The sequence below is a fragment of the Pleurodeles waltl genome, chromosome 4_1, assembly GCF_031143425.1.
Source record: "Pleurodeles waltl isolate 20211129_DDA chromosome 4_1, aPleWal1.hap1.20221129, whole genome shotgun sequence".
Lineage (NCBI taxonomy): Eukaryota > Metazoa > Chordata > Amphibia > Caudata > Salamandridae > Pleurodeles > Pleurodeles waltl.
The window spans coordinates 606,119,310-606,191,398 of NC_090442.1; the positions used below are offsets into that span (position 1 = coordinate 606,119,310).

At 44.3% G+C, this 72,089-nt stretch overlaps 1 protein-coding gene across 1 annotated transcript; it reads right to left on the bottom strand.

Annotated features, from left to right (window-relative positions):
* Positions 1-7,485: 7,485 nt before the first annotated feature.
* SPIC (Spi-C transcription factor) lies at positions 7,486-45,953 on the bottom strand. The gene is made up of 3 exons (XM_069227536.1): positions 45,852-45,953; positions 9,106-9,163; positions 7,486-7,892 (listed from the first exon to the last, which is right to left on the bottom strand). Exons 1-3 carry the CDS (start codon positions 45,951-45,953, stop codon positions 7,486-7,488), a joined length of 567 nt encoding a protein of 188 aa, XP_069083637.1.
* Between the last annotated feature and the right edge of the window lie 26,136 nt (positions 45,954-72,089).

The window sequence follows — 72,089 nt, forward strand, 5'->3', positions numbered from 1 at the left end:
CATGCCATGTACACAGTGGTAATGAAACCCGAACACATGCAACGCAAGATACTCCTCACATGGTTTTATCACCACTGTTAATAATCAATCCTGATGCTTCTCTGTATAGGGTAAGTATCTGAAACAGTTGTGGAACCACGAGGGAGGGTCAGGAAATGAAGATAAGGACATCGTCTGCATATAGAGCAAAATGGTCCTGTGTTCCTACACCTCAATTGAATCCACATATTGACATGTCGCAGCGTATCCAGGGGGCCAGAGGTTCTATGGCCATAGCCAAGAGGAGAGGGGGTAGTGGGCAGCTTTGGTGGGTGCCTCATCCTATTGCAAAGGTGGCGGAGAGAACATTGTTAACTTGGACTTGGGCCCAAGGATGAAAATATACTAATTTAACAACAATATAAATTTACAGCCCAACCCCACCTATTCCATCACTTCATTGAGAAATAACCAATTGACAAAGTCAAAGGCCTTCTCAAATCTAGGACGAGGAGTGTGGTGTGGTCACTGAGCAAGGAGAGGTGGGTGGGGGCCACATGTACCCTAAGGAGATAATGCCTGGTGCTCACATTAGGCATAAATCCACATTGATCCGAGTGGATCAACTGTGGTAGGGTTTTAATTAGTCAGTTGGCCATATATTTTTATTTTGGAGTTGATGAGAGAGATTGGGTGGTGAGACACACATTGTTATGGTGGTCAGCCCAGTTTTCGCAAGACCACTATGGTGGCAAAATCATTCCATAGGGAAGCCATCTAGGCCTGGGGATTGTCATAGTGATCTCCTTCGTTGTTATGGGAAGGATTAGCTTGGCCTTTTATTTCCCCTGACTCTCAGCGTTGGCTGAAAGTTGGGATGAAGTCTCCCTCAGGGGCCGCATTTGTGAAGCATAAAGTTACCATATTATGCCATGGATACTGTTACAATATTGGGGGCTGCCTCTGTGCCAACCTCTGTCCTAATCGAAGGAACAATCCGTGAGACAAGATCCTTTGCTGCCAGTTAGTAGAGCAGCTTGCTCAATTTATTTCCTCCATGGCAGAACCTGTGCCTCAATGCCAGCCAGCCTCGGCGGGACTCGATGAGTGCCAGTTGTCACAGTGATTCTTTCTCTAAAGCTAGACAGTGGCATTCAGATTCTGTCATTTGGGTATAGCCAATTCTTTCTAGTATTAGGATAATAAGTTCCAGGTCAGTCATTTCTTGGTGTTTGGCCTGCTCCTTCCCCATTAGATAAGATCGCATATGGTCGCCTTCCCTGCCACCCACAACCCACCTCGAGAGTCTTGGTTTAGTTTGTAGTAATTGCCTATTTCTTGAGTGAGAAAATCTCTAAACTCATGTTAATGCAGGTGCCATGCATTGAGCCACCATATTGTTGGCCAAAAACTGGGGTTACTGGGGCATGGTCAAAAATGCTGCAAGGTATTATGTGGGAGCCCATAGCACGTGTGAAATCAATTAAGGAGAGCAGTATCAACTCAATGCAGGATAGTGAGTTGTGTGCCGCGGAGAGGAGAATGTTTTCCTGTACCCTCCTGGTATCACAGAGTCCCAGGCTCTCTGTCCAGCCCCACAGACCTCCGCCCACTCTACCTTTGGTAGCCCCAAGTACCATGGAGTCCAGCATGGGGGTCATGATGCCATTAAAGCCTCCTCCAATACCTGTAATGGCGTACGGAAGACCGAGAATTCTCGGCCTGGAGGTCATCCATAGTACAGCAAATCAAGGTGGCCGGGATATATATGCTAATAAATAGGTGTACACATCTTTGTAGGGTGCCCTCGACTACAACATACCGTCCTAAAAGGTCTAGGCTCACGTGTAAGATGACCACAGTAAAGGCCTTTATGGAGGAGCACTGCAACTCCCCCAAGATCCTCATATGTATCCTGTATAGGGACGCTATCAAATCCATAGCGGCCAGGAAAGGACAGTTAGTGCGCAACAGATGTGTTTCCTGCAGTAGCAAAACAGTGGGCCCTGGCATTTAGCAAGACAAAGCAACACCCCTTGCTTTATTTGGTCATTAAGGCCGTTGACATTCATTGTCATTAAGGTAAGGGAGCCCAAATCAGGAGGGAGGAAATGTTATACAGGTCTAGCATGGCCAGTGCTGTGGGTCCTTTATATTGGTGTTGAGTTCTCTGAGCGTGTGAAGGCTGTAGGTACTGTGGCAGGTGTTGTGATATGTAGACCAAACAAAACATTGAAAACTGCAAATCAATAAAACCACAACCCAACTTTAATAACAATCATCTTTGCCCCCCAAACATTCCCCCACACTCCCCCCCCCCAGAAACATCTGCCGCCCCAAAACAACTAGTTTAAACTGAGGTGTAAGTCTAGGTGAGTGCTCCCCACTCGGGTCAGCAGTGGACAGCCATGTAAGAAGGATACAGGAGTGCTGATAAGGAACATGAACATCTTGGTCTCAAGAGACTTCAGGCAGTGTCTGTTATGCCCAGAGGTGGATCTTGGTCAAGATTTTTGATCGGTGAGTGCCTTTAGGGTTATTTCAGTGAGTGGCAGAGGTCAGGGTATGAGTGAGGGACTTCAGAATCAGAGCAGGAGATGGCTGTTTATGCGCCACAACAGCGTATTCGTGATTTGCCGAGCATGGTAGGAGGCCCAGTAAGGTCCCCACTGGGGCCCACCCCCAGGAGGGAGGGGGTTGCAGTGCAAGAGTTGTTGTTCTGTTGCCCACTTCCACACTGTCTTGGCGTGTCAAAGAAAACTGTCTTAAAGTTGTGGATGACTTTGATTCTTGCTGGAAACAGCATGTACTGCAGCTTCATTGCCAGTAGTTTCGCTTTAACCCCTTCAAATGATTTCTGGAGTCGCTGAACATAAGCATAATCTGGTTGAATCATGATATGCTGTTATTGATAGGTAACGTCTTTTGTCTTCCGAGCTTCCTGAAGGATCTTGACCTGGTCCCTGTAATTGAGGATCTTTAAAATGATCAGGTGGGGGGGGGGGGGCGCCCAGAGAAGGCCACTGCACCAGGGACCTATGTGCTTTCTCCACTATGACGCAGGTGAGTAGGTGGGATGATGGTACCCAGGAGGTGACCAATTCTCCAGGAAGGTCTCTGGGGTTCAGCCCTGGGAGCCCTCCAGGAAGCCCACAAAGCACAGGTTACAGCATCAGGCCTCATTTCCAGCATCTTCAATTCTCTTTTCTAAGAGCTTCAATGTTGCAGACAGTGCAGAGACGGTGAATTGAAGTTTGCTAACGGAGCTTCCATTATTGAGACTCGTCCTTCAATTTCGGTGACTCTGCCACACCACAATGGTCCTGGCACAGAAAGAAGACCTCCACCCCCACCTTCCAAATTTTGGATCCATACGTGATGTGCTGAAGATTGAATTGCTAGCAGGATAGCCCAGTTTCTTTTGAAGGAGAGGGGCCATTTAGGGTGGTCCTGGAGTCCACAGGTCCTCAGGCTCCGGAGGCAGGGATTGTGTCTGTCAATCCTATGCTGTCCCTGTGCTGCTGTGGGATTGTCGCAGCACTTGATGTGAGGGGGGAAGCCCAAAAGGGTAGCTGTCCATTGTGGCTGTAAAGTAAGGATCAAGTCTATGTGGGTTGCACTACTGATACTTTCCACAGGCAGCCATCCACAAGGTGTAGGTGCCATCAGCTTGCTTGCTCCACAGGGCATGGGTGATCAGCAGGAGCATCTGCCGGCAGTACCAGAGATGGATCCAGCCCCGAATGGTTGTCTCATAGAGAGAGGGAGCAGTCTGGCCTTTTCCACCAGCTCCTGCTTCAGTTCCAGCTCCAGTGTCCAGCAGTCGTCCTATGTCCAGAAGCTTTCCACCTGCACAGCACATCTTGGGCATTTGCCTATCAGGTGGGATGAGGGTGTGGTGTCACGGGTCACGAACAATAGAAGCAGCCACTTCAGTATTTGGGCCATATCATGTCGCAGTAGGCATGCATTTTCCCACTGCCTCGGTGCGAGCCTCCCAAGTGCTTCTGCAACACCCCCTCAGGAGGAGGGAGGAAGGTACTGCCCAAGGCCTGAATCTAGTCTGCGAAGAGTCCTCCCCCACCCCCAAGACCAGCAGCACTGTGCCCCACCAGCCATGCCTCCAGGCCTCAGGGTGCACAAAGAGGTCTTGGGGCTACCTGCTAATCGTCTCTGTTGTGCACACTTCCTTGTGACATTATTGGAGCTGTGCAGTCACTACACTGGTCAGTGTCACCAGTTCTGGGCTGCAGGGGGAAGACTCAGTCCGGATCCAATCAGGGGAGGCGTCCCAGGCTGAGCCACAGTCTGGCAAGTGCTCCCACTGCTGCGGTGGGTGGTGCAACCGCTCGCTTTACCTGAAGAAGAGCAGCATCCATGCTGTTTAAGTCAATGCCTGTGGCCAAGTGGGCTGTCACCAAGTCCCAGGTGCCAGAAAGAAGAGTAGGGTGAACACACGTTTCTGGGTCACTAGGCCAGCCTCTTCTCTGGTGTATATGTGGCTCCGGAAGGGGGGCCAGGGACTCCATCATGTTGTCCCAGTTATACGTGGCTCTATATTCTCAGTGGAGTAACACAGACACCATGCTAATCTGCAGGGCAGCGGCAATCTCATGATAGAAAGGGGTCTGTCAGAGTGGCAATGTCATTTTCTGTGGAGGCACTCATCACCCAGGAGAGGGAGGAAGACAGTTTGTAGTGCCCTCACCCTGTCAGCACAAAGAGTAGGGCAGCAGTGAGCCCAACCTGTTGGGAGCTCTAGCAAGGAGCGACCACCATCTTAGCCTGTTAAGCCATGCCCCTCACCAGTGAAAGTTGAAGAGCTGTATGAAAGAAGACCCAAGGACTCTTGATTTCTGCTGGCCCCAAGGGACTGGAACTGCTCTCCAAGAGTTAAGTGGCCGGCCTCATGTTACCTGCTGCAGGGGCACAAAAAGCAGAAGAAGGCTTTGCTGACCATTGTGGGCAGGACCCCTCAAGACTGACTAGAGGAGTTTTCACTGCTGTTGTGGAAATTAGGGGGTTAGTGATTTTTTTATTTTTTTCCATCTCCGAAGGACCAGGGCAAGGTGCTGAGGATTCTCTAGAACGAACGGGTCCTTAATTGGTAAGAAATGCAGGTTTGTTTCACTCAGAGCTCCTTAGTATAAAGAAAAGGTTTTTGTGGGATCACATAGCAAAGTTATTTGGCTTTGTGAAGGCCAGTCCTGCCTCACTAATGCATTTTGAGAATCAAAAAGTTACTAAATCTGACCCAGGTGATACAGCAAATCTACCCTAACAGTGAAGGACCATTGGTGGGTGATCAAAGATGAAATATCTGACCTTAACAGACCCTCAGCAGCTTCAGAAAGTTGCATTGCCCTCCTGGAAGACCGGAACACTAAATGTAGAATGTGCCAGAAAATAGAAAACTTTGACTGTCGGCCTGAAACCATGGAATTTTGCCTTAAAATGCACATCTCCAGTTTACCTTATTATATTTTGTTTGGTTGCTGCATTTTTGCTCATTAAACTGTTCTTGACTGTGCCCAAATTCTTTTGCAAATAATATTGTGTTGGTTACTTGACCTTAAAACAGGTTGTTATTGCTTGAACGTGGGCATTTCTATAAAGACATGCCTGCTGCGTGTGTCAGTGGCTGAGCAGAGATTGTCTTTGACCTGTACTGTGTCATAAATAGAGTCTACATATTGCGTTGGTAGGGGTATACCCTTCCCAAACTGATAAACCAACTTCTGGCAAGCATCCATCAAGCTAACACTACATATGAGCGGGTATGACCATATCGCACCAGTCATGAAATGTCTTCATAGTCTCCCAGGTAAACACATATTGATATCAAGCGTCAGGTTGTCTGAGCCAAGCACTAGGCTTACTGAAAAGAATATCTGGCTTGCTTCCATCTCCATTGTCCTAGCTACACACCATGCGGGATCCTAAAGTCTCGACCAACTGCTAGCACCAAAAACAAAGGAACGAAGCACTAAGGCAAGATCTGAAATAGATACGTTTATACCTGAAATTCCCATGGAGATAGCTAAAGAACCTTCCTGCATTCAGGCATGTCCTCCAGAAAATAGACATATTTAGTGTAATTATTAAACTAATCACTGGGTTCTATCCTAAGTAGTTTTTCACCAAGGAAAAGGGACAGATATAATAACATGTATCAAGTGCACTGCAGCAATATTATAACTAACACGGTGTCCTTCTGATATGCCAGAAGGAGATGTGCAAGTGATTTTAGTTTCCTTAACACATCAGTTCTTGACACATTGGTTGTCACAAACAAACTTAAGAACCAATTCACCTTTCCCAGTGCCCAAGCACTGGTGTTCTCAAATTGGTGTCTGAACATGTGTTGTAAATATTACAGCACTTTAGGGGTGATGTAGACCTGAGACCAAATTGAAGAAGTAGTGGTAAACGGTTGTCCACTAGCACCTACCTTGTAAATAACAAAACACGTAGGATCTACTTGGAGATGCCACAGTGGAAAACTCAACAGATACAAGCAGAAAGACTCTGGTGATTCAATTTTATCCTCATGCTGCTGATAATGAGTATGATGGAAGCAATGGTGTTCTAGTTTTTTCAAGCTGAAGAAAGAGATTATAACCAAAAGGGCTACTAAATGCTGAATTATTGACCGCATAAGAGCCTATCTTCTACCTCTCCTAAATGTGCCATTGCTTTTGGAAATCACGGTCCCAGTAATGGAAGATCAATGCCCCACCTCTCTTTACTTGCAAGAAATTTTGAATTACATTCTCTGACATGGATGGAGACCCTAAGGGTAGATATTTTGGCAGTGCCTTATATAAAAAGTTCTCAATGTTAATCCAGCTTTCTTTTAAATTAATCATTCACCACTTATTGTGTTGTTGTTGTCGGTTTAATATTACATATTTAGAATAGAAGCCTGGTTGCACAATGTTGATATTCAGTCACAGAAATATTTAAAAAGAACTGTTACAGTGGACGTTCAGTTCACTCCTCTATTCATCATTCCTTTTACATCAATCTCCTGAGCTGCAGATAGGTCAAACTCCTAAAAGTATACGTCACTGGCTAGACTAGTCCATGATACATAAAACGAGATCTCACACTCCCAAATTAAGAAAAATACAACTGCATAATTGTCCCCATCACCTGCCCATCTTAATCCTCAAGGTCCTGCCACCATGTTCTCCATTTCACAAACTCCTCCTGACTGCTTTCAGTGATGTGCACTTTGCCTCTGGTCTGAGGGTATGCTGGCCATGGATGGGAAGCTCTCTCTCCTCAGCCTGTAACTTTGTGGTTGGCAGCCATTATCATGGCTGAAGTTACAAATCTTCTCACTTGGACCTCAGAATTCCTAAATAAGTTCCGGGTAAGGAGTCTCAAGCAAGAGTATGAATTCATGTGCATGTTTACATGACCAGGAGCACCCCTTCAGAAGGATTAAAGAAGTAAATCGCAGTATTGTGAAAGAGCACATCAATTAATGCTCTGATTGAGTTAATATTCACTGTCACACATGTAATTGTAGTCTGCGCTCCAGCTATCTGTTGTGCAGTATTCTGAGTCCATCTTAAGGTACTGACAACATACGGCCTCCTTTCCTAAGTGGCAAGCCGGGGAGAGCCTCTGCAGAACTGTCGCACTGAATTGGTAGGTGAGCTTTTTTCTGATTTTCATGATTTCGCCGGTCCGGCTGTAATTCCTCAGAGCGCGCGCCATCTTCTGGTAAGTCATGGTCTTGCGGTTGCCTTTTCGTTTCCCCCAGAGCTCTGCCAGTGTCTCCTTGTTCTTGGATATGAACTGGAAGACTCCGTTGCGTTGATCAACCCACTGAATACAGTGGCACATGCATGGGTCATGCAGAGACTCATGGAGGTACTCAAAAAGGCGCAGCTTTTTTCGACCTAGAGAACAAGAAAAAGAGTCACATGTAAAAAGCTGCCAAGACATAATCCAAATACACACCATGTTTATCCTCTAACTTTGTGTGTGTAGAGGTAGCACATGAGATCACGGCACACACATGTGGTATCACTGCAAAACAAAAGATGATAAATTGAAGATACCTGCCATGATGTGTGCAATCAGCTCCATTTTTTTAACTATATGTGCTAATGATGTTTGAGCTATGCTCCTAAGCAAATGGGTAAATAATATTTATTTACCGAGTGATTTCTAGCATGCAATATTTATGTTCTTGCTCAATTAGCACATAAATAATTAAATGCATGTTTAAGTTTACAAGCAAGGAACCTTTTGCAGAATGGCTGACAAAAGAAGAAGCTGATTGAACGCTCCGATATATATTTTTAAAATCTTTATCAGACTGCAGGGGTTTATGCGTCATCAAAGTGAACCTCACCAAGTGGCTTCTAATAAGGGCAGCTAAAACTACATTCTTAGGGGTGATAACAAGTCAATAAAGTACCATTGCACAACACGGGCATATGTGTGATTGACGTGTAGCATTCACGGCCATACTTTACAGTTAGATCACCTGATGTAATGTGCTTGTCAGTAGTGGTGGTGGGGGAATATTAGATGGAATGGGGAAGGGGATGATTAAAGGTGTTGCTCAGCACACACAGTCTCCCACAGTGGTGGCCGCTGCAAATCTCAAGGGGGCATGGGAGGAGGAGAGGGGTCCTGGTGAAATAAATATTTTATTTAAAAACATACCCATTCCCAAACCCGTCACTGCCTCACTGCTCTTCTCTTATGGTGTCCCAGCATTCCCTGGGACACCAACACAGGCTCTCCAGCAATCCTGGTGCTGCTCTCCTGCTAAACTTAGCATGAGAGCAGCACCAGGATTGGTCCAAGCATCTTGGTCTGCCGCTCAGACAGCACATTGGAGCCTGTGCAGTTTCTCCAATGCCGGGTTGGAGAAAACTAGGGCCCATGTTTTTACTTTTTTTTTGCGCTGCATTTGTGTCATTTTTTGACGCAGAAGCGGCGCAAATGTGCAAAATAGAATTGTATTTTGTAAGTTTGCACCACCTTTGCATCACAAAACGACACAAATGCAGCGCTAAAAAAAATATAAATATGGACAGAGATGGATGGCCAAATACACATGCACACTTAGTGCACAGACTCCACTCCCCCTCCCCACACCTTTCTCCTGTTGATCAGGCCCACACCTCCAAGCACATGCTGCTGGCCGAGCCAGCAGCTGTAAAACAAAACGATAATGAAATATAATTTTATTTTACAGCTGCAGGCTCTTGGGCAGGGGAAACGCCTCCGCCATTGCAGAGGGTCCGCTCCTGGTCCCTGTTGTGATGTAACTTAGAAGTTCTAGACTGTGAGGCGTGCGGGATTCCAAGGTTGCCATTTGGACTGGAACCTCGGAGAAGACCGAGGCCAGGTTGTGTATTTCCCAAATAAACTTTGTGGCAGAAATCCCTATGGGTCCGGACGTTTATTCATAACAGTCTCCCATAATACCAGGGTCAGCTCAATGGCGGGACATCATGGTACATCAAGGAACAGGAGGGGCACTAAATGGTACACTAAAAGAGGAGGGTGCAGGAGGATGTAGGAGGGAAGGAAAGAATAGACAGCAACCTGTCATATGGGTCATTTAGGATTAGCCCGACCAGCTTTTTTCCTCCAGCTCTGGCCAGTTACCAGGTCCCCAGCCTGAGTTAATTGTGCTTGGGGTAATTTTCACCTGTGAACCGATTTGGGATGCTACTTATAGATTTAGGTATAGCAATCAATACGGAGTCCAGGAAAGTGTGTATTTCATGCCAGAATGGTGGCAGCCCTGGGCAGGATTAAAACAAGTGAGAGGTAGATTGCAGTATTGTGATCCACATCTCCAACAGAGGTTATTAAGAGAACATAGAAGTAATATAGCTCATTAAAGTATGTTTATTCAACACGTGCTCCATTCAAAGGCCTACTATTTTGTGTGTCATGTCGGAAGTTCCAGTCTGTGTGTATAGTCTAACTTCAATATGTTCTGCCATTTTATTCTGGTTTCATGTTCCACTCGAATATACATCCGTGATCAGAACAATGTTAATCCCAGAATTCTTTCCTTTGGATGTGCTTTACTTTGTAATATAGGAAAGTGTTGAGTCTTTTTGGAGGATAAGTGATATATTCCCCCTCAGAGAATGGATATTTCCAACCCTGGGCAAGGTAAGGTTCTATTCCTGACTAAGGCCTTTAATTGATTTAGGGGATTCTCCGTAAATTACGTTGCATATGCCCTGTGACTCCAAGGCCTGCCACCTAAACGTGGAGTCTCCTATCACTAACCCAGCATTGTTCCATATAGAAGGACTATCGTGGATCTGATAGAGTACTTTCAGTCATTATGTATGCCATATCCCAAAAGGCCAGCACAGCGCTCACCGACAGGGGTAGAGAAGGGCTTTTAAGGTGAATATAGATGAAATCCACACAGCTCGTGAAGATAAGATATATTCAATATACGTTACAAGAACAATGGAACCCCCAGCCAGCTGCAGCAAAGTATAACTGTCATCTGAGTTTGGCTCTAACTCAGCATTCCAACTTAGCAACATCCTTAACATTCTAAGCCTAACCAGTTTTAATGTACAGAACACCACAAGGCCTCTTTTTTTTAATGCTAGAATAGCCAGGACGAGTGTATGTCCGTTCTGTGGCTACCCAGATGGATGATGTCTGCAGCCAGGTGTGGTATTATTGGGATAATTGGTTTGTTGGGTGGTATGAAAATGTGTAAGGGAGTTTCAAGCCGCTTGATGTGGTGGCTGCATATCATTTGGATGGGCAAAGTGTCAATTTCCTACCTGCCCACACAAAATGTCTATTCCCCATGACCATAGATCTTAATACTTCAGAAGGGATCACGATGGACAGCATGTCCAGCAAATTTATGTGCTTCAGAGCTGCTATAACTTTATCACCTACACCCTCCCCCACCACTACAGTTCGATTCTGTTCTATTCATATGGATTTCTAAAGCGCATAGCTACCCAGTAAGGCCTCCAGTGATAAGACCGAATTCAGGTAAAGTAGCATTGTGCCAACATACTAGCTGAAAAGCAGTTGCAGAGATAACCAAAATAAAAATGAATTATCAACCTTCTCAATTATATGTTGGGTATTGTCCATAACAATATTAACTAACCCTCCTTGTTATTAGTATGTCAACATATTTCATATGTGACATGAACAATTTTAAATACAACCTCTGTACCACCAATGTGCCATGGTTCCTAGTAAGTGTTAGCAATTCACTTTTATCCCAGGTAATTGTATCACCGGAGAAGGTCGAGAAGGAGTTTATGAGAGCTATTATGGAATGTATTTATGTTGTTAAGCATTAGCATCTCATCGGCTAGAGCAGAAGCTCTTTTAACCCTTCCCATTGCCTCTGTCAAAGGTTCCAGTGCAAGGCTCAACAGAGGAAGGGATAGCAGGAAGCCATACCTTGTCCTCTGGCAAATAGGTGAGGTTTCTGACTAGAAATCATCACTGTCCATAAAAGTCAGGTGATCGTATAGTCAGTCGCCTTACCTTGGTTACAAAATCCAGGCTTATTCCTGCTTTTTGATGACATGAAAAAGGAAGCCCTACATGCCTTTTCAGCATTTAAAGAAACTGCCACAGCACCCTCAGGGTAGTATGCTTCTTTCCACAATATGTCAGAAACAAGGTTAGATGGTTTCTGGAGGTTCGCCCTGGCCCGAAGTCTACCTCTGAGTCAATCATCAGGTTTAGGATGACTTTTCTCCAGTGGCTTGGCAAGATGTTGGCCAGAAGTTTGTTACCCAAATTGATGAGCAAGGTAATCCTATAGATAGAACATTGCCTGGGTTTGGAGCAAGAGTGATAATGGCTCTGTTAAACTCTTTACTCACCTCCCCTGCGGATTCAGCCTATTTTGTACAACTTGTTTAATATAGGGGGAATCAATGTTTTGCTTATCTCATAGAATTCATCATGTGATCAACATTTCCACGAAGCTCGTTTGAAGGAGATCTCACCTCCTCTATTATTTCTATTGAGATCTTGCCCTCCATCTGTTGCAGATCTCTCAATCACGTCAACACAATGGTCAAAGCATCAACCTCCTGTTTTTCTTAGTCTGAAAATTCTCCCTTTTCCTCAAATTGACCACCAGGTAGAGCTAAGGAGAGCTCTAGGGATGGCTTGCGTAAACAATTATTATTATGTTTTTTACATAGACTATTATGTTATATGTTAAAACGTACTGTAAAGCATGAGGGTATAAATGCACTTCTATAGTATATCAAATAAGGCAGCCCTATTATCTAAATACAAAGGTTTGAAATTTGTGTTCTAAAAAGAATATGGAGAGAGATTGATTTAATGTTTTGTGGCAATGCGCTTCATAAATTGGAGGCTAGAGTAGAGGAAGCACAACCCCCTAATGAGGGCCTGTGAAAGAAAGGCACTGAGAAGAGACATTGTTCACCTGATCAGATCAGATATTGGTGCAGGTTACCGACAAAAATGACAATATATACATTTGGGGAACGGACATTAAGTCCTAAATTAGACTCAGGCCTGAACTGGAAGGCAAATAAGTTGTGCTGCAATAGGTGTGGCTGAGGAAAAGTGTTGGCAGATTTTGTTGTGCATTTGATTTTGAGACACTTAAGGTCAGGGAAGTAATCATTTATTTAAGCCTAAATACAAAGCATTGTAACAATCAAGCCCAATCTAGGCCACCATACTTGCCCTTCTGCCCTTTCCTGATTAAAAAGTGGAAACATTTTTTGATTTTGGACATTTGAATGGTGCACAAGCAGACAGCATTAGAAACGTGATCAATCATTTTAGCTGAGCATCTATTTTTTATTTCTAGACTTTTAACAGTGGTTGATGGAAATTGAAAAGGATTACAAGCATTAGGCCAAAATTGTGGTTATTATTTTAAGAAGTTCAACCTCTTACCTATCTTTCTACAGGGTCATTTCCACTTTTTTGCCTTCCTCCTCCCCTTTTTTGCTTTTGCTGAATTCATTTAGTTGGCCTTAGGACTCTGTGGGCTTTACCACTGCTAGCCAGTACTAAAATGTTTGTGCGCTTTTCTTAAAACATGATAAAATTGGATGTCCCCAATTGGCATTTACCTATATGCTTCTAGTGAAATGCACTATGTGCCCCCAGGGCCTGTACTTTATATGCTAGTAGTGAGCCTGCAGCACTGACTGTGCCAACCGCTTAAGTAGCCCTTTAAAATGTCTCAGGCCTGCCAGTGCAACTGCTGTGTGTGCAGGTTCAAACTGTTGTGTCAAAAAGGCAAATTAAACCATTTGACAGCCCCAAACCTTCCTTTTTAAAACATATGTCACCCTAAGTTATGCCCCAGACAGCCCCAAGTGGAGTGTGCACTGTATCTAAAAAGCTGGACATGTGCATTTTAAGATTTACACGTCCTGGTAGTGAAAAATGATTAAATTCATATATTATAACCTTTTATAAATATAACTTCCAATTGGGGAGAGAGAGATTTTCCAAGTTTGGTGTCACTGGAAGCACATTTTAAAATCACAACTTATGGTGAAGCTGGATTTTAAATTGCAATTCTGAAAAATGTCACTTTCAAAAAGTTGACATTTCTAACTTTAGCCATTTGGTGCCTGTTGTCTGTCTCTGATCACATGTTCAGGGAGGGTGACAGATGGGCTTTGTGTATTCCTCCTAGATAGCCACACACAATGGGAGCTTAGGTGTGACTTGATGGGCCTCGATGGTCCATACTGGGCAGGATGGGAGGGAGGAGCTGGGCACAGCCTCTCCTACACCAGAATAGGTTGTGTCTTGTCCAGACACAAAGGGCTGCGTAACCCCCTGTAGTGAGTCTGGAGCCAGGGCAGGAAGGGCAGGGACTCTGCACACTTCAAAGACATGATTTGAAGTCTCCCTTCACACCACCACTACAGTACACTTCTAGACATGTGGATACTCTGCCAAGAAGGACTGTGGTGCTGCTGAAGGCCTGCCACTCTGCCAGACTGCTGTTTACTTGACACTGCCTTGCTGACCTGTGCCTGCTGCCCTCGTGCTTGGGAATGAGAAGGACTGGACCTGAATCTCTGTAACCCAGAGTGACTTTAAAGGCTAGTTTGTTAGCCTCATTTATCTCAAGTCTCAGGGACAGAAGAGACTTCCAACGCCACTGCATCTGCACCTGGACTCTGCCATCTGTGCGTCTGTCCTGCCATGTGGTGCCACCCCAGTCCAGGAACCTTGGAAGTGGGCCTCAGCTGCTTGCTCCAGCAGAAATGGCACATCCTCTTGTTGTGGAAGCAGAATTGATGCACTGCAGCTGTTGCGAGGAACAGAACTGATGGATTACCTCTACTGCGTGGGTTGGAGCCAAAGCAGCCAGACTCTCATTGCCGCTTCCCTCACATTGGAACCGACATTGCAGCGCTTTTCTCGGCATAGGGTCCATGCATATCCATCGACAATGACACCGAAAATCTGCATAGCAGCCTCTATGCTCATCAGAACCAACACATCACTACAACTGCACAATGTATCCTCGACACCGGTCTTCACACCACAAGCCACGTTGCCTGGAGCCTCAATGTCGCTGCGTCAGGAACTCACACTGCAGCTTCACTACATTTCAGAACTGACACATCGCCTCTGCTTTGTGGAGCAGAACCAATGCATCGCATCTACTGCAAGGTGTGGAACTGCCGCAACACTCTACAACCAGGATCTAAGGTACTTTGGTTCAATGTGCTCAACTGGGTCCCTGAAGCCAGCATGTGCTCCATCACGGACAGCCTGAACTTTTGAATTTGTTCCAGTCTGGCACAACCACATATCCCCGGTTGGCGCTTCTTGCTTCTAAGCTCTGTTTTACAGTGTATTCTTTAAAATTTCATAACTCAAATTCTACCTATTTTTTTTGTTGTTGTCATTTTAGCCTTTAACCTGGTGTGGGATACTTTTTGGTGGTGTTTTCACTGAATTACTGTTTGAAGTTTTGCACATATACTTTACACACTGCCTTCAAGATAAGCCTGAATACTCTGCGTCAAGCTAACAGAGGTTGAGCACAGGTTAATTTTGGGTTTGTTTGTGCCTTATCCTGCCAAGAATTGTTGTTGCTGCTTGACCAGGGTTCAGACCCAAGTCAACCAACAACCCAGTTTCTCACAGATCTTAAGCCACGTTGAATTCATCTTTTCTTTCAAATCACGGAGTCAGTCTTTCAAAACAGAAGGATTGGATTGGTATTCAGACAACTTGAAAATCAATTCTGTGATCTGTGTATGTGTAAAGGATGACATTATAGTTCCTGATTATAGTCACTATAGGCTGTACATAAATCTTAAACAAAATGGAAGAAACAGTAGACCCTAGCAGCAGCCTGGTAGTCACCAAATGTTATGGTCAAGAAAATATATCCATAACTAGTCTATCCTGTTGTTTGTTTAAGAGTGACGCAAACCGTTGTTAGACTTTTCCTCATTGACCACATCTCTCCAATCTATGAAATAAGATTGTGTGGTCTACCATACTGAACGCAGCTGAGAGACTTGGTATTATCAAGGCACTCATAATCTTCGAATTACTGCCATGTGAAGGTTGTCTTCTGCATCAGTCACATCCGATTCTGTTCCTCCTTTGCTCTGAATACCATCTGGGCACCACATAGGACTGCATTGTCTTTTACGCATATTGATAACTAGTATGCCACATCCTTTTCTAACATCTTAGTTACTGTTGGTAGAAGGATGATAGGGCTATAATTCCCATTTACATTGGAATATAGGCCTGGCTTTTTCAGTTGAGGCTTTACAGTGCCCTGTTTCAGCTCAGGTGGGACAGTTCCTGAGATTAATGGAAGACTCAAAATATTGTAAAAATCTTTCGATATCCTAGGCAGCTTGCAATGTATCACCTTCATTGGACAAAGCTTTAAGTAAGACCCTGATTTGCAATTGGAAATGAGTTACTCTGTTTCCTCAATAACAATTGTGGCAAAAAATGCAAATCGGAATTTAGATGATAAAATGGGGTTGCATGCTCTGGTGTAGATAGTGAGCTGAGCTCTACAGGTTCTGCCCTACAACAGATAAGTACAATATTCTTTCTAATGGTCTCAATGTTTTCGACATATTATTTAGCCAATTCATTACCTAGCTATGTGTTACTTGAAGAATATGATTTGTTGTATTGACTCAATCCTTAGCTATTGAGAATATGTCTTTCTGTTTTTCATCTGCTGAAGGCATCCCATTGGAGTAGTAGTCTTTAGGATTGCTGGTGAGTGCTTTTGACTTATATTTATAGATATCTTTTAAGTTTGGTGAGTATCAACAGTACAATTTTTGTTCGGTCTCAGTCTGCCTTGTCTCATATCAGGGATCAGAGAGCAGGTGTGACCCGTGGTGATCATTTGGCTTTTTCTTAACTCTGCCCGCTGGCTACCGATGCAACAGAATCCTTAAACCTGGGTGCCCAGTTACTGAATTAAGTCACCTATGTCTCAACAAGTCAGTTCTCGAGTTTTAGCAATAGTACGCTGGGGTTCCTGATCACTAAGCCTACTCCAGTATTAACGCATTATCATAGATTTGTTTAGTGATTTATCTCTATAAGAAATTGTCAGGGTGTATGTTATAAGTGAATGGTCAGTGTATACTAAGGGATGTTTATGCTTGTTTCAAGCCAGTGGTGCTGAAAGGGGTCTGAAGTGTGGCCAGCAGTGCCAGGAGGGCCATTCATCACCTGCAAGAGGCCACAGTCTGCTGCATTGAATTTATCATCAAAATGTAGATAAATAATACCCAGTGTTATTGGCTAATTATTATCAGTAGTTAAAGCAGAGATGTGGTCAATAATTAAAATGATAAGGTTGGAGTATCTATGTGGTAGAACTAATGTATTTGTTGGGAGCGTTTGAGGAAATGGTTAATATATCAGCTCCTGCAGTGTTTATTGTATGTGATTTGTGATATAATTGTGAAACCTTTCCCGTAAATTAACGCTGTTCGTCCACCTCATTTTTCACTTGCTCCCTCACGTCTTAACAATCATTTGGAGAAATGGAGCAATAATTTGGAGAAATGGTGCCATTCCTTAAGTCATGTATGTGTTAGGAAAATAATATAGCTGTATTATTGTTGAGACTGATGCACCACATACTAATGTGTAGAGACCCATTGAGTGCTTGCCAAACAGATTTAATTATGCCTTGAGAAAGAGATGTTCCTCTAAACATGTGTTAGCTGTTTCTTGTGTTAAAAGACCTCAAACAAGACCGTATGCAGCCTGGGGGTGAGTTAGGTACAGGAGGTGAAGACACTGGGTGTTATGTCCTTACCCCAGAATGTGGTCTACATTGTGAACCAACCTGTATATTAATAGGTTGGTTCACAAAGTATTGATTTATAGTGGGTGGTAATGCGACCTACCTTATTAATATACATGAGGTATGTCGCAAGCTGAGACCCTCTAGAATTGGTTAGAGTCACAACCATGGTGGCCTGCTGGGGTCAGCAGACCACCATGTCTACCATTGGTTTTAAATAAAGCAATTTCTTTTTTAAATGTAGCCCATTTTCCTAATAGGAAAATGAGATGTGTTTGAAGAAGAAAATGAATTCCTTTTCTAGCTCACTTGAAAGTTATAAACATCCAACGAGGCATTAGTATTAATGTCCTTTTTTAGGTTGAGCCTAGACAGCGCGCATGCGCTGTCTGAAAGACCTGTTCCATGGAGTATAGGCATTTACTCCGGCCTGCCGCTGCCTGCCACTTCTAATAGGTTAAAGGCAGTGTCGCTCTTGTTGTGCTGTTTCCTAAGTGGTTTGGCAGCCGATACGTCCGTTTCTGTACTTGGCTGAGGAGCACCGGCCAAGTACAGGCTACTTACGCCTGGAATGTTTTTCTGTTATTTGGACAGACTATTTTTTTGTGTTTCCTGTCTCTCGTGTTTGTCAGTAAGCTTGTGTTTACCAGCGCCATTCATTTTCTGCGTTTGCCGATCACTTGTTCCTTACTTTACATAATCAGTAATTACAAGTAGTTGTGTTGTACCTGTGTTTTGTACTTTTTTTGTTGCTTTATATCGCATGAAATCGACCTAGGAATGAATCCTCAACAGCAGCTCTCCCAGCACAGCGGGAGAGACAATACTACAATATTCACTGCACTCTGGGAAACTCACCCCATAATGTTTGCAGGCATTCCGTTTACAAAACATATTTGCCCATAATTCAGACTGTGATGGTCCTAGGGCAATGGGGCCACCGCCAGTACATTGAGAGAAATTTACTCTTTCTGTTCAGGCCATCTTGTGGGTCACACTAGGTGAGAAGGGGCTCAAATATCATAACCTCTTCCACCATTTAAAATGTGTATTTAAATTCTCTCGTAACTGAAACTTTTGTTTTTACAGCTGAGCGGAGTTTGTGTTATAAGGGCCTTGTTTGCAATAGTATTCTGATAGCCCTGCTTGGCCCGCAAATCTGCAATGTGCAATGCTTGCTACATTCTTGATTTTGAAAGGATGATTGCTCCATGGTGCTATTAACTAAGTTGGCTTGACAGGGACATCTAGCCATCACCAGTGGTATTGCACCTTCTGCTGTTGAAATGACAGGGACATCTGGCCATAACCAGTAGTACTGCACCATCTGCTGTTGACTCTGCAAGGACATCTAGCCACGACCAGTAGTAACGACCTGCGGCTCTGCACCCTTGTGCCACTGACTCCACAGTTAAATATTTAAAAGGGATGCTAAACCTGAAAATGTGTAATACAATATGCCCTCATAGGGCTGATTATATGATTGCACCGCAATATTCTTTACCATTCTTTTTTATGTGATTATGCCCTCTAGGGTCTGAATATATGTTTACATGACCATGTTTCTTCCAAATGCTATTTTTACTGTGGTGCTCTGTAGGGCCTGTTCAGACCATTACAGTCTAATGTCAATTGTATGAAGGAATGCACAAACACAGTTTATTTCGGATACAGTTTTAATGTGCTGCATGGCTAAATATTTATAAGGTCCCAAATGCAAGGTTGTCATTAATATTTAGAACGCCAACAGCTCTAACTCTCTCTAATGCGAGACCTATTGCATTGCAAATGCTTGTTTCCTTTGCAGCAAACTAGGTAAAGGCTTTTACCATGCATCTACCATGCAAAATGTACTAGCTTGGAATCATATGGTGCAGTAGTATGTGGCATACAGGCGGCCATGGTTTTGCAGGTAATGGAAAATAAATATATCCGTACTTATTGTCTCTGCCCCCATGCACCTCCACTTTTGTCATAGGGAGGTAGGATTACCTTACCTGAGGACACTCTGGGGGCACGCCCAATAATGTTATGATGCAGTGTCTGGATCATAGAGGCTCTAACAATGTATAGAAAGATAATAGAGGATTGTTTGTCTTTGACCTTAGGATTAGCGATTTCCTGGTTAGGAGGAGTTAGGGATAGGACTGTGGTCTTGGGCAGGCAGGATTTGTATGAAGATCCATCTACATCCCTAATTTTGGTGGGTAAAAAGACACTTAGGGGCATATTTAAGAGCCCCTACCGCCACTGGAGCGTCACTGCACCGGATTTACAAGGCCACCTTGTAAATACGGCCCCTTCACACGCAGCACTTTGTGTCGAAGGAGCATGCAATCGGTGTTGTTGTGGGTATGCCACAGCAACACCCATGCATTTTGACGCTGCCCCAGATTTACGAGTTTTTTGCAAACCTGAGGCAGTGCACCGGGGGTGGCATTAGCAGGGCGCAGTGAGGAGAAATGCTTTAGTTTCTCCTCGTTGTTTGCTCTTTAACCCCTTCTGTGCCACGGACGTAATGGTTACGTCCCGCGGCACAGTGCTCTTGTGCCGAGGACGTAACCATTACGTCCTGGGCACTGAGCTCAGAGGGAGCGCTAGCACTCCCTCTGTGGGCTTCCCTCCCACCCATCGCCAAGGCAGGGATGGAAGGGGAAGCCCTTCCACTTCCACCCGACACCCCCTAATCCCCACCCAGTGACGTCTGATGATGTCAGTGCGCAAATGCGCGCTGACCTCATCAGAGGCCACTTCCCCATTACGCTGGAAGCTCATGTGATGGGGCCCTGAGAGGCTTCAATTTCCTTCACTTTGAAGTCTCTCAGAGCATTTCAAAAGCCGGATTGTAAAGCGATCCGGCTTTTGAAATGCCCACTAGACACCAGGGATTTATTTTTTATTTGAAATTGGCAAAAGGGGAGCTCCCCAGGGGGCAATATTTTTCAAGGCCTTTTCTGCCCCCGGGGGGGCAGAATCCAGTAGGCACCAGGGATAATTTTTTGTGTTTTTTTTTTTTTGTGTTTGTTTTGTTTTTCTTTTTACTTGGGGAGTGACCCCTTAGGCAAGGGTCGCTCCCCTGGGGGGCACATTGTATTTAGACTATTTCTGGGGGCAGATTGGCTGATTTTTGTTAGGCTAATCTGCCCACAAGGAGGGCAGAAACCACTAGGCACTCTGGATCATTTTTTTGCGCCAATGTCACGCAAGGGAGCAAGGGTCGCTCCCCAGTGGGTGTGGGGGGGGCAAATTTATTTAAGGCCATATCTGTCCCCGGGGGGGGGGGGGGGGGACAGAAGCCTCTAGGCACCAGGGATACCATTTTTTTGTTTTTTGTTTTTTAGAGGTGGGGAGCGACCCCTTAGGCAAGGGGGGGCAAATTTATTTTAGGCCTTTTCTGCCCCACTGGGGGCAGATCGGCCTAGTGTTATTAGCCTGCTCTACCCCCAGGTGTGGTAGAAACCTCTAGACGCCAGGGATAAAAAAAGCTTCTTTTTTTTGTTTTGTTTTTTAGAGGTGGGGAGTGACCCCTTAGTTAAGGGTCACTCCCCTGGGGGGCAAATTGTATTTAGACTATTTCTGCCCACCTTGGGGGAAGATCGGCTGCTTTTTTTGTTAGTCCACTTAGGCACCAGGGATTGGTGTGTGTGTATGCGTTTGTTTTCTTTAGGGGGGCAGCCCCTTGGGTAAGGGTCGCTCCCCATGGGGCCACATTACTGTTGGCCATATCTGCCCCCCTTGGGGGCAGATGGGCCTATTTTTGGAAGGCCCATCTGCCCGCAAGGGGGGGGCAGAAAGCCCACCAGAGGCAAGGGAAATTTTTGTTTAAAAAATAAGAGGGTGGGGGTATGGCTATACCCCCACCCTAAATAAATGGGGCCAAAGTTGTTCTGCCCACCAGTGGACAGATGGGGCAATTACCCCTGGATCCACACCCCAGGGGGGCAGAAAGTCTACTAGATGCCAGGGAATCAAAAAAAAAAAAAAAAGTATTGGGGTGATGGCTACCAACCAGTATGGCCTGGTTACGCCCCCACCCCAACTGAAGGGGGTAACAGTCTTTCAGCCCTCCCCCACACTCTAAAACATCTTATCCCACAGCAAGCATGAAGACATTTAATTATGTTGGGTTTTAGTTTTACATTTGGGCCTTGAGAGCTTGGCTAACTCTCAAAATCGTCCCACTTGGAATGGTGAGGGCTGCACTTTATGGGCTTTGGGACGCTGCCATGTAGAAAAATCCACAAGACCTAGACACATCTGAAAACTAAACACATGGGTGATTTCAGGGTGGTGTGTTTCACATGCACCGCACCATATTTGTACCCACAATCCCCTGCAAACCTCCAACTTTGCTGGAAATCACACATTTTTCCCACGTTTTTGTGATGGAACCTTCCGGAATCTGCAGGAATCCACAAAATTCGTACCACCCAGCATTGTCTCACGTATACTGATAAAAATGTTGCTGCACTTGTCAGCCTAAAAATGTTTTTTTGAAAACTGCCCTTTTGACCCTCTTTGGTTCCCCCTCGATATCAACATGTTTTTGGCTCTTCCCTTTCACAAGCACTTGGCCCACCTACACAAAGGAGGTATCATTTTTACCAGGAGACTGAGGGGAACATTGGGTGGTATGAAATTTGTCCCAGTGCGGTGATCCCACAAAGAAATGTGGGAAAAATAAGATTTTTTTTTTAACTAAATTTGAGGTTTGCTGAGGATTCTGGGTAAGAAAACATTGTGGGTTCCACGCAAGTCACACCTCACTGGACTCCCTCGGGTGTCTAGTCTTCAGAAATGTCTGGGTTTGGTAGGTTTCCCTAGAAGGCTGCTGAGCCCAGGACCAAAAACGCAGGTGACCCCGCAAAAACAGGTAGTTTTGTATTTGATAATTTTGATGTGTCCAGATAGTGTTTTGGGGCATTTCCTTTCGCGGGCAGTAGGCCCACCCACGAAAGTGAGGTACCATTTTTATCGGGTGACTTGGGAGAATGCTGGGTGGAAGGAAATTTGTGGCTCCTCTCTGATTCCAGAACATTCTGTCACCGAAATGAGAGGAAAAGGTGTTTTGTGGCCACATTTTGAGGTTTGCAAAGGATTCTGGGTAACAGAACCTGGTCAGAGCCCCACAAGTCACCCCATCTTTGATTTCCCCAGGTGTCTAGTTTTCAAAACTGTGCAGGTTTGCTAGATTTTCTTAGGTGCCAGCTGAGCTAGAGGCCAAAATCCACATCTAGGTGCTTTGCAACAAACAGCTATGTTTTCTTTGTGAAAATGTGATGTGTCCACGTTGTGTTTTGGGGCTTTTCCTGTTGCAGGTGCTAGGCCTACCCCCACAAGTGAGGTACCATTTTTATCGGGAGACTTGGGGGAACTCTGGGTGGAAGGACATTTGTGGCTCCTCTCAGATTCCAGAACTTCCTGTCACAGAAATGAGAGGTAAAAGTGTTTTTTTTACCAAATTTTGAGGTTTGTGAAGGATTCTGGGTAACAGAATCTGGTCAGAGCCCCACAAGTCACTCCGTCTTGGATTCCCCTAGGTGTCTAGTTTTCAAACTGCACAGGTTTGCTAGGTTTACCTAGGTGCCGGCTGAGCTAGAGGCCAAAATCCACAGCTAGGCACTTTGCAAAAAACAGCTCTGTTTTCTTTGTTAAAATGTGATGTGTCCATGTTGTGTTTTGGAGCTTTTCCTGTCGCGGGCGCTAGGCCTACCCCCACAAGTGAGGTACCATTTTTATCGGGAGGCATGGGGAACACAGAATAGCAAAACAAGTGTTATTGCCCCCTGTCTTTGTCTTACATTTGAAGGAAAAAATGTAGAGAGTGTGTAAAAAAGACGTCTATTTGAGAAATGCTCTGTAATTCACATGCTAGTATGGGCACCCCGGAATTCAGAGATGTGCAAATAACCACTGCTTCTCAACACCTTATCTTGTGGCCATTTTGGAAATACAAAGGTTTTCTTGATACCTCTTTTTCTTTTTTTATATTTCAGCAAATTAATTGCTGTATAACCGGTATAGAATGAAAACCCATTGCAAGGTGCAGCTCATTTATTGGCTCTGGATACCTAGGGTTCTTGATGAACCTACAAGCCCTATATATCCCCACAACCAGAAGAGTCCAGCTGACGTAACGGTATATTGCTTTCAAACATCTGGCATCGCAGGAAAAAGTTACAGAGTAAAACGTGGAGAAAAATGGCTGTTCTTTCACCTCAATTTCAATATTCTTTTATTTCAGCTGTTATTTTCTGTAGGAAACACTTGTAGGATCTACACAAATGACCCCTTCCTGAATTCAGAATTTTGTCTACGTTTCATAAATGTTTAGCTTTCTGGGATCCAGCATTGGTTTCACACCCATTTCTGTCAGTAACTGGAAGGAGGCTGAAAGCACAAAAAATATTAAAAATGCAACATTGCATAGAAGTACTTCGCTTTTTGTAATCCTTGGCCTTGGATGAAATTGTGCTCACTAAATGCCTTTCTAAGTTGCGCACTTTGTGATCTTTGTTTTTGAGAACTTTTACGTGTATTGAGTGGGGCTGACGGGTATGAAATTGAGTTCTAGCATGTTTTATTATGGCTTGTGATTTACAGTATGCGTGTGTATTTTACTTGTATAGTTAATATTCATGTTCTTGTGACTGAATAAAGTTTACTGACTTGACTTGAATACTTTCAAAAACATTTTTAGTAGCACATGCAGTGGTCACAAACATTTACAAATGTTTGCCACCAATTTTGATTTGGTAGTAAAGTATTTCTGTTTTGCAATGGGATTTTGGTCATACAATATTAATACATAAGCAAAAGAATCACTATTTAGAAAGGACGCCCTTTGCATGTCCCTTCCAAATATTGATTCTGTAGTTATTCTAAAACCCAAATTACGGTTTGGGAACATGTTACTGAATCACAAGTTGGATTTTGTACACTAAACAAAGCTATTTTGCAGTAAAAAGGCTCAAGTTTGACTTTTGCAACCATAAAATCGCTTGGTGCCAGATAGTCTAGAGCGTAGCAAACAAGCATTGGCAAAGCCACTAGATCTTGGTTCTAAAAGGCTGAGCTATAGGACCTGCAAATGCTTTTTTCAATGCCATCTGCATATAAACACTTGTCCAACAAGCTTGCAATGGGTTTTTTTACTAAAGAAAACCCATTCCAAGATGGCTGACGATACATATGCATGTGTCATGATGAATGAGCGCACATGTATCTTGACGCACCTCCATGTGCTCAATGATACACGCATGTTTGTAGGCCATGATGCACAGCTGCCATTTTGTCATTTTTAATTTACAGTTCTAACATGGAGGATGGCTATCTTGGACAGGTAAAAAGTAAAAGGTGAAAACAAAGTCCGCTCTAGTAGAAACAAGGGAAAAGTGTGGCTTGGTAGCACTTTGCAGCTGCAGTGCTCTTGTAAAAATACATTTTTTAATGAAGAGCAGGACTTTGAGTGCGACGGGGAGCTGGATTGGGAGCAGGAAGGCAAGCATTGGGGAGAAGGGGAATAAAAAAGGGAGCTTACGGGGAATCAGTTGGTGGGGGGAGCAAGACAACATATACACTCCCACTGAGTGCTCAACACTGAAGAAAAAAATGTCCACTCAAGCATGCAGTGAAAGGATACAACCAATCTAATCAGAGCAGTGCGAGACTAAAATGCTACAGGGTGGGACAACACAGGATTAGGGAGCCATTGTCTCAAGAACAGATACCTGGCATAGAGTTCAATGCCATCCATTCATGAGCAAGGGGCTGACCCACAGCCCCCTATAACTATATGTAGTGCATTGAAATCAAAGGCTTACCAACAGACAATTCCCACTATCTTTAGGTGAAAACCTGAAATAAAGAGTTCATTTAAGGCGGACCACCTGCTTTGGTCTAAATTACATCTGTAATGTTGATTTGATACACATTCTTTCAGGGAATACTTCATTCATATTTCCGTCGGTTTGTGTTTAAAAATCAGAAGTACAGCAGGAAGTCAAAGTTTATGAAAATTGTTGGACCTGGCCGTTTTACAGGGTCATTCCCCAGACTTTTTGCTTTTTGCCTCCTTATTTTTCTGACCTTTGGTGGCTGACGTTTTGACTCTGAGCACTTTTTCACTGCTAACCAGTGCTAAAGTGCATGTGCTCTCTCTTACAAATTTGGTATGATTGGATTATACCTGATTGGCATATTTAATTTACCTATATGTCCCCTGTAAAGTGGTATCCCTATTCCCAGGGCCTGTAAATTAAATGCTACTAGTGGGCCTGCAGCGCTGCTTGCGCCACCCACTGAAGTAGCCTGTTAAACCTATCTAAGGCCTGCTAGGGCAGGGCCTGTGTGCGCAGTTTCCTGCCACAGGGACCTGGCATCTAAATGTACTTGCCAGGCCCAGAACTCCCCTTTTACTACATGTAAGTCACCCCTAAGGTACGCCCTAGCTAGCCCTTTGGGCTGGGTGCCATGTATGTAGAAGGCAAGACATGTGCCATGTTTCGTGGCCTGTCGTGGTAGTGACAAACAGCCTAACTTGGTGTCTCACTGCTGTGAGTGCTGCCTCCTCATAGGATTGCATTGGAAATGCCCTGCCTTATGTGTAAGGGGTATTGTCTGATTTATGAGGGGTAGCGTAGGCATGTTTGGTATGGTTGTGATAGTGGTGAGAAATGCTGCTTACTGGTGGAGGTGTATTTTTTATTACTATCACAGAAATGCCCCTTCTAGAAAGTGCGCATTTATCTGTGCTTATGACTTTGGTGTTTTGCAGCTTGCCTCCAATCCACGTCTGGGCAGACTGACAGGTGGGGCTTTGTGCATACTTCTCAGACAGCCTGTACACAGGGAGGGTGAGGTGTCACAGAGGTGCATCTACATATTGTAAAGCCTTCCTGGGCTGAGAGAAGGGAGAGGCGGGGCACACCGGCATTTGTAAAGTCTGTGCCCTGGCCTCACACAAGAGTGTTGTTAACCCCCCACTGATGTTTGGAGCCTGTGCTGAAAGGAGAGAGGGGGCACTACCAGAACCAGTTGTAACTGGCTGGAACCTCCTCTCCTTACCATTGTAAGACACACTGTAAACCCAGTATAAGTACAGGGGAATTTTCCCCACAATTTGAACACTCTGGGAACTTGAAACTGGACACAGAACGCTGATGAATGGACTCACCAGGAAACCACCTTGGACTGCTGCTTCTGTTCTGACCTGTGAGCTGCCTGGTCACTAGAAGGAACTGCCACCACCTGCACCCCTTGTGCTGGCATGTAGCTGGGCCACCAGCCTTGTGCTTCTCCTTGTTTTCTTGCTGTTCCCAGGGGCAGGGTGCTGTGGCCTCTGACCCCTGCAATCATCCCTGCAGATTGGACTAAAAGTGCTGCGAGAAGCGCTTTGTTGGAGGTCCTAGCGCTTTCTTCAAGCGCCCGTCTGCTAAGGAGACGTCACCTCCGCAGCCCGGGCTTATGGAAGTGCCCTTGCGCTTTCAGAAGAGCTTCTCTGCTGTTTAAATCACTGACGCAGCCCGGGCTTATAGAAGTACCCTCGCACTTTGAGGAGCGCTTCTCTGCCGTTTAAATCACCGCCGAATCCCAGGCATGGAAAAAAGCCCTTGCGCTTCTGTGAGCGCTCCCCTGCTGCTAGGAATCACCACCGCAGCCTGGCTTCTCTTGTGCTTTGCGCGCCGGAGCCGCGCTGCCCCCCGGTGCTCCCAAGGCACCAACAAACTCACTGGAAGAAGCGAGCCGCTCCTGTCGTGCCCCCGGGGTGCGCGGGTCTGGACCCATGCCCCCCGGGGCACTGGTTGACTCTGCTCCACGTGGAAGCCAACCTCAGCTGGAGGAGAAGAGCTGGAACTCCTCCGGAGCAGCGCGACCTCCGCTGCTGTACTTTAAGGTCGCGGGCGGGAGGAGGCCCTCGGCATTGCAGGGCCCAGGTATGGAAAGGGAGTTCCTTTCCCCCCCGGCCACTGCCTAAGGGGCACGATCGCCCTATTCCGTCTTTTGGGTAATTGTTTGGCTCCCCCCCCTTTTGTGGAGGGCCAGTTGAGGCCAGTGGGGGGCCCATACAAGGATCACGGGTTCCCACAGAGGCCCGTTCTTTTTCACTGTAGAGAGGGTGCAGAGCGCCCCTCTCTCCCCAGAGACCTGCATGGCCCCCGTTTTCACGCAGAGGAGCGCCGGGGGGCCCCACACTCCTCCTCCCAGGCACTAGGTGTACCCTTTGTCTCAGAAACAGGTACTCTCTTGGCCTACATGTTTCTCCAGTGTTCTTGCTACGGGCATTAGGGATGTATGTTTTCATGACCTTGCATATATGTGCTAATGTTCCTTTTATGGGCATGTCTAGCTGATAGGTATTTTTATGATTTGTAATATGCTCTCTGATATTCCCTCCATGGGTATTTTCCTTGCAAGTGCATAGGACTTTTACTGTAATTCCTGACTACTGCTTATGTTGCAGAATCCTGAAGTACTTACGTGTTCTAATGTGACAACTGCATATTCTTGCAGAGTATTAGTAACTTGTGACAACTGCCAAGTTAGCAGGGTGTAATGTTGGTCTAATGATGTTTTGTGCAATACAGATTATTTTTACATAGCTCAGTGTTGTGTTTACTTTGTGGTGTACATTTTGCGTCACGTGTACCTGATCTTCGACAGGAGAGGACCTACACTGCAAGTGCTGCTGTGACCTCGGTCTGGAAGAGACAATGGCTCGAGTGTCTGGGGAAAGGGCCCCTGCCTTCACATCGGAGGAGTTGGAGAAACTAGTGGATGGGGTCCTCTCCCAGTACACGCTACTCTACAGTCCTCCAGACAAACAGGTAAGTACACTGGGAGCATGCTGTATGGGCTATGCCTGTTTGGAGAGGTGTGGATGTAAGAAGGAAGGGGGGAGAGTGCGGCGTGCATGAAACAAAGGTGAGTGCATGTGCCACATGGCAAGGGTAGGGATGAGGGCCAATGAAAAGATGGGAGGACATTCGCCGCTGGAGCAAGAAGACAGCGGAGGCTCAGCTGGGGATGGCCTCCCAACGTGGGAGGGGTGCCCGTCGCACCATGACCCCCCTGATGTTCAGGATCCTGGCGGTGACGTACCCAGAGTTGGATGGGTGCTTGAGGGCATCACAGCAGCCACAAGGGGGTGAGTACACTCTCATTCTGCTGATTTTGCGCGCAGTGGAGGGGTCTGGGTGGGGGAGGTGGGCTGTGGTTTTCCCTAGGCCAGGGCGAGTTCCGTAGGCAAGGTCCCTCCGTGAGACAGGCCATGTGGCACCCCACCACACCTCTGTAGAGTGCCAAGTACACCTAGTCATGCCCCTGTGTCATCCATGTGTGCAGATGTCATCCATAGCCTAGTAGGCCATTTCCCAGGAATTGAACAGTGGAGCCCAAGAGCACGGCGTAGTGCAGGGGGCATGTGTGTCTGTCGTGTCCGCCAACGGTAGTGGTAATGCATGCACTCAACATGTCTTTCTTCTGTCGTTGTCCCCCTTTTTGTGGTCTCCCTGTTCTTGTGTGCATTAGCATCATCAGGCGGAGGAGCAGTGCATCACACATGGCCATGGAGGGCCACACTATGGAATCGGACTTCACCAGTGGGACGGAGGGCGAGGGGAGCTCCACGGCAGGGACAAGAGCTGAGACCAGTGACACGGACTCGTCCTCTGATGGGAGCTCCCTTGTGGTGGTGGCAACATATGTGCCCCCCCCCCCCATCTGCAGGTACAGCTGCCACCCCCCCCCTTCCAGTACCGCCCTCCCAGCAGCTCCTCAGCCTTTACCCCGTGCCCACTCACCCGGGAGGGTGGGCATCACCTTTGCCCCAGGCACCTCAGGCCCTGCCCCAGTCACCCCGGCTTCCCTCAGTGAGGAGGCCATCGACCTCCTCAGGTCCCTCACTGTTGGGCAGTCTACCATTTTGAATGCCATCCAGGGTGTAGAAAGGCAGTTGCAACAAACAAATGCATTCCTGGAGGGCATTCATTCTGGTCAGGCGGCCCTTCAGCGAGCTTTTCAGACTCTGGCCTCAGCACTGATGGCAGCCATTGTCCCTGTTTCTTGCCTCCCCCCTCCAACTTCCTCCACCCAGACCCAATCCCCTGTACCCCATCCTATCCCAAGCACACCTCTAGACCAGCATACACACACGTCAACACACAAGGGAAGCTCAGGCAAACATAAGCACCACACATCCCACAGGCACTCATGCAAGCATCACACACATGCAGACACACCAACATCCACTGCCTCCACTGTGTCCCCCTCCTCCTCGTCTCCCTCCTCCCTCCCAGTCTCATCTACACTCACACCTGCATGCACTACCTCTACAGCCACTACTACCATCACCAGCACACCCACCACCACACCCCGCTCACGTGCAGTCACCACCCCCACTACCATTCACACGTCCCCTGTGTCCTCTCCCAGTGTGTCTGTGACGCCCCCTCCCAGGATACACGAACGCAGGCACACAGCCACCCAACAGCCATCCACCTCACGACAGCCTGCAGTGCATGCACCTTCACCCAAAGTCAGCAAACGAACACCTTGTACAACCACAACCTTTTCTTCCACTCCCAAACCCCCTCCAGCTACCAGTCCCAGTGTCTCCAAAAAACTTTTCCTGTCCAACCTTGACCTCTTTCCCACACCTCCCCCACCCCGTCCGTCTCCTAGGTCCCGAACTAGCACCTCAGCCACAACATCTCCAGGACCAGTGGTGCCTGCAGTCACCCAAATCTGGAGTGCACCGGCCACCAGGGCAGCCAGTGTGGCACGGAGCCACAGCACAGGCAGTCCCCCACCTGTCAAGCATCAGAAGTTGGCCAGTGCCCGGCGATAGAGGGGGAAGACTCCAGCCACCAAAGCCGCTCCCAGGGGTACAGGTGGGAGTGTGGAGTCAGCTGCGACACCTTCCAAGGTGGGGAAGGGGCACAAGAAACTCAGCAAGTCTGGAAAGAGCAGCACGGCGGAGAAGACCGCCATCATCCACGCTGCCCAGGAGGCCACCGCCAGCACCAGCCCAGCTGGCCAGGAGGCCACCGCCAGCACCAGCCCAGCTGCCCAGGAGGCCACAGCCGTCATCCCTGCTGGGACAGAGAGGACCACCAGCACAAGCCCCGCTGGGCTAGAGAGGACCGCCATCACAAGCCCCGCTGGGACAGAGAGGACCGCCAGCACAAGCCCCGCTGGGCTAGAGAGGACCGCCAGCAGCTGAGTCACTCCAAAGGAGCCCGCCGCTCCAAGCACCGCTGAACAGGGCACCACCGTCTCAAGCACCGCTGAACAGGGCACCGCCGTCTCAAGCAGCGCTGGCCCATGAGCGCAAGGGCACTGACGCTACTGAGTCCGTCACGGGCAGAATGAAGCACTCTGAGCACCATGCCCCCTCCAGAACCAGTGGAGAGATCCATCCACTACCTCTGTCCTTAGCAGGATGAAGCACTCTGGGCACCATGCCTCCTCCAGAACCAGAGGCGAGATCCGTCCACTACCTCTGTCCTTAGCAGGAGGAAGCACTCTGGGCACCATGCCCCCTCCAGGACCAGAGGAGAGATCCATCCACTACCTCTGTCCTTAGCAGGATGAAGCACTCTGGGCACCATGCCTCCTCCAGAACCAGTGGCGAGATCCATCCAATACCTCGGTCCTTAGCAGGATGAAGCACTCTGGGCACCATGCCCCCTCCAGAACCAGTGAAGAGATCCATCCACTACCTCTGTCCTTAGCAGGATGAAGCACTCTGGGCACAATGCCCCCTCCAGAACCAGTGGAGACTGTTATCCACTTGAGAGACTGTGGCTTTGCACTCCCCAGGATTGAACAGTGGGCAATCCACCCACTGCGAGAGACTTGAGAGACTGTGGCTTTGCACTCCCCAGGATGGAACAGTGGGCAACCCACCCAGTGTAGAGACTTGAGAAACTGTGGTTTTGCACTCCCCAGGATTGAACAGTGGGCAACCCACCCACTGTAGAGACTTGAGAGACTGTGGCTTTGCACTCCCCAGGATTGAACAGTGGGCAACCCACCCACTGTAGAGACTTGAGAGACTGTAGCTTTGCACTCCCCAGGATGGGCATGTGGCCCTCTCTTGGATTTGGCATCGTGCACTCAACCGGCTGAGGTACCCCCCCCCCCTTTCCCTACCTCTGAGGTGCCTCTTTTGTTGCTCTCTGATGCCCCTGGAGTGTTCTCTCCGTCATGGTCCGGGATCTTGTGTGGGCCTCACCCATACCGTGTGGGCACAGAGTTCCAATGACTTAATTGGAGCACTACCTGGACTACTATGCTTGGTGTATATTTTGTTAATGGTATATATACATATATATATATATATATATATTTGCCTTCTTGATTTTAAAATATTACAATGGTAACACTCATTTTCTTTTGTCTTTGCATTCTTCCGGGGAGGTTGGGGGATGTAACTGTGATGTATCAATATGTATTAGTGTGTGTGTTGTCGTGGGTGAGGGTGAGGGTGTTGCGTGTTGCATGTGTGTGTCCCTGGTTTTTCCCTCCCCTGTGTCGTAGGTGCAGTACTTACCGTGGTCTTTGCCACCGGCGTTCGTGCTCTTGGTAGAGGAGCAGGAAGACTATTGCAGGGAGAATTTGGAGTTCCGGATCCATGGTGTCGTAGTTCCTCGTGGGGTGTGTAGAGGTGAGCTTTTTCCCTTCGGAATCCTGTTTCTGCCGTGTTTTTATCCGCGGTGAATCCGCTCCGGAAAAGGTGGCGGATTGGTAGGTTGTGATACTGTGGGCAGTACTTTGTCCTCCCCCTGTCTGTTGGTGGTGACCGCCACACTGTTTGTTTGTACCGCTGTGGCGGTCGGAGTGTTAAAGTGGCTGTCTTTGTTGGCGGTTTCCGCCACGGTCGTAATTACTAATTTTTTACCGCCGGCCTGTTGGTGGTCTTACCGCCGCTTTAACACCGACCGCCAGGGTTGTAATGACCACCATAATATTGTAAAGAAATTATGGATGCTCTATATATGAATAGTGGTCAAATTATTTAAAATGTTAGGAATCCAATGCTATGAAATAATGGACATACTTTTTGTAGGAAGATGGCCTGGTGTGTGGTCGACACCTGTGGTGTATGCACCTTATACCAGGCCAGACAACCTCTATTAGTTAGTGAGACAGTGTCTAGCTCTAGGAAGCCAGGGCTCCCTAGTGGTAGCTGTGGTGAGCAGCCAAGACTTATCTAGGAGAAGTGTAAAGCACTTGCATTACCACAGCAGTCACACAACAACTTATCACACTTGAAAGGAGCCACACAGTGTTACAAAAATAAAGGTACATTATTATAGTAGCACTGAACTATATTACTTATAGGCAGTCCCCCAACTGGAGGTAAGTACACACTATATATATATATATATATATATATATATATATATATACAGTAATCATTAGGAATTAGCGTATAGAAACAACAAGCGTTGGCAAGAATTAGTGAAAAATAGGGCCCTACAGGGGGTCCAAACCATATACTAAGTAGTGTAATGCTAAGTGAGGTTCCCTCAAGGACGTGGAGTAGTTAGAAGGGAGAAGGGAGCACTCAGGACCTCAACAGTTGAGGACCTATATGACCCCCAGCGACCAGGAGAGGAGCAGTAAGTTACCTGGTCTTCCCAAAGACTAACAAGGGGATTTGGAAAAGGAAGATTGCAAGACCAGGACCAGTCCAGTGGAACCAATTGGTGGATCCTGGAACAAGAGGACCTGCAAAAGAAAAAGAAAGAGTCCACTCCACACAGTAGTGTGCAGGAGGGGCAGGAGCTATTACCCACCCTTCTGTGGATGAAGAGCCAGGTCGTTGAGGGAAGATGAAGATCAGCTGTGGAGCCCAGGAGCTTCAGAGAAGTCCTTAGAGCCATGAGGGTGATGTCCCATGTCGGCCACCAGGTCGCAGATGATTAGTAGTCAGGAGGACCACCAACAAGCCTTGGCAAATGCAAATCTGGTCAAAAGAGGATTTGCAGAGAAGAAGAGGGCCAGCAAGATCCAGGGGACTCAACCCTAGGAGGGAAGTCCAGGCTGAATCTCAGCAGTTGGGAGGGCCAGCAGATGTAGTTGCAGCCCCCACAGACAATCCACTGGCAGCAGGCACAGTAAGTTGCAGTGAGCCCCAATCAACACACCTAGAGAGGAGCCCCACATCTTTGGAGCAGCAGAGGAGAGACTGTCCTTTGCAGGGATGAAGGGATGGAGGCTGGGGCTACTTGGGGACTGAAGGTCCCTTGGAGCAGGAGTAAAGACGCCTTGGTTGCTGCAAGAGCCACAGTGTACAGGGGTACTGTCTTGCAAGGAGAGGCAAGGGCTCACTGTCTCCCAAGTTGGACCGCAGGTAGAGAGGACTAAGAGGACCACTCAGAACCACCTGTATTGGTGATTCTTCCTGGAGGCAGATGACAGAAGAGCCCATCCTCTCATCAACCCATCCTCTCATCCATCCATCCTTTTACCTACCCATCCTTTCACCCACCAATCCATCCTTTCACTCACTCATGCACCCACTCATCCATCATTCATCCCTTTTTTATCAATCTATCTTTCGTTCTTCTGTATTGCATTAATTATGAGCTTTTATCTTCCAAGTAGCAGACAAAAGAAGCACATAAAGTATTCCTCTCCCGCTGCAACTGCTAAAGTGGGAGGAGGTGTTTACACTTTTCCTGGTCATTAACATAAAGGCACACTTGTGAGGCTAAGGAATATCTACAAATGGCTCCAAAGCAGCACACCCTATTCACCAGCAAGTTGGACTACAGGAACACCCTCTACGCAGGGATCACCAAGCTACTCACCAGAAGTTTACAAATCATCCATAACTTGACAGCCAGACTCATCCTCAAGCTCCCACACAGTACTCACATCACACTAAAACTTAGGGAGTGCTACTGAGTCCCAATACACAAACACACTAATTTTGAACTCCTCATGCACACATTAAAGGCACTATACAACTTAGGCAACACCTACCGGAACAGTCCTATCTCCTTCCACCAGCCACCCAGGCACCTCTGCTCCGCAGGACTCCTACTCGCACACATTCCACACATACACAGAACCTGATCCGGAGGACAGGTGTTCTCTTACATACATTTCTCTTACATTGCCTCCCACTACAGAGCAGAGCCCTCCTCCTCTCTTCTTGAGTTCTGCAAGTAGATGAAGGCCTGGCTTTACAAGTAATCAACCTAACCGAGGCAGAGCTAGGTACAGACATCTGCTCAGCACCAGGTTGATAGTGCACTTTACAAATACATAAAACAACATTTGGGAGAGGGTAAAAGAATGAGTGGATGAGTGGGTGATGATGTGTGGGTAAATGGCTGGGTGGATCAAAGAATAGCAAAGTAAATGGAAATCTGAAAGGATGAATGGGTTGGTGAGTGAAAGAATGGCAGAGGAAATGGAAATCTGAGAGGATGGATAGATAAAAAGACCAACTAATGGATGATGATAGTCTTTTTTGATCGATGGGTAAGTCATATGATGGATCTATGGGTGATGGATGTATGCATAGATGATGGTTGTGTGAACAGATGGATGGAATGATGAAAGATTGAACGATGGGTGAACGAATGAATGACCGTATTTAAAGGGGAAATGATGGCTATCTGGGTAGATGGAAGGGTGAAAGGATGAATGGATAGATGCTTGAATGAAAGAGACAAGGGAGTTCTTCTGGTGAGGCTGATGCTCACTTGCTTGGAACCATCAGAGCTTTCGTTCAAAGTAGGGTGCATTTTAATTACAAGGCTATTCCCTTGTTAGTGATCACAGCACTGGAATAAAGGCTTTTGTAATTAACTGTTTATAAATCTTTTTTTTAAACAAATGGATATATTTAAATTATATTTTGAATGTACTGATGGGTTTAAACTAAATGGATCACACTTGACCTCAGACAGAAAGAAGGTATTGTTATAAATGGAGAGCTTGCTATTGCTTACCATTCTGTCCATGCATAGAATTAACATCAGATGCTCCTTTTCCCATCTTTGAAAGCAGGAGCTTTTTTTGAACACCTAGGAAGACATTACAACAGACCCCTCATTGCACATTTGTAAAACCTATAATAGCTAAAATGAAGTAAACAGTCCACAAGGTCATAATGAAAATGAAGAACTTGAATGTCATTGCCCATGTATTTAGTAATTCAATACGATTCTTTGTCACCTTTTGCTCCTTTTTGTTGGATAGAAGTGGTGAGCACGGTGCGTATACCTTGATTTTCTTGCTCGTTTTGTAGACAGCGGTTGATACTGCCATCAGGATATACATTTTCAGGAAAATTCTGGAAAATATAAGCAATCACATTGTGCAGTGTACAGGCCTGTAAAGAAATAGCACACCTCCATAACAGTACTTTTAACTTGAGGAGCAATTTTGCACAGGTTGTAAAATACCTGTCAGCAGGTAAATTCATGAATCAGATACTATCTTCATGTAAAGGTAATAGCTATTTCCCCTTTCATTTCACTGACTCATGTTGGATTGTCTGCAAAATAAGCTACATTTAAGTAAAAGCGAAATAAAGAGGGAACTGCTTCGCAGATAGTAAAGGGCTTGTGCATTTACAACCTCTTTGTTTGTGCAAGGATTTTTCACAGAATCCCACAATAATCCAAGCGTTCCCCATCCAATCTAACGCATCCGGTGCTCATTCTGTCAGTGACCTCTTTATGAGAAGACAACAATTATTAAATCTACAAGTATCCTAAATGGTGGATCTGACTGAAACTTATGTCGCCTAATTCATATAAACTTTGATAAAATCAGCAGGAGCACAGCGTTCATGGGATTCATCAAATGAAATCAGAAAGTGACCAGGCAGCTATCTCAAAGAATTTGGTTTTCTCTAGCATAGCTAATACGCATTGTTAAGATCAACTCAGTTTCCAAAAATGAATCTGGATAGGTCTTGATTCAGGGCTATCACTGAAGAACCTCAATGTAAATGTGAAATTTAATTACTATAATCTTTTAAACATTTATATTTTATTTCTCCTGTCCCTGAAGTATTAACAGCAACTATTTTATTCTTTATCACAAACATCCTAAAATAACACAGTAAAATACACAACAGTACTTAATAAAAAATAAAATAAAAAAAACACATAACAGACTGGCATGGTCAAAAACAACAGTACGTGACATTAAGTGTTGAGACCAATTCGCTTGACTGGTAATGCTTCGATCAGTTCATAGTAGCAACAATCATATCATCTGCAAAATCCCTTTCAGCAAATAATTATAAAGTAGAACCTTTGTTCCATAAAACACGTGCAATTTCTGCTACTTAAAATCTGACTGACCCTATGATTGAATGAATCTGCCGCAGCTGAATTAATCTACCACAATATAAAATTTAGATCACCTTTAAATGAAAGATTTATTAGGAGGTTTAAGGTTACCAGGATAAAACTTTTTCTTTTGAAGGCTAGTATTTAGAATGCCCACAGCATATTTTCAAAAGAAAAAAGTATATAATATGCAGTGGTGAATATATGTTGTGATGGCATGAGATGGCTGAAATTAGCAGAGTGGAACCAGTAAGCAAGGTTTGGTAATTATGTTCAATGTGTGCATCGTAATAATAGGATACAGCTGAATGGTACAAGTGTATACTGTGTATAGTTAGATAAGTCTTTCCATTGAATAAATGTTTTTTGTTTTGCCAATAACTTTGACACCTTTCGATGAAGCTTCTGAAATAAAAAAAAGTTCGTCCAACTCAGATCCTTCCTGGAAAGTTTTGGGGGTGATCTATCAAGTGGAGGGCCACGGAAAAGGGCGAGGAAGGGATCTCAAAACTCAATAGCCCCATGCAATTTACATGGGGAATTTTAGACAACTTTACAGGAAAAACAGCTAAAAACAGAACTACACCAAATGTGTCAGAAAGCTAGATTCGTACACATAAAGCATAGTGTTTGTGATTTGGTGTAAATCTGTTCAGGTGTCTTTGAGAAATTAGGGTTTCAAAATGAATATATCTGGGAGGGATATGTCAGGTAAGCTCCAATTGGTCGCTTAAAGGAGACTAGTCAATCCTGATTGGGTGGTCACAACAGACCAATATTTTGTGGCTGCCATTAAAGGACTCAGGGGCATGGTGCCTTTATCCTGAAAGTAAATTTCAAATATATATACGTATATTGCATGAGCACACCCTGACCCCAAAGGGCATGTGGAGGGTCCCAGAGGGACTCTCCCAGATTGGCTTGCTGTAACATGGACAACTTGTTGAGGCAGCTGTTTCAGGACTTTGGGACATGGTCCCCATAGAAGTGCATTCTAGAGAAAGCCTGTTTTTGGCGAGCACAACGAGGAGCACATTTAATATACTGTATGATAAGATTTTAATCACAATATAAACCATTTATTGGTTGCACCATACTAATTTGGAATTGTGTATTCTAAGGTGATTTTTGCCTGTGTAAAAGGCTGATGCTTTCCAGAGATTTGATGAACCACGTTTGAGAGAAAGCTGATTTCTCTCAAGATTGTTTCATAGATGTTATAGAAACTGCTTCAAAAGCTAAAATTCAAACTATCTTCCTCAGCCATGTGTGAATAAAGTATTCCTTCCTGTGTAAAACGTACTTCCTGCAGCAGCATCCTGTCATTTGATTCCCAGTGTTCTACAGCAGCCTCCCATAATGATTTAATAAACAACCAGAGCACAAATGCTCCCATTTATGACAAAAGTGTGGCATGACTGAAGCAATTTTAATTGACCTAAAGCTTTAAAACTTAAAACATTTCCATTAGAAATTAACAAGATGACGGGGTTACTCGTCATCGCAATTATGGCACGCAGGCTAAAAGTTATACTTTCAACACCAGCAGCAGCTGGCCACTAAACTCCATGGTGATCAACTGCAGCTTCATCACAGTGTACTACTAAAGCAACAAGAGTGCTATTCTGCATTTATGTCAAAAACGTGGCACACCTAAACACCATCTTAATGAAATCAAAGATGTAAAACTGAAAGCATTTTCTACACAGGATTCTGCTGTAAATGAAGTAATAAGGGAGCTTGATAACAAAAAAGTCTCCCAAGATGGCAGCTCAAGAGGAAAAGAAAACCTAAGTATTGCCCAAATTGCAGCACCCCTCCAAAATCAGCCCATGATAGATGTATGCAAAACAATGAAATAACTTGTAAGACAAATAATCAAGTTATCAATTGTATAAAAAACAGAAAAACAGCAAATAGTTTAAAGGCCCTTTGTCGCTACTTGACAGCTTAGAAACCTTCTCCTTATTTTAGCTTTCTAGAGCACTAACCATAATTTCTATGAGAAAAATGACACCCTGATACCATTAATTTTTAAAGGAAATGCTTTAGTTTTACAGTTTTGTTTCCTTCAAGATGACTTCACTTGTGCCATACTTTTGTCATACATACAGAATGCTAGTGGTCTAGTTGTTCATTAGAACTCTGTGGGAAGGGAGTGAGTAGGGCCAAGACTTATACAAAGAAGGACAGAGGGGAGGGAAGCAAGCGCAGCAAGTTGACCACACAGGGCAGGCAGGAGGAGTAGTAGCAGCATAACAGCCCCTAAGGTGCAGGAGGGAGGGGATAGGAGCACAGAGGGTCAGCCAACAGAGGGCAAGGGAGAGCAGGGTAGCAAGCTGACCATGCAAACAGGAGGGCATAGGGGCATGCCCACGGACAAAAGAGGGCATGGGAGAAAGACACAAGGGCAGAAGGCTGACCATGCATTGTAGGCAGGAGGGACAGTGCCAACACAATGCACCATAGGGGGCAGGAGGAAGGGGGCAGTGACCTGCACATAGATAACAGAGGGAAGCAATTGGGGCAGGGGACAGAGCAGCAAGCAGATCAGTTCAGGGTACGTGGGAAGAAGTGGCAGCACAATGGACCATGGACCATGTGTGGCAGGCAGGAGTGTTAGTAGCAGCACAACAGACCATGTGGGGCAAGAGGGAAGGGGCAGGGACATGCACAAAGGACCATGGATGGCAAAAGGGACATGGTAAAGGCTGGACTCAAACAACAGAGGGCAGTGAGAAGGGGCAGGGGCAGCAAGCAGACCACTCAGACCAGGGAGTCGAGGCCCTTGAAGCACAAAAGACTATGCAGGCCTGTCATGAGTTGCAATGGCAGCACAAATGACCATGGAAAGCAGGAGGGAGGGGCAATGGAATGGACCATGAAGGGCAGAGATAGGGCCATGGACTCAGACAATGGAAGACAGGTGGCGGGAGCAGGGAGAGGGTCAGCAAACTGATCATGTTAGGCAGACAGGAGGGGCAGTGGCAGCATAGGAGCGCAACAGACTGGGCAGGAGGGGCAGTGGCAGTTCAAGGGGCCATGGGAGGCAGGAGGGAGTGGGTAGGGACATGCCCATGGACTACACAGGGCATGGGCAGCATGCTTATCACTCTTGTCAGATGGATGGGCTGTGGAAGCCAGGGGAAGCTCCTCCGCTATGGTGGAGAAGCGTCAACCCCCCGAAGCTCTCCGCCAGCAGCTGCAAAACTTTTACAAGAAAACGATAATAAACTATGTTTATGTATTATCGTTTTCTTGTAAAAGGGGTGGGCCATGGGGATGTGACCGAGACGACAGAGTGCGCTGTGCTCTCTCCCTCAGTGCGCATGTATGTTTGGCGGCCGTCTTGGGCCGGCCAAACACACGTGCACTGGGCTCTCGCCAACCCGGCAACGCAGGCACTGCATTGCTGGGTCGGAGAGAGCAGGAAGAGACTTGCACTCTGCCTCCAAGTGCCCTGGATGGGCGCTCCATCCAATCCTAGTGCTGCTTTTATGCTCCCGAAAGCCGCCACTGGTGGAAACACACAGACCATGCAGGGCTAGAGTGAGGGAGCACAGGCATAGACTCGGCCAACAGAGAGCAGGGGAAGGGGATAAGGGTCAGAAACAACAAACTAACCACAGAGGGCAAGCAGGACGAGTAGTAGCAGGACATTAGACTATGCATGGCAGGAGGAAGGGGGCAGGGGCTATGTACTCTGACAACAGAGGGTAGGGAGGAGGTGGGTGGGGGCAGCAAGTTAAGCACTGAAGGAAAGCAGGAGGAGCAGTGGCAGCACAAATAATAGGAAAATGCTGCAGACTCAGACAATGGGGCTCAGGGAAGAGAGGGAATGGGCAGTAAGTTGGCCATGAAAGAAAGAAAGGCTTGCATGGGCAGGAGCAGCACAACAGACAATTGAGGGCATAAGGGAGAGGATAGGGGCAAGCACACTGAGATTGAAGTGCAGGGAGGAGGTTGGAGAAGGGACCGCAAGCTAATGATATAGAGCAGGCGGGCATGGGCAGGAACAGTAAGCTGTACACAGAGGGCTGGTGGGACAGGCCAGAGACACACAGACGGTAAACAGAGGGCAAACAGAAGGGGAACAAGGACAGCAATCTGACCATTGCCAGCAGGCTAGCATAGGCAAGGTCAGCACAATGAACCATTTAGGGCAGCAGGAAGGTGGCAGGAGCATGTACATTGAGAACAGATAGCAGGGGGTAGGGGACAAGGGTAACCAGCTGGGCATTGAGAGCAACTCGGCAGCTAAATGGACCACAGAGGGCAGGCAAGAGCAAGCAGGGACCACACATGGAGAACGGGGGGCGAGGAAGCAGTGGCAGGAAGCTGACCATAGATGCAGGCAGGAGAGGCCCAAACTTGGGCAGCAAGCACACCACAGAAAGCAGGCAGCAGATGGTTAGCTACTAGCAGGGGGTTGGCTATGTCAACCCCATTTCGAATGGCAGAATGCTGTGTGCAGTGGAGCTGTTGGCTGAATATGTTAAAAAAGCTCTAGAAATCCATGAAAAATGGTTAAATTGGTTTTACATTGGTCAGGTATGATAATATGATCTTCCACAGCATTAAATAAAAATAGACATTCAACTAAAAAACACAAAGTGACATTATAGTTGGTATGGTAATAAGATCTTAGCGTTTGTTGAAAAAGCGCTAGACATTCACTAAAAAAAAAAGGTTAAAGTAACAGTAATGTTAAGCGTTAAAATTAGGTAAAAACTACCACTTAAAAATCGAAAACACTCAAATTAGCTAATGATAGTTCAGCAACCTAACTATAACTTGTGCCACGCACTGCTTACCACTTCACATGTTACATCACTCATGACATGTTCAACGACATCACTGATGACATCACTGATGACATCCAAAATGGCATAATTGATATCACTGATGAATTCGTCTTACTGACTGCTGACAGGCAATGGAGGAAGCTCTTACCTAATCACACAGAATTGTTTGTTATGGCTTCCCACATGTCACAGGGACAAAGAGAGCATGCTCCCACACATTGTCAACATACCAGTAGCCATTGGATGAACCTGATTAGGAGCAAAAAGGTACATTTTCATAACCCTTGCCCCCCGACACACAGCTAAGACTTTCTGCCAAACTGCATGACCCACATTTTTTGCAGGCAGAAGGCCTGGGCTCACAAAGGTTATATGATTTCTTCAATAATTAAAACCTCAGAGCTAGGGAGGAATGTGAAGAGTTGTATCAAATTCACCCGAGTCAGATTTCAACTAATACAGGTATTACGCTGGGCTGATGAAAGACAGATCCAGAGTGGCCAAGAATCAACCCCAATAAAAAACAGTTGTCCATGCTTCATCCTGGAAAAGGACTTCCTACTAGTACCAGGCATTAGATATGAGCCTCACCCTGACCTGTCATAGGAATATGATGAAGTGGGAGGAAGAACTCAAAGGAAAATTGCAAAGCCATTTGGTCGAAAGCTGCAACAATTTGAATCTGTACTTAGTATAAGGGCACCTTTTATAAAGTATTGAATTATGGTACTTAACTCTGTCCAGGCTCAAGGTTTGGGAGTTTGGATTTGTGCTGGAGAGATTGCCAAATTAGAGGCACGATGATGCATGTCTGGTGGTTTATTATACTATTTTTGGCCACCCAGGAGAGGATAGAATGTACTCTCATATGATAAAACTGATTACACATTTCCTCTACACTGGTAGGCCGACCCTGGCCCAATGCTGGAAGCAAAATAACCCTCCCCCATCAGGAATCTGGTGGGATTAAATTTGGCACATCTACTCCATTGAAAGAATTGACCGCACTGTTGGTAGACAAGATACATTGATTTAAAAAGAGATGGAAACCCTTCTAGACATATTAGCAATCGTTTGGGGGATGGTAGAATGGCCTTACCTGTCCCCGACCGGGTGAGACAAGGGCGGTTCCACATAATATGTGGTTCTCCTGAAGGATTTGAAGAAGCTGAAACAATTTATGGGGTTACACCAACCCATTAATGATGTGTTTTTCATCCTTTTTGTCATGCTCAGAGGATTTATTAACTGTCATTTCCATGGTATGGGATTTTTCAAAAGACTTCCTTTATCGCAATAGTATATCATGCTTATGGACTCCCGCCTCACAATGAAACTTTGTCTATGGTGTCTTTTTCCTACATTTTTCATAATTTTTCTAAATTTGTTTTACAGTTTGATTACGTTGTTTTCTTGACTTTGAAGGTGTTGACATTGTTTGAACATAACACACATTTCTCTGGCGAATTGCCTGCTGTTTGTGCCACAGTTACCATGGGTTGAACTGAGTTTCTCTTACAACTTTGCTCTGATGTAGTCTGGGCTTGTTTATTAAGTTGGTAAGGGTAACTCCTTCTCAAATTAATAACCTTGGCAATTATGTCAAATACATGCCCCTGCAATGAATGCATCCCTCCTATGAACTACCAGAGCTGGCTGTAAAACAGCGTGCACAGAACAGAAAGTGTGTTAACAATATACTGGTTAAACTATGGTATAGCTATGCCACTAGAAGCTAGTCTTTAAAAGGTTATGCTGGTTTCCAGTTTAGAAACCGTATCAGTTAAAGTACATCACCTTTGTCAATTAAACCATAACCTGCAACATCTTCAGAATTTTAACAAACAGTACTTGCTTTCAGGAAGATGGTTCACATCTCGAACTGTGCGAGAGCATTTCTTTTTTAATATACGATTAAAAACTACAAGTTTTAATTGGCACTCAGATACTTCTCGCTCTTGCATATATGGTGGTAAAACGGATAATACCCCGACATTGAAAAATAATGTCTCCCTAACACAGAGGTCTTCAAACTTTGGGGCACACCCCCGTAGAGGTCTGTGGCTGCTCTCCCATGGGAATGCAAATTCCTCATCGAATACTTGTAAATGAAGATGGCCTGGAAGCGCAACGTTTATTATTTTGCACGTTTCCAGGCTGTCTTCATTTCCATGCAGCCCTCGAAATAATTTTAAATATATGGGAACTTTCATAATGTACACGAAAGTATTTTCAACGTAGTAGCCTAACTTGCTTTAATTTTTCATTTAAGGTTTCTGCATTAACTTATATACAGTGAAAAACAAGACACACAGAATATGTTGCTCTTTTCGGCCATTTTTATTCTGTAAGGGTCTTGTTTTTCACTGTCAGTCAACTGCACATAAGATAATATACCCCAATCTACACCACTTCACTCAAATCTACCCCCCTCTTCTCCAATCTACCCCATCCTAATCTATCCCACTCTAGTGTACCCCACTCTACTCCAATCTATCCCAGTCTACTTCACTCCAATATACCCCACTCTACTTCAATCTAACAAACTCCAGACCCTCACTCCACTCCAATCTAACCCCTCCCCTCCACTCCACTCCAATATACCTCAGTCTATCCCACTCCACTTCGGTCTACCCCACTCCACTCCACTCCATTCCAATGTACTCCAATCTAGCTCACTCCAATCTACCACAATCTAGCCCACTCAAACCTACCCCACCCCACTCCACCCCAATCTACTCCAATCTAGCCCACTTCAATCTACTCCAATCTACCCTACTCCAACCCTCCCTTATCACTCCAATCCATTCTAACCTACACCAATCCACTCCAATCTATCCCACTTCATGCTAATCTACCCCAGTCTACCCAGTCCAGCCCAATCCCACTTAGTCCCCAATACTCCATCCCATCCCACCCCACCCCAGGCTATCACTCCAATCTAGCCATCCAACTCTATCCCAATCCAATCTGCACACATTCCAATCCACTCTAATCTACCCCATTCCACTTTAATCCACCACAATCTGCACCCTCCACTGTACCTCAATCTGCCCCACTCCATTCCAATCTACCCCCTTAACTCCACTCCAGTCTACCCCACTCAGCTCCAATCTACCCCACTGCACCCCAGTCTACCCCACGCCATCACAGTCTACCCCAGTCTAACCTAATACACGCCAATCCACTCCACCCCAGTCTACCACACTCCAAACCTCTCCAACCTACCCCTTTCTAATCTACCAAAGCCCACTCTACCCGATTCCAATCCAGAGGTGCAGTAAGGCGTAGTGTGTCCAATGGTTCTCTATGGGAGTTGGACCTCAAGACAAACAATCTGCAGACTCTGGCTAGGAAGCCATTCAGGGACAACAAGTAGTTGGGTAGTAGACTTGGGGTGCTTGGGGACGTAGGTGCACCTTTGGGCCTTTTCTCCTCTGCCCAGGGATGATGGATGCAGGATTGTCCTTAGGTGTCAGGTTTCCTCGTCCAGGAGTACTTGCTGTCAGGGAGTCTGGCGTGTTGAGGCTGCAGGTGCCGTCAGAATGTCCAGCAGGGGTGGACTCTTAGGAGTTGGGGGATGTCGTTGGCCTCTCCAGATGGGGTCAAGGTGATAGGTGTAGAGGTTACTGGAGGTGTTGGGTTTCCTCTCACCACAAGGCTGCAGGAGAGGGGAGCCTGCAGGGAGAGGCTGCAGGTGTCGTGGTAGAGTCCAAGAGAGGTGAAACTCGAGTGGACTTGCACTCTGGACAGCTTATGAACTATGCTGGCACTAATGGTTCACTTTGCTTGTGGACGTAGGACGGCAGGTCTCTGGTCTTCAGGAGCTCTGGCTCTCACCTTGGGAGGACAAACATGTGTCTAGCATGGCTGAATTGGTCAGGACCAGTCTTGAGGCTGAGTCCTTTCTTGTTACTTTATTGCTGAGCAGGTCCACTGTTCATGGATGTCTTCAGTCTTTTTAGACAACAGGCAGTCTTCCTAGGCTTCTTGGAGGCTCAGCTACAGGATGAGTCGTCTTCTTGGCCAGAATCCAGTGAGGTCAGCAGGCAGGCAAGTAGGGCTAGAACCGGGTCAGCTGCTTAATTTTTCCTCTTCTATAGGGGTGCAACTCTTCTTTGTCCTTGCTGCGTAAGTCATCAAGATCTGAGTTCTAGGGCCAGTGGTGCCACCTAAACACTCAATTTAGGTTATGTACAGGGAGTGCCAGGTGTTAAAACCCCCACCCAGTGCAGGCTTTTGTCTCTGCCCCTCAGGAGCTCTGGCTCTCACCTTGGGGGCCCAGAAAAATGTCTAGGGTGGCTAAACTGGTCAGGTGCAGTCAGTAAATGAACTGGCCTCTGGTAGGTTTTCAGAGGGCGTCTCTAAGGTGCCCTCTGGGTGCAGGTATTTATGAGTCCAACACTGGCATCAGTGTGGGCTCACCAATACGAGATGCTTGATATCAAACATCCCTATATTCAGAGAAGCCATCATGTACCCGTGGAACTCGTAGTGACCAGTGTCCAGGACTGTATCATTCCCCATACCTTTGCAAAGGCCTGAAGTCTGCAAAAGCAGCTGTAGCGAGGCATTCAGCAATCAGCATACAATCGTGGTTCTCTGGCTGGAATATCCTTCTAATGTGTAAGGGACAGGTAAGTGTTTTTATAATAAAACAGCTGATGTTCTCAGAAAATGTCCCTACGTAAGGATGTGTGTTTTTCTGTGAATGTCAGAGACAAAAATTATACCACTTTCACCGGCAACCTATCTTGCTGCAGCCTTGGAAGAAGCACAGAGTGAGCAAGAATGTCTTGTTCGAGAACAGAGTGCTGGCCTAGGCAAAAACAGTTAGAAAGATAGAAATAAAACAAGAACGTAAAGGTGGCTATTTTAACAATAATAAAATGAAGCCAAATAAAATATATCTAGGTCAAAGTGCACAGCGGCAGGTCTGGTATGTTAAAATAACATGCATGGAGCTATAACTAAAATGGCCACACAACACCCTCCCCTTGTCGGTTGAAGGTGGTTCAAAGTCTAAATATACATAAAAGCTACTAAAAACTCAACCTAAGGTATATATATAAAAAAATGTCAATAATGACGAGTTAAAGGGACACATGAGCATATTTAAAAGGACAATTTAAAATGTTAACATGTGGCATAAAAAGGACCGAATTTCAAGAGTCAGTTATTTTTAGTATTTCCAATCAATTCCAGGACAATGGAGGACAGGAAATCTTCCACTTCGGCAGGTGTTAAAGTTGGAAAGGCATCGCCGGGAAGGACCAAGGAGCAGTCATGTTCCATAGCCTGAGCCTCAGCCAAGGCGGCATTCCATAGTGTGTCCAATGATGAATTAAGAACCACATCGTCCAGGAATGGCAACTCATAAGCAGCTTCCCGTAGCAAACGCACCCTCAATGCGCATGACTGGTAATGAGCCTTCAGCAAGAACAACAGATCAGCGTCCAATGAAAGCAAGCGCTGCGTAGAAAGACAAACTTCCAATGCATGTTTGAAAGAGCACCAGAGACACCGAAACACAGGCTGCGCACAATGCAAGACCGGTCTGAATGACAGGGACCAGTCACACTCCAATTGCTCCAGGAGTGTTGCTCCAAAATACTGCATCATGCGTTCACGACACAGCTGCACTGATGGGAGCGCTTTCATTCCTCCTTGTTGCGGCGGGACAGCCATTGCGCATACAAAATAACAACAGCAAAATGCCAACTATTATAGCCAAAGTTATTGGAAATCCCCCGAAAATACAGTAGAGTATTGAGTGGATAGCTGATGGTATTAAACCGAATATGGAGAAGAAGGTGTGAATGAAACCCGAACTAACCATCTTAAAGAAATTTGCAATTCCAGTAGTACTGGACGCATTAAATATTCATTCCACAAGTTCACAAAATGTATCTCCGAAAGTTGGTACTTAAAAGGGACTGTATCTCTGCTGACGACCTTGCCACCTGAAGTGCGTAGGCCTTGCGTGCAGATGTGAGAGCCACATGTTTTTGAAACAATAAAGCCTTGAATCTGCTCAACTAGTCAAAATTCACATTAGAAGTAGCAATATGAGGCCAAATGTTAGCTGCCTCTTTTAATCTAGATGGTGGAAAAAGTAAGTTCCCAGAGCATGTAACAATCTTAGAGACCGAAACAACAGAAACTATTCTGGCTCACATCCCACAACAGTCTTCACCATTGAGGAGGACATAGCTGCTGTTTGAAAGCACCTGGAACGTAGGTCTAATCAAGGGGACTGTAACTCCCTTCGGATAACAAGCCCCATGCAAGGACAGCTGTTTACAAACCATTGAATGGCTGGCAGAAGTCTTGCAATCACTACTGCTAAGAAAGACTTCTTTCATGCCACTGAGACATTTGTATGTGAAGGGTAGCTCCCACACCTCATAAATGTAACTATCTCCCAGCTTTTTATATCTGCCTACTGGCATGTGTTTTAAACAGGAAGTGAATTGGAATGTGGAAATAGGCAGATTTATGACCCCGTGTATTAACCAATCAGCAGATGGTATTTCAGCCACAGTAAAAGGCAATTTTTCTAACTTTTCGATTTTTAGCATGACATATGTCGCTTCTTTCTTAGCCATTAGTTGCTGTTGTCGCGTTAAATTAAATGTAGAAAATATTTCCTTTGTGCTGACGTGTTGCCAGGGAATGGGACCCGCCTTCATTGTTTGGAGTGTCCAACCCAACTGCATAATAGACCTTAGTTGACACTGTCCATGGTGCAATGAAGACATATCTGTTTGTATGATGTCTAAAGCAGAAGAGACAATGTTATTTAAGGTGCATATCTGGTCGGACAGGATAGTAATTCCAGTATCTACCACGACTAATGCCGTCTATGGGTTTTCTTGGTCAATTTGCCTTAACCGGTCAGCAGCTTCTTGTTGAGAAAGCTTCTGAATTTCATTATATACTTCATATAAGAAGCGCTTTCTGTGTTGTTTTCTGGGGCCTAACAGGAAGTCCTGTAGGTCAGTGTTATTAGACAGGAGACTGAGGTGTTCTCTAACTGCATCTAGTGAGTAACTCTTCAACCATTGCTGGCATAGTTTCCCTACACTATATGTTGTTAGTATACCCGCATGTTCGGACGATATATAGCAAGGGTCCGGCCTACTAGTTCTAACCCCTACCCCAGGAGTTTGTAAAACGTTTATGACACCTATTGGTATCTATTGGCCTCTATACCCACCCGCCAAGACGTGACAGTGAAACATTAAACGTGCCATTCTGGACCCATTCATCGAGCTGGTCCTCAGTTGTACCATTTGTTAAATTTTGCAGGGGCAGGAATACTGGGAGTATTTCATTCCTTAATCTTTGCTAAGCCTAAACAACTCGTTTGTTGTACAGTTTCATTTAAAAAGATCATTTGAACAGGTGTTAGGCATGTTCTAAATAAAGCTTTCTTCCCCCGTATTTGTCAATGTCTAGTTCCCCACACACTTTTTAAGTCAATCCACTTCAGCCAATATTCATAGCCTTCTATAGTCAACCAGGAAACAAAGGAATCCAAATAAATCAATTTCGTATTTGTGAGTAATATCTGTACATTTTCTGTAGGTGGTAATTTAAAATAATATGACTCAGAATGTTTTAACATCGTGCCCAGAAAAATATGTAAACTTTTTTGACAGTTCAGGTGTCGAAAAGACGAATGAGTCCGAAACGTTGTTGTTCATGTCCGCAAAGTACCTAGAAGCAGTTTGTGCAAAGACTGGAGCCATGTTAGTAGGTGGTGTTGGTGTTTCCCGCGGTGGCACAGAATAAATGGCACCATCCATCTGTGTTGAAGTTGTGTCAAATCGATCAATTATTTCTGCATTGTTTGATGTTAGTGGAACTAATGCAAGATCATTATCCACCCTCCCCAAGCTCGCAAAGTTGTCAGTGTTGCTGCTTACAACTTGTAGAGGAACTTCTTGACCTGTAGTGAGAGGAATTCGGGGTCTACTGGTTGTTCCTTTTGGTCGGCTGTGCAGGATCAGCCACATGGTGTAGTTTTACATTGTCGATGGAGACAAAACAATTTTCTTTGGCACCTGCCAACGGTGGTAGAATGACAGTTCTGGTACTGTGTATTCACAAGGCTGGGACTGGTGCACAATAAGAAGGACCAAACTCCTTTTTCATAGCAACCTTTTCATGTACTAGATCCCCAACTTTAGGAATCCGCCTGTAGGCGTTACAGGTATATCCTTAATTCCTGTGGATGCAGCACTGGCAGAAGCGTTGTCGTCACAGGACTGTTGTAATTCCAGTAAGACAGTGACACGTTCATTTATGTCAAAAGGTGTTTCTTCCTCCTCCAAGCCAGGACCACCAAGATCTGGAACATACATTTGAGTTCCGAACAGGCACTCATATGAAGTACGACCCCCCAGGGACCTTCTAGGCAGATTGTTAAGTGCTCTCTGGACTCCATACAGGTGGTTAAGCCAACTACGACCTGTACCTAATACTCTGCTGTTAAGGATTGCTTTAAATCACGGTTTAATCGCTCCACAACACTATTTCCCTTGGGATGAAATGGAGACGAATACTGGAGTTGGACCCCCAACAAAGCCATGGCGACCCTGAATGCCCTTGAGGCGGAAGCAGGGCCCTGGTCCAAGTGGAAAGCTGCAACTGCATATGTACCGATAAAGACTCGCAAATCTTTAATAACAGTCCGAGCATCAGCCGAGCGTTGTGGCCACACCCATAGAAATCGACAACGACTAAGATGTATTTGTATGCATTGTCCGGTGCTAGGGGACCTCAATGGTCCAAGTAAAACACATTGTAAAGGTTTGTTGGAGATTAGGAGTGGTGTCTGCGGTGGGTGTTTAGTAGTGGAAACTTTAATTTGTTGGCAGATGTCACAACAAAGGACATACTGCTTAGCCTCTTTGTATAGACCTGGCCACCAATAACAGGCTTGTAACAATGATATTGTGGCCGCCACATCAGCATGGGCAGATGCTACCCCCTCATGCTCTGCTTTAATGAACTCTGGTCTTACATCTTTGTTGGGAATATCTCGAACCCCTATGCCTGGTATCTTAACCTCAGCGTTTAGGCAGCCTCCCATTCGCTAGGAATATTTAGCAGGAAATGCTTTTGGATAGGGCGTACCATCAGCCATAGCTTTCACGGCAGCCCATATGTCTTCGTCCGGTTTCGCACTTAAGCAGGTTACTGCAGCAACAGTGGCCACAGCAACTGCTGACTTTGCGGCTTCATCAGCCAGTGTATTCCCAGCCATGTGTATTCCAACGCGATGGTGTCCAAGTGTATGTACAGCATAGATATTTGGTAGCGTTTCCTTCAGATCCACTACTTTCTCCCACAGAAGTCTGTGTTTAATGGTGTTGCCTTTAGAATCTCTGAACCCATTCTGACACCAGTAATGCAAGTATTCATTGAAGGACTAGACACAATAGTACGAATCACAAACAATCAGCGTTAGCAGTGCAGGATCCGTATGTTACAGTGCCATCACCAGAGCTTTTAGCTCTACTAGTTGTGCTGTGCAATCCCCTAGGGTTTCCGTGAATGTATGTTGTGGACAAAATGTATTATCCTCCATGCAGCCACTTACGACTGCACATGCAGCGGAGTATTGAAGCCTTGTTCCAATTGCGGGTTGCGCTGAGCAATTGGTGTACATGACTCTTTGATACTGATCAATAGGCAGTTTGCAGGAAATGGGTATTCTAGTTCATATTGCAAAAATTCTTGAGTTTGTAATTTTGGCTCAAAAATTTAGCCTACATCTACAATTTCTCTCACTGGTGTTTTTGCATCATGTTTTTTTGGATATTGAGGTTGGGGTTGATTTTTAAAAGGAATTACATGGTAGAAGGATTCTTTATCCCAGCCTACGTGGTTGCGATATAACGCAGGTGCCTTCGCCAATGCCCAATCGATGGCATAGGATTCAGCGAGTTCCTCCGGAACAAGGGGCGAGAAAAAAGGTTGGTACGGACAAATTCAGGTGGCCAATCTTGTTCGGCCAACAAAACATCATATATATTTACCACGTGATTCCCTAAAATTGCGTCTATTGTGCGTTCAATGTCTCCTTCTTACTTTAGCTTTACTGTATACACCCTATCAGGGGTAGAGACACGAACGTTCGCAGTTTCTACTTGTAGAAAGTCATCAGTTGCTTTCACCTCCAGATGCTCTAGAAGACTCCGGTAAACTATTGTGACCTCTGCCGTGCTGTCTAGCAGTGCTAGTGCCCACTTCTGTTCTTCAAGAGGACCCTCTTCTTGAGTGGCATGTCCAATTGCAACTGCTGCCACCTTTTTCTTTTTAAATTGTGGTTTTGTTGGGGAGGTTTCTCTTCCTTTTTAACACAAACGTCTGTTGAGCATTGTGATTCCTGTCTTGGTTTCACATACTCTGTTCTTCGCTCTGACCGCCCACCTCTCTCACTGCGTTTTTCCGATGAGTCCTGAAAGGAACTAGATTGGCGTGTATCAGTATATTGATATCTATCAGGCATTTTTATATTATCTCTATTTCGGAGAATATATCTATTCTGTGGGGTCTCCGTACGTGGAGATTCTCCCCTTTCTTTTTTAGGAGTTTGCTTTTTATCCCAGCGATTTCTGTTACCCTTAGGAGCTTACTTGGAAAAATCTTTATTAGTTTTGCCCTGAAATTGTGGTTTAGTTGGTCTGGCCCCTAGACTATCTCAACCAATACTAGAGTAGGTCTCTGCGATAATCCTTGGCAGCTTGCGTTCTTGATCCTGTAGAGGAACATCCCAGAGCCACATGCGCACTGCTAGTGCGACCGCTTCCCCTTTAAGGTTACTCAAAATAATTGAGAATACTGTGGCAAAGTTGCCCATTAATTGCATCCCCAAGTCTAAGAATTTTATGTTTATCCTGAGGTCCCGTATGGGGAAATACTGCTTCCAGTGCATTTATTTTTTGTACTAGCCAAAACTGAATTTCTTCTCATTTGGCGAATACCTTACCCATAATCGAATGTACAGTTGCAGGGTTAATATCTGGTGTCACTGCATGTGGTTGCGCTGGAGCAGCACGTGCTGGGTTTGTATTCAATGTTTGCATTACAAACTGTGCTCATCATCTATATATTGCCATCAGCTCAGTATATAAGCAACAGATTTCAGATACTGCTAAGTTTGCTACTGCAGGGTGAGGTATATAAGTGGCCAATAAAGGCCAGGTAGGACGATCATTACTTAGAGAACCTAACTGGAAAAATCATGTGGGGTAGGGCGCCATCAAGCCAATTAATATGTTCTTGATAAGATAAAGGTATTTCTAAATATGTGTACGCTGTGTATTGTCCAGGTATATTGCAAGTGTATAGTGATAAAATGTGTTGGTGTTCCAACTGCTGAAAATGTGACCAAAGAATAAAAAAGTTCTGTTCTATAAGCTGCATGTACATCCACCACAAATGTGACTGGACCCCCTGGGCTGTTAGGCCATTTGCCTATAAATGTACAGTCAGTGGTTGTCTCATTTTGACTGCAATTGCTACCTGTTGCGGACTCGCCATATTGGATGGTAGATTTGTTCAGAGATTAGCACACCAAATGGAGATTTTCCTTTTAGGGTTCAAGCTTGAACAACCTCCAGCATCAAATAGGTGTTCCCTATTTAGCTGAGGAGGAAATCCTCAATACCACAGACATGTCTGTATATATTACTGAGGTGTCTTTCTATATGGTGAGACAGAGATACTCAGGAGGACCCGAAAATTATAGCCAGACCAAACGTTGGCAGTGCCATGTCGCATAGGCTCTCATTATTCTAATGAGACTACTGGATTTTGAGTGGCAGAATCGCCTGCGGTGTGGGAGACTAAGTCTGGCCCACTACAGGTGACACCTGTTGCTCCAATCAGGGTTTTGCTCCGGCTAACTAACAGTGCCTCATCTCCACCCAGGGGCGGGATGAGTGGGCAGCCGAGCGCATGACATAATTGATTTCCCAGGTAAACCGTGGTCACTCAGGTCTCATCCGTTTCTCTCTGTTTCATTAGTCTCACATACACAATGACAAGCAGAGACAGTATATGTTTCAATAATGTTTTAATGAAGCAACAGCATCTTAGATAGCAAAGCATGGGCTGCAATAACCAGGACGATACAGCATGACAAGATTAAAATTGTGACAAGGAGAGTAAAGCATAGAAATAACGCTACCATATTGTCACTAGAGTCAATGGACTAATTCCTACCTAGGCTATAATAGAGCACTGCGTGGTAAGCTCTAATTCTGCCCTTCAGTTTACCCTGGGAAGACATCATCCCCCATACCTGAGCAAAGGCCTGAAGTCTGCATAAGCAGCTGAAGCGAGGCGTTTAGCAATCAGCATACAGTTGTGGTTCTCTGGCTGGAATCTCCCTCTAACGTGTAGGGGACAGGGAAGTGTTTTTATATTAAAACAGCTGATGTTCTGAGAAAATGTCCATACGTAAGGATGTGTGTTTTTCTACGAATGTCAGAGGCAAAACTTATACCACATTCACCGGCAACCTATCTTACTGCAGCCTTGGAAGAAGCACATAGCGAGCAAGAATGTCTTGTTTGAGAACAGAGTGCTGGCCTAGACAAAAATAGTTAGATAGATAGAAATAAAACAAGACCGTAAAAGTGGCTATTGTAACAATAATAAAATGAAGCCGAATAAAATATATCTAGGTTAAAGTGCACAGTGGCAGGCCGAGCACGTTAAAATAACGTGCATGGAGCTATAAGTAAAATGTCTACACAACATTACCAAAGCCAGCGTTTCAAACCCTAAAGCATTACATCCACTTTGGATCCAATGGGCAATGTCTTTGACAGCCACTGATGTTGACTATATTTTTGACCCAAATTTACAAACTCAAGAATTTTTGCAACATGAACTAGAATACCCAGTTCCGGCAAATACATTGCCTATTGATCAATATCAAAGAGTCATGTACACCAATGGCTCAGCACAACCTGCAATAGGCACAAAGCATCGATACTCCGCTGCATGCGCAGTCGTAAGCAGCTATATGGAGGGTAGTAAATTTTATCAACAACATACCTTTACGCAAACCCTAGGGGATTGCACTGCACAACTAGCAGAGATAAAGGCACTGGAATGTACGGATCCTGCAAAGCTAACACTGATTGTCTGTGATTCGTACTATTGTGTCCAGTCCTTCAATGAATATCTGCATTACTGGTGCCAGAATGGGTTCAGAGATTCCAAAGGTAACACCATCAAACACAGACTTATTTGGGGGAAAGTAGTGGATCGGAAGGAAACACTATCAAATGTCCATGTTGTACATACGTGTGGACACCAGTGCGTTGGAATACACGTCGCTGGGAATACACTGGCTGATGAAGCAGCCAAATCAGCTGTAGCTATGGCTTCTGTTGCTGCAGTAACTCGTTCTAGAACGAAACCGGACGATGAGATACTGGCTGCTGTGCAAGCCTCGGCTGACAACACACCTTTACCTAAAGGATATCCCATTAAATATTCCTATTGGATGGGAGGCTTCCTTGACGCAGTAAACAATACCAGGCGTGGGAGTTTGAGTAAATTCCAATAAAGACCTAAGACCAGAGTAGATCAAAGCAGCGCATGAGGGAGTTGCCTCTGCCCATGCTGGTGTGGCGGCTACAATATCATTATTGCTGGCCAGGTCTATACAAACAGACCAAGAAGTATGTCCTTTGTTGTGCTATCTGCCAACAAATTAAGGGGTCCACCCTTAAACACCCACCGCAAGCACCCCTCCTAATTTCAAACAGACCATTACAATGTGTGTACTTTGGACCATTGTGGTCACCTGACTCCTGACAGTGCATACACATACATCTTAGGCGCTGTTGACTCCTGCTCCAGATTTCTATAGGTGTGGCCACAACTCTTGGCAGACGCTCAAACTCTTATTAAAGATTTGCAAGTCTTTATCAACACATATGCAGTTGCAGCTTTCCACTCTGACCAGGGCCCTGCTTTCGCCTAAAGGGCATTCAGGGACGCCATGGCTTCATTAGGGGTCCAACTCCATTACTCGTCTCCATTTCATCCCAAGGGAAATAGTGTCATGGAGCAACAAAACTGAGATTTAAAGCGATCCTTAACAGCCAGAGTATTAGGTGCGGGTCATAGTTGGCTTAATCACCTGTATGGAGTCCAGACAGCACTTAATAATCTGCCTAAAAGGTACCTGGGGGTTCGTACTTCATATGAGTGCCTGTTTGGAACTCAAATGTATGTTCCAGATCTTGATGGTCCTGGTGTGGAGGAGGCAGAAACACCTTTTGACATCAATGAACGTGTCCCTGTCTTTCAGGAATTACAACAGTTCCGTGATGACTACGCTTCGGCCAGTGTTGCCTCCTTAGGAATTAAGGATGTACCAATAACATCTAACGGCTGGATTCCAAAGGTTGGGGATCTAGTACACCAAAAGGTTGCTGTGAAAAAGGAGTTCGGTCCTTCCTATTGTGCACTGGTTCCAGTCCTGGGAATGCACGGTACCAGAATTGTTATACTACCACTGCTGCCTGGTTCTAAAGAAAACCACCTTGTCTCCATTCACAATGTCAACTTACACCATGTGGCCGATCCTGCACAGCAGACCAAGAGGAACAACCAGTAGTACCCGAATCCCTCTTACTCCTGGTCGTGATGTCCCTCTACAAGTTTTGAGCAGCAACGCAGACACCTTTCCGAGCTTTGGGAGGGTGGAAAATGATCTTGCATTAGTTCCACTAACGTCTATTACAACAAGCAACATGGAAATTGCTGATCGATTTGATTCAACCTCTACACAAACGAATGGCGTCATTTACTCTTAACCACCGCGGGAGACTTGTGCCAGTACTTCTCCTTCACATATGGCTCCAGTTTTTGCCTGAACTGCTTCTGGATACTTTGCAACACTAATGACACCTTTTCAGACTCATTTGCTTCTTCTGCACCTGAACTGCCAAAAACACGTAAGCTGAAAAATTGGCTTAAAACAAATTACTTTATTTTCCCATGGAACTATCTGTGGCTTTCCTTGACATAATTAGCTTTCCTCCTTTGGATTGGCTTTGTAATTATTTTCTTTCTACTAATACATGGTAATTACGTTCCTGAAAGATCTACAGTTGAACTGGTAGATGAGGTCCTAAAACCCATTTTTTCTTCTCACAAGGTCCACAGAGACTTGTCTTTCGTGAACATTTCCGCTATACCAATTCCTGATGGAACTGTTTGGGATAAAGTCACATTTGATATATATGGCGATCATTCAAATACCATATGTGTTTAAACTTTCTATGAATGATGTAATAATACCAGGAGTTTCTGATGACTGGGATGTGAAAACAGTTGATTCTATGATGACTGAGTTGCAGTACTTCACTGTATTTGAAAGTGAGGATGTTTATAAATCCAAAGAAAACTATTGTGACATGTTTTGCTATAATTATTATGGGCACCATTTCATTCACTGAGTACCCCAAAGACTATTTTTAATTACACACAATGGGAACATTTTCCAACTCCACCACAGGGAGTTCTAAAATGTACTCTGAAAATGTTGCATATTTTTCTGGGCATAATGTTAACAATGCTGAGTCATATTATTTCAAATTGCCATTAATGGAAAATGTACGTATAATATTGACAGATACAAAATTCATTTATTCAGATTCCTTTGTTTCCCGGTTGGCTATAGAAGGCTGCGACTATTGGTTGAAGTCGATTGACTTAAAAAGTGTGTGGGGAACAAAAAATTGGCAAATAAGGGGAAAATAAGCTTTGTTTAGAGAATGCCTGACACCCGTTCAAATGATCTTTTTAAATGAAACTGTACAACAGACCAGTTGTTTAGGCTTAGCAAAAATTAAGGATTTGAATGCACCCAGTATTCCTGCCTCTGCAAAATTTTACAAATGGCAAAAGTATATAAATGCAACTGAAGATCAGCTCGATGAATGGGTCCAAAATGGCACGTTTAATGTTTCACTTTCACGTCATTGTGGGTGGTTATTGTGGCCAATAGATACCAATGGGTGTCATAAATGTTTTGTAAACTCCACTGGGGTTTTTAGAACAAGTAGGCCAGACCCTCGCTATGTGTTATCTGAACATGTGGGTAAAGTAACAACATCCAGTGTGGGGAAACTATGCCAGCAATGGTTGAAGAATTCCTCACTAGATGCGGTTAGAGAACACCTCAGTCTCCTGTCTAATAACACTGACCTACAGGACTTCCTGTTAGGCCCCAGAAAACAACACAAAGCGCTTCTTATATGAAGTATATAATGCAATTTGGAAGATTTCGCAACAAGAAGCTGCTGCCCAGTTAAGGTAAATAGATCAGGAAAATTTACAGAAGACATTAGCTGTTGTACATAGTGGGATTAATACCCTGTCCGACCGAATATGCACCTTAAACCACATTGTTTCCTCTGCAATAGAAATAATACAGAGCGACATGTCCTCTTTACATCATGGAGAGAGTCAACTAAGATCCATTATGCAGTTAGGTTGGACACTACAAACACTGAAGGGAGGTCGCGTTCCCTGGCAACACGTTAGCACAAGGGACATATTTTCCACATTTAATTTAACACGATAACAACAACTAATGGCTATAAAAGAAGTGAATTATGTCAAGCTAAATATTGAAAATTAGAAAAGTTGCCTTTTACTGTGGCTGAAATACCATCTGCTGAATGGTTAATACACAGGGTCATCAATCTGCCTATTTCAACACTTCAGTTTACGTCCTGCTTAAACCACATTCCAGTGGGCAGATATGAAAGGCTAGGAGATAGTTACATCCATGAGGTGTGTGAGGTACCCTTCTCGTACAAATGTCTCAGTGGCATGAAAGAGGTCTGTCTTAACGGTAGTGAATTTGAGACTTCTGTCAGCCATTCGATGGTTTGTAAACAGCTGTCCTTGCACGGGCGCGTAATGCTTCGGCAGCGAACTTGGCTTGTTATCTGAAGGGAGTCCCAGTTCCCTTGATTACCAGGTGCTCTCGGTTGGCAGCCATGTTCTCCTTAATAGTGAGAGCTGTTGTGGGATGCGAGATGGAATTGTTTGTTGTCTCTGTCTCCAAAATTGTTACATGCTGCGGGAATGTACTTTTTTCTCCTACACAACAGAGGGAAGTAGCTGAGATTTGGCCCTGTATCGCTACTTCAAATGTGAATTTTGACAAGCTGAGCAGACTCAAGGCTTTATTGTTTCAAAAACATGTGGCGCTTGGATCTGCACACAAGACCTAAGCGCTCCAGATTGCGAGGTCATCCGCAGAAATACAGTCCCTTTTAAGTACTAACTTTCCGAGACACTTTGGTGAACTCGTGGGATGGATATTTAATGTGTCCAGTACTACTGGAATTGCTAATTTCTTTAAGGCTGTTGGTTCTGGTTTCATTCACACATCTCCTCTATATTTGGCTTAATACCATCAGCCATCCACTCAATATTCTCCAGTATTTTTAGGGGATTTCCGTTAACTTTGGCATATCACTATTGCTACTTTTTTTGCGCAATGGCTGTCCGGTTACAACACGGAGGACTGAAAGCGCTTCCACCAGAGAAGCTGTGTCATGAACGCATCAGGTAGTACTTTGGAACATCACGCCTGGAGCAATTGGAGTGTGACTGGTCTCTGTCATTCAGACTGGTTTTGCAGTGTGTGCAGCCCGTGTTTTGGTGCCTCTGGTGCTCTTTTGAATGTGCACTGAAAGTTTGTCTTTCTATGCAGCACTTGCTTTCATTGGCCGCTGATCTGTTGATGTTCTCGATGAGGGCTCATTACCAGACATGCAAGTTGAGGGTGCATTTGATGCAGAAAGCTGTTTATGAGTTACCTTTTGTGGATCACGCAGCTCTAAACTCACTGTTGGGCACACCATGGAATGCTGCTGCCTCAGCTGGAGCTCGGCCTTTGGAACACAAATGCTCCTTGGTTTTCCTTGGTGATGAACTTCCTACTTTACCACCTGCCGAATGTGAAGATTTTCTATCTTCAATTATCCCAGATTCAATTAGCGATTTTAAAACTGACTCTGACTTTTGATATTCGGGTTTCTCGACTCCACAGTTAATATTTTAAACTGTAATTTTAATACATGCTCTGGTGTCTTTTTTAACTTGTCCTTATTGACATTCCCATATCTATGAATTTTAGTCGCTTTTTATATAATTAGGCGTGGAACCACCTTTGAACCGGCAAGGGGAGGGTGTTTAGCCATTTTAGCTAAAGCTTCATACACACGTTATTTTAGCAAACTAGGCCTGACGTTGTGCACTTTAACCTAGATATGTTTTATTCTAGCTTTGTTATATTATTTCAACAATAGCCACATTTGCGGTCTTGTTTTATTTTCTCTATCTAGTTGTTCTTCACCTAGGTCAGCACTGTGTTCTTAAACAAGACATTTCTTTCACTCTGTGCTTTTCTCAAGGCTGCAGTAAGATAGTTGCTGGCAAAAGTGGTACGCTTTGTCTCCAATGTTCATAGAAACATACACACTCTTACGTAGGGATCCTTTCTTGGAACGTCAGCTGTTTTATTATAAAAACACTACTTTGACACATGTACATTAGAGGGAGATTCCAGCCAGATGACCAACTGTCTGCTGATTGCTAATTGCTTTGCTGCAGCTGCTTATGTAGACTACAGGCTTCTTGCTCAGGTATGAGGGATGATGTCTTCCAAGGGAAACCTGAAGAGTAGAATTAGAGCTTAACATGCTGTGCTCTAACATAGCCTAGGTAGGAACTATCCTTCACAATCTTAGGGACACAATGATAGCGTTATTTTTGTGTTTTACTTTCCTTGTCACAATCTTAATCCTATTGTGCTTCATCGACCTAATTATTGCAATACATGCTTTATTATCTAAAATGCAGTTACTTCAATAAAACCTTATTGAATTTTACTCAGCCTCTGATTGTCCTTGCATATGTGAGACTAATGTAACTGGGAGAAATGGATGAGATCTGTGTGACCACGATTCCCCTGAGGAGTCATGTAGGTCATGCACCCCATTGCCCAATCATCCCTGCTCTTGGGTGGAATGAGGCACTGCTAGTTAGCCGTAACAAAACCCGGGTTAGGCCGACAGGGGTCACATGGTGCGGGATCAGACTCATTCACCCGCAGTCCAGGTGATTCTGCCGCCCAAATCCAGTAGTCTCATTAGGATAATGAGGACTTACGCAACAGTACTTTCCATGTCCCCTTGGCTCTGTCTCTTTTGCTCTTTCCTTTTTACCCTGCCCAGTGCCTGGGTCGTTTTCTTCCCCAATCCTCCTCCTCCCTGTCCTATGCAGTTTATGCAACCACCTACCTTTTTTGTGAAAGGTTTAGTTCCATCCTATATCAAACCCCATACCCACCACTTGCCAGCTATCTCTCACATGTTGCGTCTAACCCCTCCTCCCCATCTATTGGTCCCTCTCCAGCCGCATTCTGTATTGCTTGTCTGTGCCTGTCAGGTTCAACTCTCCTTCATGTGCCCCAGTGGTCTTCTCCCTCTATCCACTCCCACCTCTTACCATAGCCACCATGATCTAGAGGTGTCCATGGTGCACAGAGAATAGGGAGCATGGGCAGCCATGAATAAGTGGACAGGTTCTTGAATGTACTTCTATCGAGACGTCTCATTATGTAGGAAATCCTGTTAGAATCAAAGCTAAATGTTTACTTTTTTGTGCAAACTTTTGCTAAAACCATAATCTACGTGATGCAGCAATACCTTTGTTTCACAACCAAAATGGTTACTGAAACTATAAAGAACATGAGCTTTCAACCAACACATACTCCACCTTTTCACTCTAAGCACCAGTCTAATAAAACAGATGACGACCTACAGCATAATAACGACTTCGATGCTTTGGCATTGCAATACTCATGACAAGAAGCAACATTTTTTAAGTGCTAAGCCTGGAAAACTGTTAAGATGTTTACTAATGGGGACCTTAGAGCATAGATTAAGCTCCAAGACATGTGATTCTTTGCCACACTTGTGTGAACAAATGTGAAGGTGGTTTGTTGACAAGTCTGTGGTGTAAAGATGAATCCTGCATGGAGTAGTAATGACAGCAATTCATATGGGATTTAACTGCACCCTATGGATAACCACTTCAACATTGGCTGTAATATGTACTGTAACATCAGGACGCACAAAAGCAAGCATTAACTGCACAGACGGGCAATGAGGAAATATGACAAGGTTGACTTACTGGAAGGACCCTCCAGGTGTCACTTGGTTCTTCCACAGGGGCGACAGAACAGCTGCTCAAGTTTGTCATGATCTGAGGGTGGCTGTTGATGAAGGACTGGTATTTTTCCCATTCACTGTGCGATACGGAAACTAAACAAAATACAAAAAAGTTGAAATAAACATTGTACTGTACAGTATTTATATAGCAGTTATTACCCCTGGCGAGGCATTGAAGCGCTTCGCACTGGACATCACAATATTCCAGAAACCCAAGGTTAGTGGTTAGTCCAGTTTTCATTGATTATTGGGATTAATATGCTCTCAAGTAAACCATTTCATGCTTTTACTTCAAATTATTTGAATTAGATTAAGTTTGTAGGAGTTAGGTGTGATCATCCGTAGGGGGTATATGAGTTCATGCAGATGGATGGTGGGATTAATAAAAGAGCTAGAGGGGATGCAGTGATACTACTTACAAAGTAGTGTGTTGTGATATTTAATAGTTATAATGGTTTACTTCTTCAAAGACGTTATTATCAAGCATCAGTCTTGTGCAAATCCTGGTATTACCGAAGGACATAATTTTGGTCTTGTCACAAATAACTTGTAAATCATTCTGTTGATTAAAATCATAAAGCCTTGACAGCTGATATTGAAGACCCTTTAGGCTTTATGAGAAAAGGAGTACATCATCTGAAGAAGAAAGGTAGCTAATTGCCTGAGAGTCTAGTTTGGGGGCTAAAATATTCAGGTTGCCCACTGAGGTGGATAAACACCTCCCCGTTTTATCCCATTTGCAGTGATCAGTCCGGATCATAGGACGCCTGCCGCAAACTTTATTTGCAGCCATGTGTTATCATGTAGCAACATCCAAAAATGTAGCAAGAATTGGTTAATTACTCTCTTTGTTTGACCCACAATTTTCTTCAGTTTACTTTGTCTAAGGCCTGTGAGTTGCCAATATAGCACATCTAAAACGACAAACGTCTTTTTAATGTCTTTTTCACCAAGAACTTAAAGGCAGTGACATTGTTGGTAACAGAGCAGCAAGTTCTAAATCCAGTTGGATTAGTGGGCATTAATTTGTTATTAAGTGCCCAATCATGCAAATAGGTCAATGAGGCTTTTGCAAAGAGCTTCCCATATGAATCTAAGAGGGTAATAAGATGATATCTTTTTGGGTCGTCGTTTCGACCTTTTTTGTAAATATGGTGAATTAGCGCACCTTTCGGGGACAGCAGAACTGGCCTGTTTGAAGAACAAGTCAGAATAAAGAGTGCAATATTTCAGATCAAAGGTTAACATCTGCTTTTAAAATATCGATGGAAATCCCGTTCAGCTCTGCGGTTCTTGATTGACATGATGTTTTAAATCAGCTCTATTATTTCTTCATTGAGGCTTCCACAAATCGTTAAGCATCCACTGCTTTCTTTTTTTAGACCTTCTTTGAGAAAGCTTTCGCTCTCTTGCAGCGTTACAGCTCTCATCACTCAGTAGTTCACCCCAATCCCATCACAGCACCACACCATCGTTTTACAGCTACAAGCTACCACGTAGGACAACAGAAACCTACCATAACCAGACAGCCATTCACTAAATTGTACCATTAATCTCAAAACAACATCAATCCACAAACAACAAGGCACCAGAAGTCCAGTAATGCACCACGACCCTAAAATGTTGCATGAATTAACCGTTTCACTAGTTATTGGCACTGCACAGGCAGTCGAGTATGCCAACTACACCCAGCATACCAGCAGAAGAAAGAATTTACCTCCACCCCTAGCAGCACACCACCACCTGAAATTCTTCCTACCACACTTCACCACACCAGAACCGAAACACCACCACCACGCACTACACATACACAAAACACTGATCTAATGCTGCACCAGCACCCTAATCCTATGCTACTATCTAACAGCACTGTACCACACACCCCTCACACACATTAATCTATGAACGAACCAATACCATCCAGCACTGTAGCAGAACACTCAGCACTGCATCAATAGCATCACCCAACCATCTCTGACCATTACAGTATTTTTAGTATCATACTCACATTCCTATTATTGCACCACAACACTAGCACCAGGCCACTACCACTGCACTGATACTACGCCGCATCACAGCACTAATATTGCTGGAATTCACACCATATTAGGTACTGCACCACCACTCTTAGCAGTAAACCACCACTTATCCGTGCTGGACTACAATCTCCATCAGCACCCCCCCGCCCCCCGCCCCCCCGTCCTTACTCTACTTAATTCCTTACCTGGCTGATAATGAAGTCCAATGTTTGAGTGCTGCTGCTGCTGTAAAACCTCGAAGGCGTCCTGAAAAGCCTGTCCTAGTGTGTCCTGGTCAGGAAAGCTCTAGAGAATGAAAGGTTTAGAAACCTATATGATGCAAATATTGGACTGTAATTGTACATTGCCTCATACGTAGATTTCCTCCGAAACAAATTATTTTTAAGTTTTAAGTTGGCCCGAAACAAAGGTAACTATTAAAAAAACTGGATTAATGAACAGTTGGTAAGCAGAGCATCTAATAGTGATCAGGAAGGTTTAAAAGTCTGATAAGGTGAGGGTTACGTGGAGTCAGAGTGGGCACTAATGGTATTTAAGAAGGTGCTAAGGGGTAACCATAATAGATCATTTGTATGGGATCAAAGGATGGCTTCTGCATAATGTCTATCTAACTTATGGTGATGATATATTGCATACCATCATGCTTTGTAAGATACATTGAATGTGCATTTCCAGTTAATGGCGACCTGTTGAAAAGCAATAGCAAGTAAAATGGTCTAGTAGTTTATTATTGGAAAACTAGACTGCCAATCATTGTGAAGGCTACCCAAAAATGAGAAACAAACGTAAATGAAATGGAAGCTTGAAAAATCTGATTGATTTGTTTCCAAACCTTATGCCGAAAAAGCAAGGTATTGGGTCATAGAAATAACATATGTTTTAGGTAACTGTCTGGATATGAACACATTTCCAGGCCAGGGATGGGTAATTTCAAACCTGGATTGGGAATAACATGAGGGCCTGGAATAGGGATGCAGGTGGTCCATCAATCAAGGCCTGCTTCCATGCACATTTTCTTTCAGTCTCTGAAATATCCACCCGACTAGCAGATGCATTAAATCTACTTTCTGAGTACATCTAATTAGATAGTATACATCCCTTCAAGACAAGTCAACTGACTACAGGACATACTTTCACTTTCACTGCACTATGGGACCGACCTTGTGGATTTCTAAGAATGCTCAGAACGAAACCTTTTGATAAATATCTTTGCCCTTGCCTTCAATCCATCTCGTGCCTATGAACAGCCCACAAGTGCATACCTGAAAGGAAAGCTTCTAGAAAGAATCCTTGAGGTTATTTAGGGATATCTGGGGGAACTGCTGCTGCCATTGGCTTTCCTTCTGGCACCTCTGGCACGCCCCTTTTTACTCTGTCTCAGCCACCATGAAGGCAACACACTGTGTGAACAGAGCGTGAAGTAAGCCCTTTCTGAGCCTTAAAGGTTGCAACAGCGGGTCAGTCTTGTGTTTTCATCAGGGCACAGGATGGGTGATGTCACTTCCTCAATCCCGTGCTTTCTGGTCAATTGACACTCAATTCTGGACTCTGGATTCTCAACTATCTGGACATGAAGTTAGCAATATATAAATGAATTAAGCTGCATGAAAGGGACAAGGTGCTTGGTCACGAAACAGAGCGCTGCTGACACAGTCAGTTTCACCTTTAGTACAGGTATGATTTAGGAATCAGGGTCAATCGCTGGATATACAGTGTACTCTAAAACGAGTACAAGTAAAACATTTATCAACCTGAAGAAAGGCGTGCAGAATCGCTCATTAGTTGATTTAAAAATGCACAAGATATATTTAAAAATATTTTTGATACCATCAGTTCGATATGCAATCACAACTTTCTGCACACAATCACAATGGGTGACTCTGTTCAACTGTCTTCTTGAAGTGCCAGACATAATGATGTCTTACTAAACCTTGTTGAACCCTACTCTTTCCACACAACAGTGGCCAGTACTAACAGACCACTGGACTGACACAATCTATGTCATCATAATTAATAACATGATATATCCCTGTGATGACTACTTCAATTTTGGGTTCTACCAAGGCAATTCACTGTAGAATTTTGTGTCTAATTTTTAATCTTACATTGAAACAATATATTGCACATGCTTGACAATTACAGTGCGTATGTAAACGCGAAAAAGCTAAAGCCTAGATGATATTACATATTAGACCACTGCACACAAAGTGGCAACATTTCGACCTTGGGTATCACACATAGGAAATAGCCGGCAAACCTTTGAAAAATATAAGAATAATTATATGTTCTTTCTCACGCACAATGAGGGTCAACACAACACTGTCCGGGGTGGCAACTATACAATTATGACTTTAGGAAAGAGAAAAGCCACTGGACCTTTGTTTCCACCTGGTCTTATTACACATTGCCATGGTTACATAACACAGTTGTAAAGGAAAAACTGAAAATGATCATACAATATTTAGGAAGTTATACTATGCAGTCAGATGTAGGCAGAGTTTATTCTCCACCAAACACATTTTAAAATAAAAAAACGAATAAGCTATTTATTTTTTGCAACTTTTTGATGCGCATTATTAAAGTTTTGAGTGGCCAACCTCATACATAGAATCTGGAACTGTCACATTTGTTTACTTTGTGCAAAGCTGTTACTCATGAAATTGTTTTTCAGCAAAAAGTGCCATCCACAGTGGAAACCACAGATGACCACTTTCAAGCGGTTTCTAATGGCTGTTGAGTATGGCTTTTTGACAGGTAGGCGATGTACGATATGTCATTTAAAAAAGAACACAAACTAGAAAATTCACTTGTTAACTACAAATCACACCTGAACTAAGATTACCCAGCATGCACCAACACAGAGGCAGCCATTAACAAGGAGTCCCCGGAATCAACGCATGTTACCCATAGCCAGAGACAACCATTTACCACCCCGAATTTCAAAGTGAATTCCTACCAGGAATGATTCGCACATGTTTCTGTCACTGAAAATGCGCAACCTCTCCTGCTTCACATCAGCAGAATATTATTAGTTCGCAGCTCTTGTGAATGGGATTTTGTAAGGAAGTCTGGCTGCACACAACATACTGTTGAATGATCGTGTGGGAAAGATCCATATTGCAAATGTTAGAAGTGTTTCCTGCGTGTGTACCACATGTTGCTGTTGTTTTTTTGAGTTCCGAAGAAATAATCTAAGGAGGTGCTATTATATTCTGTCAAAATATGTACACATTTATTGCCTGCACAGTGCATATATAGAAACTCACAACGCTTTCTGTATAGAAGTTATTTCAACGTCTAGGTAATGACTGGTTCTTCCCATATCTTAGGCAATGTTCAGAAACTTTGCATCTCTAGCCATGCTATTACCTTCACTATTGGTATCGAATTCTGTGGAAAGCTGATTCAATAATTTAGAAACTGTTCATACATTCAGAGATTTGGCATATTCCACTGGAGAGACGCTGTCAACAAAATTCACCTTCAAGACCACGGAACAATATTTTTTACGAGGAACCCTTCCACATCTTGGCAAGAATCAATTGACTAACACGCACAGTTGCATTCTATATAAATCCATCCAATTATCTTATTTTTTTTTTAAAGAAAAGGAGGCATGCTAAGTAGTTCAATAAAAACGTGTGGGAGTTTTGAAATAAAATTGCTGGTGCATTGATCCAGTCTCAAAATGTAAAACTCCAGGTCGCCATACCTTTATCTTTCTATGCTGGACTACAGAATGCACACATTTTCGGGCTTACATAAGCATCTTTAAGCTTATGTTATACTATTTTCTAATATTTTTTAAAAATAGTCAGTATATATTGTATGTGCCAGAAGAAAAGACAATGATGTCCAGTATTTTTTCAAAGCTATAATTTTCAGAAGTAGCATTCAACATATCTGTGACTCTGCACCAAATTAGAATATATTTTACAGACATTCCTTAGCTGACCTTTGTCTCTTGTCTCGCTTCCTTGTCGCACTCAATCATGGGTTGCACACAGAAATAAACATTTAAAGGGTGTTTAGACCATCTTATCAATGCTTTTGCGCATTAACAGTGCAATACTCTGAAAAATGTATCTGTAAGTTAACAAACACAAATGCCAAAGCCACAAAGAAACAATTTGCGAGCAGGAAGAAAATATATATACTTACCATAATTATATTTTAAATGGATGCACCTGTAAGGATATTGTATTAAATTTAGTATATTATAATTACTGTCATCTAAAACGTCAATAAAATAATTACTGAGAACTACAACAGTTTAAGAAGACAATGCTACTATCCATAAAAATGCTATTGTTCATCACATGGCCTTATTTGGGTGCACTGATAAACCCATTATGCAAAGAGTAATAAAACGTGATGAATAATACGAAGGATTTGCTTTTACCCTTTCTGCACTAGTAGCGATGAATTTCTGGCAAAAATACAGATGCAACACAAGGAAAGAAATCATATTTACCTGGATGGAAGAAGTGCTCCAAGGCGATCCCTCAGTGATTCAATCGCAGGTATTTAAGCACTTCTCATTTTCTGACGTCACTCAAAACTTGAAAAAATGAGTTAGATTCCAGCATACTGCGTAGATAACTTTCATACTAACTGTCAGCACGCAGGCAAATGAGCCTGTTGTATAAACAGAAGTTTATAAAGAATTTGCAACCAGCTCGGGACTGTAAACGTGGGAAATACATGTAGAACTTCCCATCAGAGATTGACTGGGCAAACAAAAGCACAAGATTAACCCAGGCATTTATAAGTCCACGGCTTTAAAACTGGCATCTTTTTCAAAATAAAAAAGTGTTATATAATTATGATTCCAGAAAATAAAATTTGGTGTGTTGCATGCTGTGAAGAAGCAAGTTAAGAGTTGTGTTCTACGCATTGCTTCAAGACAAGTAAAAGCGGAATGAGGATTTTGGCTAGAACTGAATTTTACATCATCCCTGTGGTGACCTGTTAGTGACATCTTAAGTCACTTGTGTACATGTAACAGTCAGAGGCACTGGTGCTTGACTTGTCAGGTTTCTCATCCCGAGCCACATTCAGGAATGTCTTGGAGTGAAACTAATATTGAACAAATACAAGAAACTCCCCCACAGGACTTGGCAGAGTATATGTGGTGATGAAGGAACTGTGTGCTAAGTGGTAGAATTAGCATATATATGGTGATGAGGCGACAGTGTGCTAAGAAGTAACATAATAGTATATATGGTGATCAGGGGACTGTGTGCTAAGAGGTAGCATTATGGTATATAAAGTGACCAGGAGACAGCGTGCTAAGAGGTAGCTTTGGAGTATATAAGGTAATCAGGAGGTAGTTTGCTAAGAAGTAGCCTTTGAGTATATATGATAATCAGGGGACTGTGTGCTAAGAGGTAGCGTTAGAGTATATAAGGTAATCAGGAGGTAGTTTGCTAAGAAGTAGCCTTTGAGTATATATGATAATCAGAGGACTGTGTGCTAAGAGGTTACGTTATAGTATATATATTGACCAGGCCCATGAGACAGTGTGCTAAGAGGTAGTATTAGAGTATTCATGGTGACCAGGGGACTATGTGCTAAGAAGTAGCATTATCCTATATATGGTGATCAGGGGGCAGTGTGCTAAGAGGTTACATTCTTATAGTGTACCTGGTGACCAGGAGACAGTGTTCTAAGAGGAAGCATTAGAGTATTTATGGTGATCAAAGACTGTGTGCCAAGAGGTTGCATTATAGTATATATGATGACCAGGTCCAGGAGACAGTGCGCTAAGAGGTAGCATTAGAGACTATATGGTGACCAGGGAACGGTGTGCTAAAAGTTCCCTTTGGAGAATATATGGCGATGAGGGGACTGTGTGCTAAGAGGTTGCATTGTAGTGTACATGGTGATCAGGGGACTATATGCTGAGAGATAGCATTAAAGTATATATGGTAATGAGGGGACTATGTGCTAATAGGTAACATTAGTTAAGTATGGTGATCAAAGGACTCTGTGCAAGAGGTAGCATTAGATTATATATGGTGATGAGGGGACTGTGCGCTAAAAAGTGCATGCAGTTTTGTGAATCACTTCTCCAAGATGGAGATAGCAAAGCAAGGGTTTTGAAAATTGGCTTACTGCTAAACAATAAAACCACGAGCAAGAAAACTACACAATATCATAAATATAGGCTCAAAGTAGCGATCACAACACCCATTGCACTTGTAATAAACAAAGGTGAGTAGGTTAGACTCATAGACAGATTGTTTCCTAATTGATTGCCCAATTCTCTTCAGGGGATAATATGATCATATTCTATAGGGCATAATCAGTGATTCTGGCGAATGCAAGATAAATTAATGAGATAGTGATGACTGAATTAGATGCATCAGGGTTGGTAGTGGTAAGCATCCATACTAGGGTTATCATCTACCTCCTAGCACCCCGGACTCTCTCGCATCATTACTCATTTCACAAACAAACGTGTTTGTGCAGTTGTAGTTATCTTATATGTTATAGGTTTTATAGAGTGCATAGCTGCCCCAGAAACAGGGTTTCCCAGAGCAAATCCCAAAAAGACAAAACCTGCTACTGTAGTGGCCAGGGAAAAAAGGGCCCAAAAGGAGAGTTCAAGAAGAGAAGAGCCAAGTCTTCAGAATTTTCATAAAAGACGTGTGATTCTGAACATTCCTAATAGTAAGGGGAAGTGCATTCCAGAGGGCTAGAGCTTTTGCATGAAATGAGCAACCACCGCTCTTACTCTCCTAACAAGTGGGACAATGGGCAGATTAAAGTTGGCTGAGCGCAGGGGCTTAGAGGGTTAGTACAGGGACATCAAACTAGACTGACTGAGAGCTCCCTGGGAAAACAACATTTTGCACAAGGTCTTAAACTGTACACTCTTCTCCACAGGGAGCCAGTGCAGTTTGCTGAGGAGGCCAGAAGCCAGGCACATTTTTGGCAGAGAAAACAGTAGCCTGGCTGCAGCATTTGTAACCCGCTGGAGTCTGCAGATTACTGACTTGTTAGCTCCTAGATATAAGATGCTACAGTAGTCCAGTTGGGATAAGGCTGCTGCCCAAATAATGATCTGACGAGTGCTGGGATGGAAAAATCCAAGAATAAGTTTGAGGCTCCGCAGGACCCTAAAGCAGATGCCTGCTGCTGCTTCAGCCTGCACTTCAAAAGTTAGGAATCTGTCCACCCGTATGCCAAGATATTTTACAGCAGTCTTGAATTGAGGGGAGGTCCAAGAGAGGATGGCCTTCAATGGTCGTCCCTGAAATGAAGGTCTTTTCCTGTTATAATAATTTCAGTTTTACTCATGTAGTTGTAGTAAATGGCAGTAATTGTTTGTATCAGAAAGGGCCAGGCCATAGTGCCCTGATCATGTGGGGGTAGGTGGCAGTCTTATTCCAAGAACACTATCCATTCTACCTGTAAGTGTCACCACAGGAACTACAAAAGAGGCCTTTTGTGTTGCAGTGCAAGTGCTAAGGAGGAATCCTGAAATTTAGCTGAGTGATTAATAACCCATGACATACACCCAACAAGCTTTGGCTGAAACAATGAGGTTCATTTATGTCTACTTACCAAAAGGACATAGAGTCCTCAGAGTTTAGATGTTCATAGGCCTGTTCGGTGGTGCGTGTACCACTAAGATGCACTATGAGATAAAATTGCAATAAATGGATTTGTAGGTTACATCCATGTTGAGTTATAATGAACATGCACATATATTAGGGAAATCTATGAGGTATTTAGTTTGTAAGCATTTTCTGAAGATGGATTCGTATATTAATTATATAAGAGACCAAAATGTTGAGATCTATCCATTACTTGTGGACTTGGCTTTTGTCAACACACGAAAAAAAAATTATCAACAGATTCGGTCCTGGTCAAACTATATTCTTGTAAGAATTTGCCAACAGCATTTTTTGCTCTATCTATGGACTTGGTGGGACAAATTTTGGTCATTAGTCTGTTGGAGGCTGGGATTTTGTGTAACCCCCCATTTCCGTTTGTCTTTTGTTTGTCGTTTTAACTAAAACATGTTGGTTTTCTTGTATGCCTGAGTGTTGAATTATTTTCTTTGTCACTTTGATGCTCAGTACCAAGAGCTAGCTCTATGTATATATTGTTTATTGTTTATTATGTATATTGTTGATCAAATCAATTTATATTTCATCAATTAGGGTTTGAATGATCTCCTTATCCGCCTTTTGTTATTTTGTCTATAGGGCAGTTAGGTGGTGCTCGATGGCTAGTTTGACATGTCAGTGTGTGGGGTAGTTTCTTGGCTGTTTGTGGGCGTCTGTTATGGTCTGCAGGGCCAGTTTTTACTGTTA

Coding starts and splice junctions, on each gene's coding strand:
- SPIC (XM_069227536.1), bottom strand. CDS start 45,953: ATGGGGAATGATACAGTCCTGGACACTGGTCACTACGAGTTCCACGGG. Junction 9,164..45,851: donor ATATCAAGCATCTCGTATTG/GTGAGCCCACAC, acceptor TTTGTTTTACAG/CTGCTGGCTCGGCCAGCAGC. Junction 7,893..9,105: donor GCCTGATCAACAGGAGAAAG/GTGTGGGGAGGG, acceptor CTTGTTCTCTAG/GTCGAAAAAAGCTGCGCCTT.